This window comes from Chinchilla lanigera, unplaced genomic scaffold, assembly GCF_000276665.1.
Source record: "Chinchilla lanigera isolate Chin_1 unplaced genomic scaffold, ChiLan1.0 scaffold00005, whole genome shotgun sequence".
NCBI lineage: Eukaryota > Metazoa > Chordata > Mammalia > Rodentia > Chinchillidae > Chinchilla > Chinchilla lanigera.
The window spans coordinates 3,212,294-3,281,845 of NW_004955406.1; the positions used below are offsets into that span (position 1 = coordinate 3,212,294).

General features: G+C 45.4%; 1 protein-coding gene across 1 annotated transcript; it reads right to left on the bottom strand.

The window, feature by feature from the left end:
• Window positions 1-13,494: 13,494 nt before the first annotated feature.
• On the bottom strand, window positions 13,495-60,744 carry Cenpf (centromere protein F, 350/400kDa). Its single transcript, XM_005374718.2, has 18 exons — window positions 60,600-60,744; window positions 57,102-57,304; window positions 56,120-56,316; window positions 49,098-49,219; window positions 48,567-48,658; window positions 46,633-46,924; window positions 44,747-44,949; window positions 41,808-41,933; window positions 40,861-40,989; window positions 38,658-38,780; window positions 33,296-33,431; window positions 28,312-31,676; window positions 24,286-27,081; window positions 22,949-23,101; window positions 22,399-22,558; window positions 20,649-21,131; window positions 18,904-19,082; window positions 13,495-14,374 (listed from the first exon to the last, which is right to left on the bottom strand). Exons 2-18 carry the CDS (start codon window positions 57,261-57,263, stop codon window positions 14,183-14,185), a joined length of 8,910 nt encoding a protein of 2,969 aa, XP_005374775.1. The 5' UTR covers window positions 57,264-57,304; window positions 60,600-60,744; the 3' UTR covers window positions 13,495-14,182.
• Between the last annotated feature and the right edge of the window lie 8,808 nt (window positions 60,745-69,552).

A 69,552-nucleotide genomic window follows, 5' to 3' on the forward strand; every position in this document is an offset into this window, starting at 1 on the left:
ATACAAAACACCCTCACTGAAGAAGGGTGCTGACTTCGGAAGAAACTGAAAAGGAGTGGAGTTTGTAAGACTAAAAGGCACAACGCACTGCAGAGAAGGAAACGCAAATGTTCCCTAGGGGGATGAGTTAATAATTCCCATACAGCTGCTCATGCCTCGGGGAGCTGGACAGTGCTGTAATAAATGGTGGCTGGTGGAAGGCAGGTCTATCACTGTCGGAGTGGGCGTGTACCCAGAAGGAAGAGGGGACGCTATAACAATCTCTGTGGTATAAATGAGAGTGAGGACATAAGGCTAGGCTACAAGCAGAAAGCATGCGCACACGGTTAATATGCACACATCCACTTCTTTGTCTTGTCAGCTGAGAGAGCCTACAATAATCAAAATGTTATACATATGGACCAATATGCCCAAACACATCTCATTATTCTACATTACTAACAGCACCAATAAAAACGAAAGAAATGGCACCCCCGAGTCAGGAAGCATATGTTGCATCCCAATCTTGGTTTCTAACACTATGATCCAACAAAAGAAACCAAGACTTCTTGGGAGAATGACTGATTCTAGGAAAGGGACACAAAATGCCCAAAATGAGCTGGAGCAACTCATAGTCAGAAAGTAAGAACACGCTCAAGGGGAAGACACGCGGATCGGAAGATCTTAGAGGGGCCGAGGAGCCAAGCAAAAGGGCTCAAAGTGTCCAAGACTGGAATCATTTAAACAGAAAATGCAGTTGAATCCAAGTATGAAGCAAATACCCATGCGTTCATACCAATATAAATAAATGACTAGATAAATGAACCAATGGAGAAGAAAGGAATATCCCACTCGGAAGAGTTCCAAATAATTTAGTTAGGTACTGGACGCGTATGGTGAGTGAGCTCCCTCCGAAAAGCAGACTCTGGCAAGGATGCAGGAGCCGCTTTACGACGAAGAAGGTGGACCACACTGTGGGAGCCAGAGCTCGATGCCAGCAGCGAGGCGTAAGTGGTGTTGATGGGGAGCACCCCTGGCACGGCGCAGTGACAGCGGCACTTCACCTCTGTGAACATCTTGACCAGAGCCCATATACCCAGTCTGACCGTGAAGAGAACATCCGACAAAGTTCGGGAGGAGAGCACCTCACAACCCAGCTGCCCAGCACGCCTCCAAAAGACCAAACTGTCAATCATAGAAAACAAGGGAACTCTGAGAAACTGCCACGGCCAGGAGGAACTTAAGGATCCGTGGTGACAAATGTACAAGGGTACCCATGATGGGTTACTGCAACAGAAAAAGACATCGGCTAAAATACGCAATCTGAATATGGATTTTAGCTAATACAACTGTATCAACGGTGGCTCATTAATTTTACTAAATAGACCCTATTAATGCAATGTTATTAATAAGAGAAACTGGTTGTGGGGAAGGTGGGGATTCTTTGTACCAGCTCCTCATTTTTTCTATGAATTTAAAACTGTCCGAGAAGATAAAATCTGTTTGGAGATATAAATGAGCCATTAGACTGTGGCTCTCTAAGACAAGGTCCACTGTTTTCTTCAGTATTCCAAAGAATTTTCTAGCTAGAAGAACCTTCACACATCTCTAGGTTCGAGTTGTTCCCCTGTCAAGATGCACATGTTTGGTCAGAGTACACAGAACTAGGGGTTTAAACACCAGATTTGTAAAAAATACAAATAAATAAATAAATCAGGTTTGTATTAAGGAACAGGCCTCTCACGGATATGGTGGATGACTTGGAAGTAATTTGCTCAAAGACCTTCCTTTATCTGGAAAATACAGATAAAAGAATTACTTCCCAGAAGTACTGTCAAGAAAGGCCCCAGCCCTGGAGTCACACAGGACACATGTGGTTTCTTCTTCCCTGAACTCAATACGCCCTTGCTTAATATATTCTGTTGAATTAATGAGTGAGTTAAAGATGACCCTCCCTCTGTGAGCACTGAAGTTCCAAGGGACAGGCTGTCCTTGGACCTGAGAGCAACCAGCTTCGAGCCAAAGCCTCTTCCTAAAAACCTCCCTCGCCCTCATGCAGAGCAGGGCTGAAGGAAATCTAAATGGATTCTCTTGCTCCCACTGGGGTTGGAACGTCCCAGGGTCCTGAGGGTCCTGGGAGTAACAATTCTGACAGTGCTCTGGTGGCTCCCTCCTGTGATTTAGAAATTGTCCCCGGAGGGTGGCTGGGGATTTAGCTCAGCGGCACAGCGCCTGCCTGGCAAGTGTGAGGTCGTGAGTTCAAAAAAAAAAAAGAAATTGTCCCCGGAGAGGGGCTGATTTGCATATTCCTAATCTGGGTCAGCCCCTCTTTACAGCATTGTGTGGATTCAGGGCAACACAGAACAACTCTTACTTGCTAGAAATGAAGATTTGGTTGTTTTCTTTTTAATTTTGAAACACCATCAAGTTCGATAAGTAGGTGTTTGGAGAAGGGAAAGGGGTTCTAGAACATGTTACAAATTCAGACACATTGGGCAAAAATATCAAAAATATAGAGGAAGGAATTTATTTAAAATATTTTTATTACTTCAAAATACTTGAGATAATCAATATGGCGGACATCAGAGGAGGTCCAGTCAAGAGGCACAAATGGTACCAGCTATTGAAACAGAGTGGATATGATATAAAGAATTGCTAGCTGGGTATTGAGGCACTCAGAAAGTGGGGAGAAAAGGAGCACAGAAAAGCCACAGAGGCTACAACCACAATAGGCAGCTGCCACTTTTATGGCCAGAGGAACGGGGGAGGAGGTGAGGATGATTCAAAAGTGAAAGCATGGTAAAGGCCACACTATTGCTGTCTCTCAGGGAGAAGAACACGGCTGGGATTGCTGGGAAAATTATAAACTGAATTCACATGCCGCTGCTGAAGTAAATGACTACTGGCAGGGTGAAGAAAAGAGGCCATGGGCAAAAATGCAGACAGGAAACTAATGATAAGGAGCTGGTGTCACCTTGTCATAGGCATGGAGAAAGCCAGGAGCCAACCCCAAAGCAGAAGTGCGGTGCCCTTCACGGAGCAAATGGTTGAAAGCAGACAGAAAAGAGCTTTCTAAATGGTATTTTTATGAACCACCATTGATAAGAGAGGGAAAATATTCAAAGCAATGAATAAATATTTCAAAACTAAACTTTAAGAGCTAAGTAGGTTAAACTCCAGAGATCTTATCTTTTTTAAAATTGTTTGCAAAACCCATTCTTTCTCAGATAGTGGGTCTTTCTCAAAGACAGATTGTCTAGAGTGTATAAGACATTTTCACAAATTCTCAATGTAGGAAGAATGGATATATCAGGTCTTACTGTACTTGTAGTCATAAAAGGAAATCTTGTTAAAAGACAAACGACAGAGCACATGCAAAGGCCCAGCCTTCAATTTTTTGACCTTTCTTTAATTAGACCCATGAACTGTATACCAGCTCAATTTGTCTCAAAGATTGGAAGTGAGTTGTTCTGGATGACAAGTAAGTAGTTAACCAAACAAGTGGAAAGAGGACACTCACCTGGATAATAAGAATAGCTCTGTGGGTTCTGGAATGGAGATGATTCACATGGATTCACATGATTCACATGATTCACAGTCTTGGTTACTTTGCTCTCTTTTTATCATTCATTTAATCACTCATTTAACAATAGTATTTTCCTCTTTTTAGAAAAATCTAAAAGGCCACAATTACTTTGGTATTTTTCCACTCTGAAAAAAAAACTATTTGCTGACTTTGAGCAATTATACTTCTGTTTTTTACTCAGCAATAGTTGATCAATATCTACTTTATTGAAGTTATCTCCATGCAAAGCACTGTGCTAGAGACTGCCAAGTCTGCAAAGAATTTTAGGGTATTTTCTATTTGAGGAATTATATATATATATATATATATATATATATATATATATCAAACAATAAAAATGTAAGGCAATGCATAGTGAAAAGAGAATAAGTAGCACAGGCCATGATGCTAGCAGTGTATTATGGACTTGAATGTGGAAAGCGTTCTGCAATTTAACAGTTAGCACCAGGTGTGTACACTTTGGATTTGAACTAAGTGTAAGCCAGGGTCTTGGTTACTTTGCTCTCTTTGCTGGGACAAAATACCTGACACCCAGAATTAAGGAAGGAAAGGTTTATTTAGCTCACAGTTTGTGGAGGTTTCAGTCCATACTCGGCTGGCTCCAAGGCAAAGTGGCACATGGCAGAGGGCAATAGTTCATGGCTGCAAAAGACAGCAAAAGCAGCAAGAGCAAAAAGGGAGGAGCTGCATTAAGTAGCCTCTTTCCCTCCCTTACACTGTATGCAAACTATCTACCCCAGGGCGAGTGTAGCACTCACACCCATAATCCCAACATTGGACCATGGATCAATCATAAACTCTAGAAATCTACCCCATGACTGCATGAGGCTTTGGGGGGACACCTAGACATAAACCATGATAGCCAATATGTACCAGAGAGGAAGAGGAGAAAAGAGGAAGAGGAAGAGTGATCAGGAGAAGGGGCAGGCAAGGACACAGCAAGCCAAGCCTGCAGGAAGACACGTTAGGAAGCTGTAACTGCCAGCCTTCGCAGTGGCTTGGAGTAGGGTGGTGTCTGTGAGCATGGAGAGGGGTGGATGGAGAGAGGACAGAATTAACAGTCTTTGGTGACTGGTTACATGCAAGGTCGGAATCAGAGAGAGAAGCCAGAGATGCCTCCAGGTTCCAGGTTTAAGTCCTCGAGTGGCTGAAAGTGCCATTTAGTTCATGGCAGGAGAAGGGCTGGGAGTCGGTGGAGAATTTGCTGTCTTACTGACAGATGGATAACAAAAAAGAAGCCCAAGGACAAGTCATAATATTTGAAATACCAATGTGCAGGACAAAGAAAGGCATTAAACAGGTTCAAGACTAAATGTTGAAATCCAGATTAAAACATTTATTCTTTCTGCATTTTTAAGAGTACCTTTTAACTTGCCTTCCATGAAGGTGTATATGGATATCTTTTAGAATTAGGGGGAGTAGCTTCCTATTTTGTTAGCTTGCTTTTTTGTAGAGTCAGAGCTATATTCAGCATGAACAACAAATAAGTCAGCCCAGTCAGGAACAGATGAGTCATGGGTCCAGGTCAAAAGGGAGGAAAATACAAGGGAGCAGGGGCAGAGCAAATGTCACAGCCAGGCTGCCCCATTGGCTCGTGTCTCCACCTCCCATGGACGCCTGGCCCATTCCAGAGTGGCTCCAACCCTCCCAGCTGCAGGGGCTGAAATGAGATTCTCTGAGAAGGGGAACCTATGATTACCAAGTTCCAGAGTCTTACTTTGTCTTAATTTATTTTGTTTTTTTTTTTACCCTTTTTATCTGGCTATACAAAGTAATGGATTTCATTTTGGCAGATTCCTACACCCACATAACACACAGATCATTTTTGCTCCCAGCATCCCCAGTGTCCCTCACTCCACCACCCCCCCACAGTTCCACATTTTTGGGGTTCGATGTATGGGGTGCATTTTGCTTGTACTCAGGGCTGAACTCTCCTGTGGAATCTGCCTTGCCCATGGCTGGCTTGGCTTTCAGATGAATGTCTGACGCCCTGGAGTGCATCTCACAGGTGACCGTTGCTGGGACAGGAAGACTTTGGCTTACACCAGTATTTAAAGGAATGGTAAGCCTTGGTGAGGATTGGTTTTTGGTTTGTTTCTTTACTCACTGCCCACCTCTCAGCTTTTCCTAACACACCCTCATCCATCAACCATCCATTCCCCATGACTGGTGAAATGTATATGGTATCCGAACCAGCCAATCTCAGAAACCTCCCTGCTGGCTTATTTACCTCAAATATCTTTGTATGTTCTTTATGGAGACTAGAAATCAGTCAAAGTGGAGATTTAATATATGAAACCAGAAAACAAAATACTTTTTTAAATGTTTATCTTTTTTGAATTTCAAGGTAACAATAACCAAAGCAAGGAACCCAAAGGGATCCCTGGTAAACAGCTCCTTCAAAAAGCTACCTAGGTGGTTAACGTAATTTTCAATAGGTGTGGTCTGACAAGTTCTCAAAAGCTCTGTAACAAATAAAAATAATGTTTAGAGTTAAGGGGGGTTCATAAACAATCCTCTTCTTCTATTTTCCAAATTCTTTATACCATTATTATATTAAATTAAATTCAATCCCAGTGACCATGGCAGAGATTCTTGATCTGTCTTTCCACTTGACCTTCAGTGGGCATTTTCAGAAGAGTCCCTTTTATTGTTAAATTTCACTCCAGAACCTAGGCTTTCTGTCAAGTGGTCAATCGTCTCTAAAATAATATGGGTTCCCATTCCTTGCCGCTTGAAGAGGCTACTGAGGAGTTGTTTGGAAATGTCAGCATTTGGCCTCCGGTTTTGCCTGGTTTTTATAAACCGCTAATAATTCACATAGGCTGGCACATAGTGAAAGGAGACGGTGAAGGCGGTCTCCAAATTCTGACTCGTTATATCTGAGGATGTTTTTCAAATGTTAAAGCCCAAACTATGTGTTTGAGAGCTGCCATGTTTGGAGCCATAGGAAGAGAAGTGTGAGAAGCCACGAGAAGGCTGAATCAGTATGAGTTTGGGCTGAGGAAGCCTGAGGAGAAAACAACAGGGCTCTGTGATCCCCTGCCACCAGAGCCATGGGGAGCCGCTTAACATGTACACACACATGCATCGGTAGCCACCGACCTCCCGCTGGTTTCCCTGCTGGCTTTCTCTGATGTTGTCCCTGGTTGTTAAGGCCAGGCAGAGTGAGGGACTGTCCCATCAGGTCGGAACTTCAGATCTAGGTCTCCTAGCGTGGTGCAAACCTGTCACTCCTTCAATACCCTAAAGGATCATTTCTAGGGGGAAATAAATGTGCAAATAATTATTCACACTGACAGGCCACTTACTCTATATTTTTAAGCACCCCTCTAGGTGCCTAAAATCTGAGTTTTAGGACACAATAGGAGATAGAGAAAAAAATTGTTTTCCATTCCTGATCTCAATTTCTTCATCTTCAAAATAATAAAGAAAACCTAAATATTGAAGCCACATTGTTATGGTAGAGGATACCCCCTGGAAATCACAAAATCCACTTGATTTTAGATATTTAAACTATATGATGTTAAGGGAAATCACAAAAGGCAGAATAACGAATCACTTTATAGATTTGAATCAAGAGAGTTTAGAAAAATATGTACTTTCTTCATGTACCCCCTGTGTAACTCAGTCCATTCTGAGGCAAAAATGACACTCCAGGCAGGTGCCCTACACCAGTATAAGCAGAAATGTTTTTCATGATAGATCTGGGGAAAGAAGACGGCTGAGCAGGTGCATCTTGAAGTGCTTTCTTTTTTTTCTTTTTCTTTTTTTTCTTTTTTCCAGTACCAGGAATTGAACTCACAACCTTGCGCTGGCCAGGCGGGCTCTTTGCCACTGAGTGAAATCCTCAGTCCCTCCAAGTGCTTTCTTGCTTGGTAAATGCAAGGCCAAATACACAGCAAGTCTATAGAGCAGGTGATAACAAATGAGAAATCTGATCACAGTCTTTGCAGTTGTATCGTGAAGTTTTGATTGAAGTCACAGAATTTCCTCCGGAAAGTTGCTTTTTAAGAATATAATAGGGCTGGGGATTTAGCTCAGTGGGGCAGCACCTGCCTGGAAAGTGCTAGATCCTGCATTCAATTCCAGGTACCAAAAAAAAGTATATAATATTAAGTGTTCTAAAGCGACAGGAAATCCACAATTGATTGAGAAGTTAGTAAAATCATTAAGGGCCCAGTTTCTTCCCATCTTTCTGAGCTGGCATTGTTTGGAAATGCTTCATTTCTGGTCTCAAAAGTGGTTAATTTAGTGCAGGATGAACATTATAACCATTCACTGGCAAAGAGGACCCCACTGGGTGGCCATCTTTGGCTTATGCTCATTACCCTTCTTCCCTCCCTGGTGATGGCGCCATATTCCCTGAACAAAATGGCTGCCCGACAGTTGAACAAGGTGAAGCTGTGCTGACAAGACACAAAGAGTGGCTGCTGGAAAGGCAGCCGCCGTCTTTGCCACAACAGGACAAACTACCCTGTCTGTGGATAACTTCTCCAAATAGCTAAACTCAGTTCAGGTAATAGCTCTTCACTGACAACAATCTGCCACATTTGGGAAATCTGTGTGAGACTTTTCCAAGCCAACGTATTCTCTTCTTAGTGAGAAGAAAACTCAAAGATAAAAACAACCTAAGGTTGTTATACATGTAGGAACAAGATTCACGATGCTAATTTGAGTTTGTGGTTTTCATAACACCAGATTGGTAGATAGGATTTGCAGGAAATCTTCCTAACAAGAACTTATTTTGAATTCTAGAAGTGATGAGTGTCTTCTGTCTATTAGTTCTGCCATGAAAATAGGTTCTGTGCATAACCATGAGCACTTGGTACTCTCTCATGGAAGGAAGCCTCTGAGTGTCTTATACGCTGTGTATCCAACCTCTGAAAGCACTAGTTGGGCAGAACCAAGATGTAGCTCACCTGTCTGCTCCAAGCCTGGGCTATTTTAGAAGAAAGATGGTCTCTGCACCCGCCATGCCTGTAATCAAATCAGAGCAGTGGCACTTGCCTCCCTCTCCACATGTCCAAGGAAAGTAACCGCCAGGCCAATACGTAGGAACACAACATAGGCTGTGCGTAAATAGCGCACAGGGAGCAAAGCACTGTGGGCTAACCCAGCGCACCCTCCTGGTCCTCTGCTGGCTTGAGCCCAAGAAGATGAAGCAACAAACATGGCTTCCAGAATAAAGCAGACCCTCACGTGGCCTGCCAAAGGGTCAAGGTCCAGCAGGAGGCATGGGCACCCAGCCAGCAGATTCTGTTAGATAACACAGCTGTAGCTGCAACATCCAGCAAACCTAAAACTCAGAAATATCCATCCCAGCGTTTGCTAGATGGCCTATACCTGGAAAGCTGCCTATTTTCCTACCCCTTGCCAAAGCAGCACTGGAAAAAACAAAGCTGGAAGAAGTAAAACTCCCTATGCTTAAACGGTGTCCTTTTTGGTGGAAATCTGACTGCCAAATCTCCAACTACATCAACAGCTTCTATGAAGTAAGATAAAGCAAATTTTCCTTAGGAGTGAAAAACTGCATTAATCCCTAACCTTCTGTCCCCCACTGTGTTCAGAATGGAATGGAATTATGAAAGGACCCTGCTGGGCTTATAGTTCTTTGTAGACTAAGTCCCTCTCCTTTTGACTGGTAAAATACGACCAGCTCTGGGTGGGGAGCTCGAGACCCAGCACCCCATGTTAAGACAGAAACTTCACTGTGTAGGTCTCTTCCTGAGACTTCCCGGGATTATTTAATATCAAGTGAGATAAGGTATTTGAAGCTGCACGTATCTGGTTTGGCAAATGTATTTTCCCGCACCACCCTCTGGTCATGGAGATACGCCACAGAAGAAGGGAATAAATAAGACAGTAATCTTCCTCATCTGCTAATGTGGATTCTGAGGATGGAGGCTGGTGGGAACTTCGTGGGCTGGAACAAAATCTGAAAGTGAACTTTATGAATTTTGACTTAAATACACTAGCATTCCCCAGAGCCGCCTTCACCTGCAGCAGAGCCAACCCGATGCATCACTTTCCCTTTCAGACTGGGAGCAGCTGCTGTGTGAGAGGAGGCAGACAGGACTTTATAGCCTCATCGCCGTCCTGAGACCCTTAGACAGTTCCTGTTCTCTACCTCAAAGTGGGAAGGAAAGAATGGGCCGCGCTGGAAAAATGACTGAGGGGTAGAAAAATGAGCTTCAGACAAACTCATTCTTAAAATGTATTGCTCCAGAGAAAGGATGTTATGAACGGAGGTTTCGTACAGTTGAAACAAACCTGATTGCCATTTTGATATCTTATGGGCTAAATCGGCTTTCTGGGCTTGGATGTAGGCAAAAGTTGCTATGCTGGTTCTCTAAAGAAATGTAGTCTTAGTCCAAACAACCAACTTATATTTGAACTCTGGGACCACAACTCATTTGTTAGTAAAATTGCAGTGATTGTTTTCTTTAGGTATTTTTAAGGATCCAAAGCAAACAATCAGTAATTGAATAATATGTACAAATCTATAGTGATTAATTTTATTTGAAAAATAAGTATTCATAGCATTGAGATTGGTGAGAATTTTGTAGGACAGAAAGAAGGAATTATGTAGGAAGAACGGATTTATCTAATAATTTTAAGCTGCAATATTTTTGAAAACTACCCATGCAACAACTGTACACGGGGTGACACCTCACCAAGTGCAAGATCACAAGGACAGTTAAGTATTAGCCAATTAGCCAATTTAATCACTATAAGAACTCCGAGAGGCATCACTGCACCCAATTTTACCAATGAGCTAAACTTGAGCACAAAGAAGTACTCTGGTCAAAGGGGGAACTTGGGCATTCCAACTACCAACTTCAACTTGTGATGTCCCATACTACTAAACTTTTATGGTCAAGGCCTTATAAATCTTCAGACTTTACCATTTTCCAAAAGAGGCTCTTTAAAAGGATCTACCTTTATTTAATGATGCGTATGCATTTTTAGTGGGCACTAATTTCTTTGGGTTGGAATTGATAGCTGGTCTCTTTTATATTTTGAAAATTCAGTACAGGTAACACAAATCAGATGCGATCATCCCAGACTTAGGAGTGGCTCTGTTGTACGTAGGAAGTGGGAGAGCTGCTTCCGTCATCTGTAGTATGGACACCATCAGAATTGTCCCAGAACAGCCTGCTTCCAGGGGGGCAAAGGACAAACAGGAACGGGCTCCACACTTATGGAGGAAGCTGAGGTCAAACCTCAGTTCGCCACTTCCAGGACAAATACTTCAACTCTCTGAGCTCCTTCCATCCCATATACAATGAGGAGAATCCTTGCTTTGCACTTTCTAGTTATTGATCCAGATCTCCCCAGATCCAAGAGTCAGTTCTCCCACTGTCTGTTACTTCATCTCTGCCTTATATATAAAAGGGGAGTCTAATGTGCACCTCGCACAAGTGTAGGGTTTGAGCACACCTGTGAAAGCACCTTGGGAAGTGGGTATAATTTCCCACCCAGTGTTTAGTAGCTCTGCCACAGCTCAGGTGAGGAGGGGCACTAGAGTCACACTTGTGCCAGGGAAGGACACAAGCTTTAGATCCTCAGGCTTTTCTGATGAGAATGGCCAAGTTCTTCTGGAATGCCTTTGTGCAAGGGGAAGGCAGTTTGTGCCAACAGAGTTTGGGGAGGGCATAGGTCAGCTAGGAGGGTGGTTACCAGCTCCAGGCACTTGGGAGAAAGCACTGCATCGCCCTCTTTTATCCACAAGGGAGTGAAAACCACACTAGTGATCAACCCAACTTCCAACTGGTGCTATCCACCTGACTTGAAAGAATTAATCGTGGCTAGGCTGCATTTAAATCTCTTCATGATGTATTGCCATAGCCCAGAGAATTTTGGAAGAATTTGTAAATTCTAAAATAACTATCAATGTTCTGAACGACCTGAGATTAGTTAGAGGCCCTTTGCAGAATCAAAACTTTAGGGAGATGGAAGAGGTGTCCCCTCCCACTTACGGGAAGGACGCTGACTTTTTTCAGGTGTAAACATACCTGACACTTTGCAAGTCCCAATAAAACACATAAATTGAGGTCAAGTGGGAAAAATCAGAAATCTCAAAGATGTACAGGGAAGGAGGGAGAAGTGAAGGGATAACTTCACAAATCAGGCTGGATTTACATGTTTTATTCCCTTTTATTAGTCAGCTTTGACAACTACCGGTAACACAAAGGGGCTGTCAGTGCCTACAGAATGGTCAAGGAAGAGTTACCATTTCAACCAAGCCCTTGATATACGGATGAGAGCTGAGGGACTCCCTGATCTCTCGACTTGGTCTATTTCACCATACGGTTTGTCAGCTGGGATCTTGTAACTCAACCACTTTAGAAGGTGACAGAGAGCACGGGCGTGTATCATATTTACTTTTCATCTCATACTGGTCTCAGCTTATAGTATCACAAGTACTGACAGCTTGAGGAAGAGAATAATTAATGGTCTGTCTTCTTAAAATAAGATTTTGAACAATGTCCTACAATTATAAAAATGAGAATATTAGCCACTAGGTAGGCACTTTTAGGGGCAAGCATTTAGAGTTTCAGGGAAAGGGCTGATACTCCTTAAAATGATGGTTTTGGGCTGGGGATTTAGCTCAGAGGCAAAGCGCCTGCCTGGCAAGTGCAACGTCGTGAGTTCGGTTCCCGGTACCGGAGAAAAACAAAAAAAAAAAAAAAAAAAATGATGGTTTTAACTGGTTAATTTCAGATGAGGCCCTCCAGAGAAGACTGCAAAGCACTGGTTTAAACCAGCCAAAGCCACCCAGCCCCTCTTCTAGGTGACCTAAAGCAGTTTCACGTATTACAGTGTAATGCTGACTTCTCCACCCGGGACTTCCAGTCTGTCATTTTTGAACAAGCTATTGAGCAGCATGCACTGAAACTGGGCATGCTCAGGAATGTGCCCACATGTAGCTGTGACGATGTTTTCTACATGAACATGCACGAGCTTCCCCAGGAGCAGCTCTTTGCTTGCTTTGTTCAGGCACAGGCACTGCTTTGAGAATGAGCCCCCATACTCTCTCCTTAGGTGCTCCCAGCAGATACCTCTCTTATCTCCTGGTTGGGCTTCTAGAGTTTGTACTCACCAAGAGGTCAACCCCTTGCATTCAGGGACAGAAGTAGCAAAAGCAAGAGCTATGACACACCTATGAAGACATGAGGATCCTTCTGAGGACCTGAGGAACTACCCAGCTAGGCATAGAGTGGGCTCTTCCAGACGCCGGCCTGTCCCTGGCAATGTCCATCCTGGGCCATGCCCTTGGGCACATGACAACTTTGGGACGATTGCTGATAAGGGTTTGTACCTGACCTCAACCCAGAGCAACTGAAGAAACAGGAGCAAAGCAGGGTATCACTTTCAAGAGAAGAATATTAAGTAGCTCACTATGCGTGAATGTTATCCAGTATCAGGGGCCTCTTTGCAAAGCATGATTTTAAATTATAAAATCATGTTTTCTTTGTCAAGGTTTGAGCATCAATCTTAACTGAAAGCCAAGAACAAATTATCTTCTAATAACCCATGTCCTGAAAAACTTTTTACTTACTTCAGGGATGCAAGGGCTTGTTCAAGTGTTTCTAGATTTGATATGGTGCGTAATGCCTGCAGATTTTCAAAATACTTTCAATAAACAGAGCTAGGAAGTAGCACATACTTGTATCCTGGCTAATGTGATTAAACAGAATATATAATATACTAGGTACTCGTTGGATAGGCCACGTTCTCATATAATCTTTATGATCAACATTCTAAATTGTGTCTTTTAATGTAACTAAATATATTCACGAAACTAATATTGGGTACTCAAATATCTCTGTCATTAGTTCAAGCATTTTTACTTTTGTAAGAGGCTATAGTCATTAGCAAGAAATGGTGCCAATATTTATAACACCTTTTATATTTAGGAATCATTTTTACAAAGAAAAAAGTGATTTTTATTAGGAGAAAAAGGTCCTATTCTAATACTACATCACCAGATATGAAAATGCACACCAAAGAACTATAACAGTCTTAAGAACAAAGTCCAATGACAGCAAGCATGATCTGCTGCACCTCTAACTGGAAAACACACAGACACTCCCCCCGCCCCTACACACACATATGTACAGGTTACATAAACAGTGATGTATGAAACACACCAGAAGGACATGTCTTCCTTAGAAACATATAACATGAGTTTCCTTCATTTCACTCTGCTCAAAGAAATTTTTGATCAAAAAAAATTTCATGTCTAATTCTACACATAGGAAAGATCATAAAGCAGAAGTTTCCATTTCCTAGAAGTTTCCAAGCGGAAGGTTAAAACGTGCTAAATCCACATACAAACAGAGGCTGTCATGGTGCTTGCCATTTAATTGTAACGGGTGACCAGAAAGCTTTACACGGGACTATTTACATGACAGTAGCGGGCCATTGTCAGGACTGCGTCCTCAGTGCTTCCATACTTGTCCCTTACACGTGGGCCATGGAAGGGAAAGTTTACAGAGGTCCCAGGGAGTGTTTGCCCCTGAATGCTACAGCACTCTCTGATGAAGAAAAGTCCTTGGAGGAGATTCATCCTGTCCCCGTCCCAGGGGTTCCGATGATGCAGGGGTCTCTTCACTGGACCCGACAGTTCTCGCTGTTTATGGGTTCAGGCCTGGCATCGGGGTTAGGGACTAGCAGGCTGCCCCTGGTTCTGGGGCCGTCCCCGGGGCTGTCCGCTGAGCTCCTTCCAGGAAGGTGGCTGACAGAGACAGGTTTCACAGTGGGCTCTGCAAACCCCGCTGGGTTCTGTTGTGTATCCTTGACCTGCAACATACACACCTTGATCAGAGGCCAAAATCACCTTCACATATGCAATATGAAGACCAAGCCCCATGTCACCAAGTGTAGGACCTGTACACAATTTTATTACTTCCTTTAGGTCGGGAACAGGTCTCCGACCTAACAGAGGACTTCAGGGGACGTGGGACACAATCTCTAACAAATCATCAGATTTCTCCGTCACTTCTGATGGTCAGACTGGCTTTCGAAGCAAGTGTGGCATTTTTAGACCAGCAGTTCAACTCTTTGGAACACAGACCCTGATGTATACACTGGGTACCCCTAATGCCCACAATAAGCTTGACTGTATAGGAAATGTTCCAGAAATTCATCATCAAACGCTGCCTGTTTGCCCGAATTGAACCCTGTCATGCAAATCGAGTAGAAATCAAGTTAGTAATATTTTATCAGGTAAAAGCTATATTTACAACATTTAAAAGACTTAGGACCTGACCCTCATATTAAAAAGTATTTCAATCATAATCTTTATATTGTGTTTCCAGCTGGAGTCCATCCAGCCTGGGCAACTTAGCAACTTAGTGGGGCTGGTACAACAGGTAGCTTCTTAGTAAGTTAACGGGTTATATACTGTCTTAGTTCTACATACTTGAATATACACATGGGGCTATTATTTTAATGTTGATTATATATTATGTTTTATGAAGTATAATACATGTATGATATTGGTTACATCAGCAGTGGGGCAATGCATTACTACAGAAAGTACACAAGATAAAGAAAAGTATGGATTAAGTTCGTAAAATAATACAGGATATGAATGCAATATTGGTGAAGGAATAGTTTAATTACAGTCACAGCTTTGGGTGCAGGTGCTGGAGCTATGAGCTTCTTGCTCAATTTTGATGTCCTAGGGAGATGAATTTTCCAGTTTGGTTTACAAGACCATAGTAACACTTATACTATAAAGACTCATCATTCTAGTAGTTTATTTTCTAGAAGGCTCATTAATGGTATAAAGATTCAAATAGTAGAAAAATACAAGATTGATATGCGTTGACCAATAATAGTAAATAGGTGTTGCATGGGCTGGTCTCTTAGGGGCTGGACCTCTGGGCGCTGACTGTCATTATTACGTTCAAGAGACCAAGTTGACAGTCACTAGGAGTTCCTGAGTGTGTTCATCCCGGGGACATAATAAACAGAGAATGGGCCACACCTACTCTGCGTTTTACCCATTTCCCACCCGCTTTGAGTTTATCAGATGTCACTCAGCGGCCTAAGGAATCATCCCTCTCAGAACCCAGCCGGTCAACTTAGGGAAGAGCTCATAAGCCTGAGTGTCTCAGAAACCTGAATTATTCAAAGGAAAATGGCTGCATCTGGAGACCATAATGTTAAATGAAATAAATCACATACACAAGCTTAAATATCACCTGGTTTCTCTTATATAAGAAACCCAAAGAGTAAATCAAAAGCAAAATAAGAGACAAATGAGAGGAAATAGGGAGACGGCTCTTTTGCAAAAGGGAAGGGGTCCAAGAGAGAAAGCAGGGAGGGGAAGGGGAAGAAAAAAGAATTAAAATGTTTTATGCACAAGCACGAACTCCACACCAGGAATGTAACCACTGTGTACTGCAAACATACACTAATAAAAAATAAAAACTGAAAAACATAAATTTTTTCCTCAACCCAGAAAGCCCTGAGTGTCTAATGCACTGCTCTAGAAAAATAACACCTTGTTCTAAATGTTTAAAGCTAAATGATGAAATACGCTTAATGGATAAGGCAAGCATTTTGCTGGGTAACTCAGAAAATGTTGAATTACACTGCAAATCACTAGGCTGGGTTTTGAAGAGTTTGAACCTAATCGCATAGTGTGGGGTCCCTCCTTTCAAGTGGACCCCCCGCCACTCACTGCTAGTGCAGAGCTGCAGAGCAATCCCTGACTGAACTGCGTGCAGCCGCTGCACAGACCGCAGAGCTACAGGAAACCATGGTTACCACTCTGCACCTGCGGGCTCAGCCTCGCGCCGAGCAGGCCCCCTAGCGTGCAAAGCTCTTTCTCCCAGATAATAAATCTGAACGCCACATGCAAACCACTTTTAGCAGCAATTCCTCACTGAAAAAGAAAAAGAAAATATGACCCATGTGGTGATCTGATAAGACGATTTCCTAAGATGCCTGGATGAACATCTACGGTCTGTGGTCACCTTAAGACAACAGTCACAGCTATGGAATTTGTTAACTGTCAGCCTTTGCCTTAGATAGAATGCAGGTGATCCACAGACATAATCAGCTATCTATGCGCACTGCAACTCAGAAGACCAGTATTCGAGCAGGTGATGCGAAAGGGAGCCACAGTACAGAAGGGGCATGGAGAGTGCTAGCCGAGTGTCACATTTAAGGGAGCTGTGGAAACTTCCTTTGCTCTACAAGTATCAGACCAACAGGAACGGACATCACCTTTGACAGAGGGCTGAGGGGAGCTCCCGGCCACCCGTGTGGGAGGTGACCCGATCTACGCCAGGAGCCCAAGCCTGACCCGTGCAAAGCAGCTCAGCAGCGTCGTGTGGCTAAGGCTGTGGTGAGGCTCCACAGCTTCAGCCTTTAGGAGCGCCGGCTGCTTCACAAAGCTTCTGCTTCCGGTCACGGGAAAGTGAGGACCCACTCCACTATATTCTTCAGTACCGTACTGTTGGCAGGAACCAAAAGTTAAATCCGAAGGTGAAAAGGAGATGTAGAGGGACAAAGAATGAACATTTGAGGGGAGGGGAGAGAAATGTACACAAAATGGTACACTCTTTCTAACACAGGTGAATGGGACCCCACTTCAAAGGCTGAAAGGAACTCTGACTTTTCTCATCCCTGAATTAATTTCCTCATAATATAAATTGCTGACAAACGCATCAGTAGGTATAGCTCGTATATCACTCTTCCACATCAGCAAAACAAGCCAATATGCAAATGTGTTTGTTTTGATGCAACTAATCACCAACAATCTGCACGCTGGCACCCAGAGTTCTGAGGAGTCTACGGCCATGCCACCCTGAATGTGCCTGATCTCGTAGGAATTCTGAGGAGGGCCAAGCTTGCTCAAGTGAGAACTGTTACATGTAAGAAAGGAGTTACTGTACTTTCAGAGCTTTTTTTTTCTTTTATGCTAGTTCCAAGTTATCAGGTCGCTTAAAACTCTGGCATGTGAGCAAAGTAACATCACGAAATTGTAAAACTTCCTGAAGCTGGTGTAGCGACTTCCACCACCATTCCCACGGCCCCCAGTTTGAGAAGCTCTGGCGTGGTGGCAAGAGCAGGACTGTGAGGCCGAGGAAGAGGAGGTACGAACCTGGAGGTCACAGCTTCGTGAGTCTCACTGTCTTCATTCTTCTGTAATAATCACTACTGCAGCTTCCATCTAAAATGTCCCACAAACCTTCACGGGCTCAGAGGGAAGGACTCTAAACTGCATTCCGGGGGTGGTAAGACAACGCGCAGGGTCTGGTTAGAAGAGGTGGGTCACTGCTCCTGTAACCTGGAAAGGTTCACCTCCCTCCCTGGTGCCTCCCTTCGCTCGCCACCTCCTGGTTGTCATACTCTGAGCTGCCCTCCTCCGCCAGGACCCTGGATCAGGCCGTCCTGCCCTGGAGCCAGCCAATTGTGGACTGAGACGTGAGCCAAAATAAGCCTCTCCTTCCTCACATCGCGGGTGTCAGGTATTTGCCCCAGCAATTCGAAAAGTGACTAAGACAACCGCTGACTGAGAGAGCACAGTAAGTGAGAGAATAAAATGGGAGAGTTGAATAAAATGCATGTGGCAGAGCAGCAGGAACGGATGCTATTTTCCACCAAGGGGTGAGGATGGCTCCTAGCTGCTCATCTAGGAAATGACACATCTACCCCAGGACCTTAGGCCTGGCCCTTTCCAACTTCTGCATACATAAATGGCAGCTGCCGGTCGGCTTATAGTATTTACCTTTCTTATAGTATCTGACTTACAGTATTTATCGTATAGTATTAACCTTATCTTTCTTTAGGAAGAAAGTTGTTAGCCAATACTCTTTCTGCGTTACATAGCATTTTCTAAGTCGTCTCTGAAGTACACAGAGGCCACGTACCCTATCCTCAAAAATCTCAACAGAGAAATCCAGGAACACAGCTCTCTCTTTAGCTATCTACCGAAACAGTGCTTTCTCCAGAAAGCAAAGGATGACTAAAAGCCATGAAAACTCAGCAGCTTGGTACAGATGAGAATGGAAAGTTTGAAAAAAATACCCAAGGGCACAGGGGAAACTACCCCTGGAATCCCACAAGTCGGCGTGAAACCCCCATACCGTCCCTCTGCCCTGCCACAGCCGTGAGGTGGCCTGTCAGGGCAGGGCCGAGCTCCTGCCGCGGGACCCTGGAACGCTCCTCCCTGTGACCCACCTACACCACGTCAGGAAGAAGGTCGGACCTGGAGGGCTGCTGAGTGGGAGGACACAGCATGGGACCAGGGCCTGGCCACCGCTGCGACTTCCTGGGTCACAGATGCAAGCCCGGTAATCGCTGGAGTTTACCTTTTGTGATCTGCTGCCACCAGCTGCTGGTTTAGGGGACTCTGCAAGATTTTCTTTGCCCACACTCTGGGGGGACAGGGCTGACTTCTGCGCAGCAAGGCGGGGGCTGGTCCTGGTGGCCAGGGTGGTCCTCCGCAGGACATAGGGGCTGGCCTTCCCGGTCGGGATGTCAGCAAACCCTATGGACAAAGACACTGGCTGTCAAGGCTGTGGGTCCAGTTCCACACACAAGTGGCCACGTCATTTCATTAGGTAAGGTCTTAGCACAGACAAAGGTAACTCCAAAAGTACTTTCCCCCAGGCCTGGGACCAGGCATTACACTTCAGTTTCCCTGGAGGTCACCCACTGAGTGAATTACTACCACGTTTTCTCTTCCTAGAAACAAAAAAACACATAGGAAAAGGGGAAAGGTAACATTACGCACCAAAAAAATGTTCCCTGCCTCTCCTATAAGGAGGTTCTAGCATGCATTATTCTAAAATCCAAAGAACACCAGCAGCGCTTATTGTAGAATTTGGATTGGAGGGGAAAAAAAAAAGAGGGCAACATGGAGAAGAAAACTCCACAAGGCCAGCTGTTAGGTAAAGGGAGGAAAGGTAAAACAGGAACGGAGTCTTCAGGCAGCCGCTCCGCCGCAGGATGAGGTAGGGGCAGCCTGGCCATCCTGAGCGTGACCACACTCTGGCTTGTGTCAGCTTCTTCCAGAGAAAGAGCTGACACTAACAGCACGGAGAAGCGGCCGCCAAACCCATCGCACTCCCTGGAGGAACGCAGGGCTAACTGAGGCAGTGGCTATCTTTAAGCCTTTACAAAGAAAAATCACCCATCAGAAGGAGAGAGCTAACTCTTCGCTACAGTTTTTCGGGACTGTTTTTCCAGCCCATCTACAGCAAAGAATGAGTTTTGCTTGTGGGAGGGGCATTTCCAATATGCTGAGCAATCGTGTTTGCATAACAGAAAGAGACTGACCCCAAGGAAAAAACACCTACGTGCTCAGATACTGCAGCCCTATGGACTGTTATGAGAATTTCTAATCTCTTCCTCGAAATTTCTGAACACTTTTTGATCATGTACCATCATCAGTAACAGGTGGTTCTTTGGCTGGACCTGAATCCCTTGACCACACCTAGGAGAGCACTGAGTTAAAAAAAAAAAGTATGTTCAGTGCACCAGTCACAGGGCTGGCATCCTCCTCACCTGCCCTCTGGACAGAGACAAGGAAGGAAATCTTGAAGGGGTTCCCTGAAGATATACCAAATTCTAAACAGGCTTCTCAGAGTCATTCTCAACTTCCCCAACTCTTTTCTGTAGTGGGTCATGAGGAATTTTTTTTTTTTTTTAAATAATAGACTTTTTTTTCCTTTTTGGTTTTTTTTCGGTACCGGGAATCGAACTCACAACCTCATGCTTGCCAAGCAGGCACTGCACCGCTGAGCTAAATCCCCAGCCCCCATGAGGAATTAATCCTAGTCATTTTTTCATGAACTACAGTTACTGACGGCCAGCTGGAATTGTTGCAGAATACTCCAAAGCTCTAAAAAGTCAGTGTTCCTATTTTTTATATGTGAATTATTATACAAAATTAAAACACACACACACACACACACACACACACGTGATTTTCAGGGGCTTTTGCTTTGCTTTGCGGAGCTGGGGATAAAACCCAGGGCCCCCCATGCTAGAGACATACCCTACCACCAAGCTGCACTCCCTTATTGGGGTACTGGTTTTAAATTACACATACCTTTCTTTACAATTTCAGGAAGTCCTTCTGGCTCAAACTCTTCTTCATCCTCGGCAGGGTGGAGGCCACCACTTCTGACCACTTTCCGACTTTTTTTAGGAAAGGTCTCGGGAGTGGAAGGCGTCAGTCCTCCTCCATTCCCACAAATCCCACTGGACCTCTGCCTCTTGCCCGAAGCCTTACTTCGGCCAGATGACGACTTCCTTTCGCTGACCGACGGGGCTGGAGATGGCCCTGGTGTGCCTGAACTTGGCAGGGCACCGTGCGGAGACCCGCTCAGACCACGCTTAGGTTGCTGCGAACTCAGGCGAGCGACCTGTGTTTCCAGCATCTCCTTCGCTTTCTCTAACTTTTCATGGCTTATCAGCAGCGAACAGTACTTATCCAGGTACTCATCGGCCTCCTTGGCTTTTTCTTCAAGTGTTTCTTTCAGCTCTCTGATCTCCGTCATTAGCTCATCCACATTAGCATCCATAGCAGCACCTGTCCCAAAGGGAGTAACATGTCACATGCAATTTGATGCCGCTCCTGGCCTTGGGCAGGGCCCATCTCATACCTATTCTCTGCACATTGCTGGAGGGGCTAGGGAGAATTACCTATTTGTGTTCTTAGAGTTCAAGCACTCTCCTTTGGGATGTATGATATCCAGGTACAGATTCCGGTAGATTACAGCGCTTACTGAAATAGCTTACATAAAGTCCACCCACGTCTCTACCTCCTTTTTCAATCAAGCTGTTCAACTTCCTCCGGGAAGTAGTTACAGGAGATCAAAAGGATTAAGCGTTTGTACCTTCTTTTCTCCCATCCATTCTTTCCACAATAAGTGAATGAACAGCAGAAGTCAGGCAAGACTACGACATCCGTGGTCTGGCTGTGGGACAGAAGGGACCCAGTGGCGGGGCAAGTCCACAAAGGCCCTTAAACCGCCTGCAGGCGCTGCAGTCCCGGCATACAGGAGTTTGGGGAAACAACATAAAGCTTTAGTTTTTTCTGCCATGGGTGGCTTTAAATCATTGGAAAACAGTCCCCGAAATCCCAACTTACTCCAAGCGCTCCCCAAAACAGACGCAGCTGACTGCCCCGCCAAGCTACGGTGCATGGCAGCCACTCATGCCGTCCCAACCACGGGAGCGGAGCGTGTCCCTCTGGGAGTGTGAGGGGAAAAGTGACAAGGAGAGGTATCTCTTGGTTCTTTTAATTTTGCTTACAGACCCCAAAATTTAGTTCCCCACACCTTCCTCTTAGTTGACCCACGATGCTGGACCAGGACCGGTCAGAACTGGTTACTCACAAGTTAGCAATATGCATGCAGATGCCAATCTACCTTTAATGAAGAGACCTCAATGGACATGAATGAAAACTCTTCTTAGAGACTCACAGGCAAAAGGTAGCACCTGCCAGGTATGGTAGCACTCAGGAGGCTGAGACAGGTGGACTGCTGTGAGTTCAAGGCCGACCTGAACTACACAGCTAGTCCCTGACTCAAAAAAAAAAAATCAAAAAAAAAAAAAGTAGCACCAGAGTTTTGTTTTTGCAAGTTTTGAAGAAGAGAAGCTGAAACAACTCAACTTCAAAAATCCTACAATGACCCCAAGCAAAGGCCCACATCCAGAAACTGGAAAATGAACAGGTGCTGAAAACAGACTCACAACAGAGCTCTAAGTCAGCTCCTCTGCATGCACACCTAAGCGCGCCCTTGCACTCCCGGGACGCGGTCTGAGGTAGCAATCCTGCCCTCTGCAGCACCCACCTGCTTGTTGCTTCTGGGCCGCTTCGAGTTGAGACAGCTCATTCTGCAGCATTTTCTTCTCCTCCTCTAACTGTTTGCAGGATTTGAGCAACAACTTTATTTTCCCATGAGCACGTTCGTTGCCCTTCTTCAGCTGATCTACATGTTTCAGGTGGTCTGCCTACAAACCAAGTAATTCCGCTTAAAACCGTGAATCTCCTTTTATAAGGCTTAAGGAAAAGCAACTAGGAAATAAAGAGCCATATATTGTACATCTAACATCTCAAGGGGCACAGACCCCCACACACTCAGTTTCCCACACCTCCTGGAGTGCCCTCCATCCTCAGCATCACAGGCGTCCACCGTGGCTCCCAAGGTCACGCCCCATGGCTCGTACGCTCATGACGGCGCTAAATGGCGGCGAGCACGGCAAGTCTGAACATGACACAGCCCAAGGTTACTTCTGTTCCAAAGCTGAAAACAGTTCAGTGCCTTCCAGAAGGTCTTACAAGAGCCACCCAGGAGCGCGCACTGAATTAGCAGCCCGAAAGGAATTACGAGAGACACCTACTTTGCTGCTTTTTACTTCTTCCAACAGCACATTTAACTCTTCAGTGAGCCTGTTTTTCTCTCCACTCAGTTCTTCTTTCAGCTCCGTTGTTTTCTGTACCATGTCTTGCATTTCCCCCTGCAGCTCAGCCTCCTTCGCAATCATGGTGTTTACCTGTAATATAAAATTCATTATCATCTACTTTGGGGATCTGTTTTGCTCTCATTAACTACTCTGATCCAACCTTCCCTGGCATTGACTTTGGCCTCCAGTAACAAAACAGACCCTGGCAAATCCGCCCTTGACCAGTCCACTTGACCAGTATCCTCAAAACCTATCGGTAAGCTTGCCTTCTCTTCTCAGCAAAGATTAATGAAGGACAGCAATAAGAATAAACAATAAAAAGGCCAGTAACATTACTAAGTTGTAAACTCCCTCACAAAGGTATTAATTTGAAATGAGCACCAGAGAATAATTTGAGGCAGTGCTTTAGATTTTTACTAGTTCCTGGGTCTCAACCCCCGGGAGCAGGGCTACACTTAGTGCAAACCGGAGAAGGTTCGGTTGCTCACATTTGCCCCTTGCAGCTGAAACCACCTGGTACAGTTTATCTCATCGCCTCTGTTAACTGTCAACTCTTGCAAGGTGCACAAAAACTTGAAATTCTTGGAAATTACAGAGTTAGGGTGAACTATACTTTCTGGATACTCTTTTATTATTTGTTCAGTAAAGATTTAATAAGAAGGAATCACTTTCCCAGATCAGTCAGTAAATACTTTGGATGGATTGAGCCTCTTGAAGGCAGATCTCCCCTGCGGTCATCAGCAAACCAAAGAGCCGAGTGAAAAAAGCCACAGCATTAAAGAAGGGGCTCCGGGCACGAGGCCCCAGACACTCCGCAGGAACCATGTGTGCTGCTGGTCACAACAGTATCAGTATCTTTAAAAGTGATTTCTCTAAAAAGTAAAAAAGGGGGAGGCAGGGGATCCCCCCAATCCTAAGTAGTATCACTACAGTCTAACAGTCGTTAGAACTGGGTGTGGGAAGGCTACTCCAAAATAAGGGAGCTAGAAGAGTCAGGAGCTATGCAGGGCGCCAAGCTTCCCCCGGATGGAAGTGCCACATTAAAAACCCAAGCCAAGTCATGAAAACGCCCCCTCTGCATGCGTCAGAGCACTCACTACTACCGGAGATGACTCAGCAGCCCCACAAGCCCAAGGACTTCACAGAGCTCGGTCCAGTTGGACAGGCATCCTTTTTGGAGAAATGTTAATTGACAAGGCATTCCTCCCCCCCCTCCCGCCCCCGCCCCACTCATAACTACATATTTAAACGTAAACAGATAAAAGGCCACTCACTTTTTCAACCAAGGACATTTTCTCCATTTTTGTCAGCGTGAGCTCATTCTCTAGCTCCTTGCAAGAGTTCTGCAAGGCTTCGAAGGTCTCCTGCAAGGCGTGGTTTTTGGACTGCAGCTCTTGGACCTTCTGCTCCAACTCCACTGCCAGCGTCCCCAGTTCCGCTTTCTGCTCCTGCAAGAGCTGCCGCTCTCCCTCCACCTGGGACAGTTTAGCCGCGAGCTGCTCCTGGTCTTGAACTTGACCTTTCAGCCGAATGAGTTCCTCCTCCTTCTTCTCCAGCTGCTGCTTGCCGTCCTGCGCATCCTGCATGAGGCCAGTCACCGAAGACTGCAAAATGACATAATTGTGTTTGGCTTCCTCGAGGTCCTGGAGCAGCTGAGCCTTCTCCAGTTCAAGAGAATCCACTTGATTGCTCAGACCCCGCTCCTTGGCCTTGCAGGCTTCCTGGTCGTCGCACAAGGCTACCATCTTCTCATTCAGCAATTTTAGCTGCGCTTGAAGCGTCTCCACCGCAATTTCAGATTCCTCTTGTATCTGCACTTTCTGGTTCTCTTTTTCTTGCAACAGGTTTTCCAACGATGAGTTTAATATTTCTAATTCAGACACGCGCGCTTGCTCTGCTTGCAGTCCTTTGGTCAGATTTGCTTTTTCTGACTGTGCATTAACAAGAGCGGCTTCCAAGCCTCTCAGGTTTTGGGATAGCTCCTGGACCTCTTCTTTGAGGGTCTCCACCTGGGCTTTGGAATTCTCCGCCTCTCGATTGGCCTGCTCCTGGCTTCTCCCCAACAGCTCCAGCTCCCTTTCAAGACTCTCAGCTCTACCTTTCAGCACAGCCGCATGACACTGGCTTTCCGTCAGTTGCTCCTGGACACGAAGCTGCGTCTTGCGGTCAGCTTCTACGCGGGCTCGCAGCCTCCCGATGCTGGCCCTCAGCCGAGGCACTGCATTGCCTGGGGCGTCCAGGCTCTGTTCCCCGGCCTCCTCCAGGGCCCCTTGGTCATCACACAAGGCTGCCGCCTCCTCTGCCAGCTCTCTCAGTTGCGCCTGGATCTTCGCCGCCGCGGTTTGAGAGTCTCCTTGCATCTGTACTCTCGCTCGCTCCTTCTCTTCTACCAGACTGCGAAGTGAAGAGAGCAGCACCTCTGATTCTGACACCTGAGCCTGTTTCTCCTGCAGCTGCTTTGTCAGCTCGCCCTTCTCTGACTGCAGCCTGGCGAGGTCCCCCTGGGAACCCCTCAGGCTTTCACCCATCTCCTCCACCTGCGCTCTTAGGGTCTCCACCTCGGCTTTGGCGTTCTCAGCGTCCAGGATCACCAGCTCTTGGTTCTCCTCAGACATCTGCAGCTCCCGCTGGAGACCCTCCACCTTGTCCCGGAGCGCATCGCTCTCCCGCTGACTTCCTCTCAGCTTCTCCAGGACGTCCAGTTGCTTCTTCTCGTCGGCCTCAATGCGCATGCGCAGTGTCTCCATGCCCCTCCGCAGCTGGTGGACCTCCTCCTGGGTGGAGCGGAGTCGCTGCGCAATCTCATTCCTCTCCATCCGTGCCGTCTCCAGGGCCCTGGACTCAGCCAGCCTTTCCTGTTCCCACTCGTTCAGCTTGGCCTGAAGCCTCTCAGACTCCCTGCCCAGCGACTCTTTCTCCTCCTCCAGGCGTCTGAGTTGGCTTTCCAGGTCCTGCGCCGCGGAGGACAGTGCCTGGCGGTCCCCTTCCAACCTCTGCAGCTGCTCCTGCAAAGCACCTTTGCCTTCTGACAGCTCGCTCACCTGCAAGGAAAGAGTCTGAAGGACAGCTGCTTTGTCCCTAACCTCAGCCTCCAGCACCTGGACTTTCTCCTTCATCACCTCAGACATCTGAGCCAGGGTTTTGTTTTCTTTTGTCACAGTGTCTAATTCTTCATGAAGCTGGTTTCTCTCGTTTGCGGCCACTGAGAGTTCTTCTTCAAGGCGGACAATAACCTTCTGGTTATTTTCATTATCTTTTTCCAAGCACAGCTTCTCGGTGTGAGCCACCTCTAAGTCGGCTTCCACGGTCAGGGCACGATGTTCGAGTCTGGCGTTGTCAGCCTTGATCCTGTTCAGCTCATTTTCCACCTGGAGAAATCGCTCCTTCCAGCTGTCATCCACCTTGGCAACGTTCTCTTCAGGAACTTCCTGTGAGGACTCATCAGTGCCCATTTCTAAATTAGAACTGAGGGTTTGACAAGTTTTTACTCTCGGGCATAATTCCTGGCTAGCACAGGAGAAGGATTCTAATTTTTCACTTAAGTCACGTTTTTCTTTCTGGAGTTCCTCGACTATTTTTTCCAATTGTAGGCACAGTTCGATCTTGGTCTTTAGCTGTAGTTCCTGTAAATCAAGTTTTGAATCTAAGTCTTTTATTTCATTTAGCAAACTTTCCACTTTTCTGTCCCGGTCCTCTATGGCGTGAAGTAATCTCAGGTTCTCATCTGATGTCTCTCTGACCTGCAGCTGGAGACACTGGATGGATACCTGATTCTCCACGAACTCCATAGGTGCTAAAGCGTGAGGGCCACAGGATGACAGATCGGAAGTCTGTTCAGGACGGCCCTGGCTTTCGTCTCTTGCTGCCGTCTCATCACTGGTCTCTGAGGGTGTCTCCTCAGCTCCTTGTAGTGGGGTGTCAGTGGTTCCCTCCATCTCTACTCTGAGGTCCCTCCGGACAACCTCTTCACAGATCTGGTGACTGTCCTGCGCTGGTGTTTGTGCTGTAATTTCTGAAGTATTTTCTTCTGATTCTTTGAAGTCGCAGCTATCATTTTGATCCTGAATAGCCTGTAATCATAACATAGAACAGGAATGCATGTTATTTTTCAAGAAGAACAAAGGGCCTAATTATTACTTTATAGGAAATGGTGTCCAGCCTCTGCTAAGCACGTTCCCAGATGGCACATCCTCACCACAACCGCCATCCTTCTCTCTGTCCCAGTTGTGACTCAACGCAGGCACACATGCAGTAGATCCGCCTCTATGCAAGGTCCTGGGCAAGGTATTTATCAGGAAGATGGAACACTTTCATTCTTGGTTCAAATTTTAACACATTGAAATTTCACCTTTCCTCCCCTGCTAGGAATATTCTACACACTATAAATATTACATGTCCTTTTGTGATTATCAAATATAGAACTAGCAAATCCCACGCGAAATGTCCAGCTTTCATCCTCAGTATTTGTGATATTCTTAATAAGAGACGGCAGTGAAGGTTCATGAGCAGATACCCCACCCAAGGGCTTCAAGCCCTGTCTGTCCAGCACCTACTCTGCACATCCTTGGATAAACTGCATGTAGGCTTCTCGTTTCCCTCTCATCTATAAAACGAAGGCTGCTATAGTGACTATTCCTGTCCCCCACCCCACCCCCGTGGTCTGATTCCACCTCCCAGAGGTGGACAGTGAGACCCATACACTGTATGCTGTTATTAGGAAAGCTGGCCAATCAGAAGGACAAAGTTGTAAGTAATGAAACAAGAATATATTCTAGAAAGAAACAAAGGCCTGTTTAAATGACTGATACCAAGTCACCCATTGGTACCACAGCAGATCATTAGGAAAAATTAAGTAACATGTAAAATAGTTTGGTGAGTATTTAGTTTTGTGACTGTAATGCTTTTAACATTAAAAAATAGTCTGAAAAAGGCCTGTGGTTAAAAATCTGTCACATTACCACTCAGAAACCCTTAATATGTCTTATTAACCCACAGGGCAAGCACACGCACTCTAAAGACCTGCTGACTCTGTGATTGCCTTTTCTCCAGACTTAAGGAGTTTCCCACAAACTAGTGCTTAAATCTAATCACTATAAAAATGTAGTCCTCAAATAAAGTTCCCTCGTGTTTCTACAGTTCTGGTTGGTTTTGAAAAGAAAAACTTTTCATATATTTATGTATTTCCTTGAACCCTGAAAACATTCTAACTAGGACTGTAGGTTGATGTCAACGCAGCAAACATCTGGAGGGCCAGCTGGTCACCCAAACCAAAAAAAAAGCGCGTGAACCCAGGTTCTTACATTTTCTATGTCGGCTCCAAGCAAAGACCGAGAGCTCAGCTCCAGGCCTTGCAGCTGCAGCCTCGCCACCTCCAGCTCGAGGGCCAGGTGCTCCGTCTGCTGCTTCTCTGCCGCCAGCTTGGACTCCATCTCCAGAGTCACGCTTGTCAGCTTCCGCTGCCACTCTTCATTTTGGGACAAGTACTGCTTCCTAAGGCAGTCCAGCTCTGTCCTCTCAGAACTTAGTAACTGCTCCAGCTCTTGAATTTCCTTGTCTTTCATCATCGCTTGACTTTCCATTTTCTCTTCCAGATTCTTGAGGGACTGCAGGTACCCCTGGCAGAGGGTCTCAAGCTCTTCAACACACTTCTCTGGGGTAGCTGGGCCTTCTTTTGCAGACAGAGCCTCCTCCTGCTCCAGGCTGGCGTTTGCTGAAACACTCTCCCCTAAATTATTCAAAAGAGATGTGTCTCCAGTCTGTTCTAAAACATCTTGGTAAAAAGAAGTCTCTCCTAAACTTGTCACACCAGGGCTTCTCACACAGGAGAAGGACAGGGACAGAACGGGTCCCTCTGGCTTCATCTCCTTCTCTAAATCACCGTGCAGGTTTCTCAGATTCATCGACAAGGCTGAATTTTCAGCCCTCAGTGTGTCAACGTAGGACTGCAGCTCCAACATCTTGGAGCTCATCTGACAATGTTGATCGTGTAAAATCTTATGCTCACTTTGTAAAGATGAGAATTTCTCCTGCAGTTCAGCAAAGTGCGTTTGAACCTCTTTGCTTGACAAGGTCAACTGTTCATAGGAACTGCTATCATCCAAAGGGTTCAAGGACACAGGCGTCTGCTCGTTTTGTTGCCCATCAAATTCACTGGCCGGCATTTCTTCCACAGACTCACCTCGGAGAAGGCTGTTTTCATCGTTTAATATTTTCATTTCATTCACTAGCTTCTCTACCTCTTCTGCCATTCTACTGGTTGCTGTGATGCATTCTGACCTTGAGTTGTTCAGTTCCGACAGCAGCTGCAGCTTTTCTACCTGCAGCATCTCACACATCTTCTCCAGCTCGCCCAGCTTGCTCCAGGCTGCCTGGAGAGAACACTGCAAGGGTGCACTGTCAGCCTGCCTTGGGGATGGCTCACGAAGCACTGAGCTGTACTTTCCTTCCGCATCCACTTCACGGTCCGTGAGGTCCCTCATTTCCTGTGACAAACACTCTTGCACGTTTCCAGCTCCTAAGTCTCCTCTAAGTGTCCTCAATTCCTGCTGCAGGTGCTCTTTCTCCTTCTCACTTTCCTGAAGTTTTAATTCTGTATTTCTTATCAAAGCTTCTAACTGGGCCAGCCGGGCACTGTAATTATTTGGGGCAATGTCTCCGGCTCCAAGATCCATCTGAAGCTGGAAAGTGCATGTGCTGATCTCATCTTCTCTTTCTTTCACACAGTCCCTCACTGGTTCCAGCTCGAGATGCTGACCCTCCTGTCTAGTCTTAGTTAACTTTACCAGTTGCTCGTTCTCTTGCAATAAGTCGTTAACTTCCTTCTGCATCTTATTCTGTTCTTCTTTTAAAGTCATGATTTCTTGCTTTAAGGCATCAGCCTCGCTCTTGGAACTGGTGTGGAGGTCCCTCATCTCAGACTTCAAAGCTTGCTGCGCTGCCCCAAACTCTAGTATTAGCTTCTGGTTTTGTTCTTCAGCAAAAGCTAATTTTGTTAAGAATTCTTGATGCTCTTTTGCAAACGTTTCCTTTAGCTGCTCCAATTCATTTTTCCTACTTTCACCAATACCGGTGCATTCATTTAGCAAGCATTCTAACCGCGAGTTCTCTTCTTGTGCTGCTTTGTATTTTTCGCTGAGATCCTCAAACGCACTTCCGGTCTCCTCACACCTCTGTAGCCAAACGAGTCTTTCTTGCTTGTACTGATCAGATAGCTGTGAAATACTTTGCTCTCGTTCCTCTATACGGTTTGAAAATTCCTCATTTTTCTGGAGCAAGTTTATTTTCTCTTGGTTTAAGATTTCATTCACCTCTTTGAGAGTCCCGTTCTCTCGGGCCAGCTCTTCAATTTCTTTTTTACTTAGAGAAATGATGGAATTCATCTCCCTCTTCTCCGAGCTCAGGGTTTCAGACAAAAGCTGCTGCTCCTTTAGAGCGTCTTCTAGGAGCTGGCTGCTCTTTTTTAATTCTTGAATCTCTGCTTGCTCAGCTTCTAATTTTGCCTTCCAAAGTTCCAACTCTTTTTCCTTGAGCTCAAGGGCAACTAAAGTTTCTGCAACAACATTCTGATGAACCGAAGTGTCTTCCTGTAGCTTGCAGATGCGCTGACTTGTCTCGGCCACAAAGCTTTCATGCATCTGTTCTGCTTTAATGAGATTTTCTTCTATTTCCCCTTTGATGTGCACCAACTCTTCACACTGCTTCTGCAGATCGGAGTTCATCTGCTTTTGTGACTCTAAGGAAAACTGGAGAGAAACAACTGTATTTTGTAGGACGGCTGAACTTTTTGGACTTTGGTCTGCATCTAAAAGACACTGGCTCCTCTCTGAAGAATTGCGTCCTTCTTCTCCCATTGCATTTACAAAGGAAGTATTCATCGCAGACTGCTGTTCAAAAGCCAGACAAGTGCTCTGATGGTCCTTCTGTGGTAGAGAACAGTCTCGGGATTGAAGCAGATCTCTGACGCTCTCATATTCAGCCTGCAAGTCTTGGTAATGCTGGTCCTTTTCCACTAGTTCACTAGACAGCAACTGAAGCTTCTGTTCCAGGTCTTCCACTTGCCCAGTAAGTTGAGAAGTCTTGAGGCTCAGATTTTCTATTTCCTTCTTATGCTTCTGATCTGAGAGCTCGGCTTTCTGCTGCAGCTCTCCGTAGGCCTGCTTCTGTGTCTCCACCTCCCGTGTCTTGCCGTCGACCGTGTTGCGCAGGTCCCTCATCTCTACGCTGAGGTTGTCTCTTTCCATCTCCAGCGTCCTGACTCTCTCATTATACTCATGGCTTTTCATTTGTTGTGTCTTGAGGCATGTTTCCAAGTGACTGATTTTACTCTGCAAGCTCTCCTTTTCTGATTCCATCTGTTGCACAAGCTTTTCATGTTCACTTTTCCAACGAGAAAACTGAGTCTTCTCCTCGCTCAGTTCCTCGTATTCTTTCTTCGTTAGCTCCAAGGCACCCAGTAAAGCTTTGGACTCTTTCTCTATCTTGCTTAACTTCTCGTTCAGCTGCTCGATGTGATGTTCCCTCTTCTTCAAAAGGTCTTGGGAACAATCTCGCTGCTTTTCCAGATCAGCCAAGGTGAGCTTCAGTTTCTCTAAAGTCAAGGAGTTTTCTTGCTGATTTATTTTTTCTTGAAGCTCTCTTAGCATGGTCTCCTGAGAGGTATTCTTAGCTATTTAGAAAAGACCCAAAAAAAACTGTCAATGTCTTTAATAAATATGTATTCTACCAGACTTCTAAACTCTAGTGCTGGGGAAAATAGCACAGTGGTAGAGCACTTGCCTAGCATGCAGAAGGCCCTGGGTTCAATCCCCAGCACTGCAACCGCACCATTAGAAAACTATAAACTCTAAAAAATCCAAACAACCTAATATATCTGTGGTTTTTTTTTTTTTTCCATTTACTTTAAGAGAAAAAACAAGATAGTACTAAAATGAAAATATACCAGTTGACTGAGGCAATTTTGATGTCTGTGACGACTAAAAGAGCTACTCTACCATTTCAGACAAAATTCCATGATGCTATCTATCAGTAACTCTCACAGCCTATACGGGAGTATTCTCAAGGGGCAATCTCACCCTCCCAGTAAGGGTGGTGAGGGAATTAGAATCATCTGGAAACTTCCACGACTACCTTACCTTCTACCCAATGATTTGCCTTTACCCACAGTCCTTTCTGGCTGGGAATAACCACAATGTTTCACTGAACAGTGACAATAAGGCTTCAGATTCACATTTACTGGTTAGAATCGACCCCAGCATATGGGGGAGATGGAGAGTTGAGGGCCTCAGTGGTAAGTGACAAAGGTGGCCTGTATTCCAATCTCAAGTTCAATACTGAATGAAAAGCCACACATATTTCTAACCCTCTAATCTTAAACCAAAACCTGAGAGTTGACAGCTTTGGGACAGGCCCCGAGCACTTCTGTCTGCCTTGCTTGGGAGGACCTCAAACAACGACGTTAGTGGCCAACGCTGAAAACACCCCGGTCACTACACCCTCTGACGGCTTTCCCTCAGGATGAACATTTCTACCTGCTGCTGCAGGAAATGGAAAGGAAGCTCCCTCAAGGAGGGTTCATCCCAGCTACTTGGGAGCTGGAGGCAAAAGGATGATTTCCGCCCAAGACCTCGAGATTAACCTGGGCATTATGACAAGACGCCATCTCAAATAATATAAAAATTAAAATTAAAATAATCATAGAGAAGTGTGACGCACATTCAAAGGCTAGGTTTAAAAGAAATTCCTAGCCCAGGTGAGAAAAAACATTGTGAAAGACTAGGAGAAAAAGAAATTTGAAACAAATGTGGATTTATTTGATGTGCAGCACATGACTCCTTGGCTTGAAAGTTAGGAAATAAAATCGTTCAGCCCAGTAAGTTGTCAAAATACAGTGGGCATGAAGGGCTGGGAAGCCAGCCACTGAGTATCGGGTTTTGCACTGTAACGGAGGTGGTGGTAAGTGAAAGCTTGTGTGGACCTCCTAACCCACTGGAGACCCCAAGAACAGCACTAAGGTGAGAGGCAGTTTTGTGTGGAATTAATTATTTTTTTGGTTTCAGGGCGATTTTAAAAACCAGGTATTTTGGAATGTGTGTTGTTCCAGATTTTAAGAAGTTCAACGATCACATCGGAACTACAAAGTGAAAGCCAGAAAGTTTCCTCCACATGTCTGCAGGCATCTTTTCGAGGCAAATACAGAAAAACCCGAGAGGTGTCGCCACTACGGCAAGGCCGCTGCCTCCCTCACGGGGTCACAGCTGAGAACTGGACGAGTCTGAGTCCACTCGCCTCTCATTTCTTCCGCGAAGTTCTGGCTCTGACTCAAACACGCTCGGACCTTCCGGAGCTCCTCCTCCAGGTAGCTGACTTCTCTGGCCCTTTGTTCAGACTGATTCCTAAGGAGGCCATTTTCCTTCTTCATTTCCTAAAACACAAATGCACTGGTTGTAATCAAAACAGATACTGAAGCTTCTGACCTCTGTCCCTAGCAGAAATGTCTGGGTATCTCACAAAGAATCACCTTTCTCCTTTCTTTTACTCAGCAACGAAAGACAGCCTTACTTGGATCAAATGCCACAAATAAAAAAGCAAAACAAACACAAGACCCAAATCAGACAATATTCTTTGTCCTTCAAGAAATGTGTTTCTTTGAATTTTCTGGTTATGTACCTGCCTCTGACAGAGTTAGCTCAAAAGGACAAGCCTATTTACAAAATCCTCGAGATAAAAGCTCCAAATTCCCATGGGCATGCTGGCACACACCTGTAATCCCCACTCTGGAGGGGCTTAGGCAAGGGGATTGCTGTAGGTTCAAGGCCAGCCTGGGCTACATAACGAGACCTTGTTTCAGAAAACCAAAAACAAAGCACTCCAAGTTCTTAGCATGCCTGACTGATCAAACACATCTTTGCAAAGAGCAGATGTGTTAATAAATCAAAATATTCATATGACAAATTTTCACTTTTATTTGCAAAACCATCTTCAGGTTCACTGTTACAGGAATGTCCTTATGGGTAAAATTACCTTCCATAAATGTTTTCATCAAGAAAATCTACAATGTTCACAATCCTGGAAAGCACCTTCTGAGGAATACAAATATAAATAAGGCAGAATCTCTGGCCTCGGGACAAGTACACTCCAGAGAGAGAGGACGCAAACCAAGCACTGCATACACACCACGCTCTCAATGCTGAAGAGATTGGAGTGTACCATGAGAAATTAAAGACTGGAGCACAGCATAATAATTAATTCTGATGAGGGAGTCCGAGCTTTCACAGTGAAAACAGGTTCCTTGGGTACTCGGTGAAATAAATATCCAGACACCAATGTGCAATAAAATGGCAGAGATGCATTCATGCAACCCCATTCTATTATGTCAGGAGCCCCCTAATCTTCAGAACAAGCAATATTTACATGTCACATAAAAACACAACTGCTTCTTAACCATGTAAGACTCACATAATAAACATGACACATACTCTACTCATCCGCTAAACTTTTCATGATTGTTATAGCTAATTTCAAAGCACACGATATACCACCCTCAGCACCCAAGGCACGAGCATAGACCGTCACAAACTGACAGGACCAAAACTCACACATCCTTTACAGGGAAACAAATGATGCGGCTACTGTTTTTAAAACTGCATTTCAAAAACACAGAAAATACCCCTCTGAGAAGCAGGGGGTTATTTTTGAATCTTAAAGCAACAATTAAGACCCGTCCTCGAAAACCCTACTGCACCATTAGGAAACAGATGGCTCTGGCGCTGCTGTGCTGGAGAGCTGCCCGTAGTCATCTGCCTGGTCACTGCGGGCAGATGGGGACCGAGGCAGCAAAGCCAAGTGCAAAAGACAGAGAAGCTGGCCGGGAGGGAGGACTTGGGAACTTGCTGGCAGCCGCCCTGCTCGTGGATACACATCCATGGCATCATTAAAATGAGACAGAACCTGTTGTCGGTATGCGACTCCTGTCCCGTGTCCCCGTCCTGCCTTCCTTCCACTGCGAAACCGGTGCTGGGCCAAATTCAGACATCAGTCAGCCCGAGGTAAGAGGCCAATGCCCACATCAAACCGTGCAAAGAACGACGATGAAGGTGAAGCCGCTACAGGCTTCCGTGAGCATCATCAGTCTGCTGCAGAGATCATCCCTGGTTTGTTCCCTGGCCACAGAATAATCACCCATCCAATAAGATCACAGGTATGAAAGCTAGAACACCTCTAAGCACCCCAACAAAGGTAAGGAGCATTTTTATTGGTGTTTCTTCCCCAAACTTAACAGTCACAAGACCGTGATCAATGCTGAACGAGGCCAAGGTGGAGGAGTAACTAGAATGCAGCTATCTGGCTAGACTTAGCATTTTTATCCTTACAACTCAGAAAATATTCTCACTCTACACTGGGTGTGGTGGCACATGCCTGTCATCCCAGCACTCGGGAGGCTGGGGCAGGAGGATCGCAGTGAATTTGAGACCAGCCTTGGCTACATAGTGAGTTCAAGGCAGTCTCAATTACATAGCGAGAACCTGTCTCAAAAAGCCAGGAAAAAAAATCTCACCTGAAACAATCTATTCAAATGACATCTACCTCTGAGGGCTGGACAGGAACGATGGGGAGACGCTGCCGCAAAACTGGGAGAATTCCAATGGGAAGGAGAAGAGCAAAAGGAGAGAGGGTACCAGGAAGGTAGAAGGATTGATACTGACACATCTGCAGGTCTCTCTCCATCTCTGTCCGTAAGTGGAGACATTTAAAAATGAAGAGTAAGCCGGATGGGAAGATTAGTGCTTCTCTTTTTCTGTTCTGGCATGAGCTTTGTAAATATTTGTTTCCAACAAAGACACATCCGTTCAATCCTGGGACCCAGCAGGCTTATTGGCTACAATTGGCCCAAAATTTTTTAGAGGCCAGAATTTAGAAAATGAGTATCTGAAAATGGGTGTGCATGCTGCCTCCATCAGCAATTAGCTTTTGACGAGGCTACAGCCACTTGAGACTTGACTGGGTGGCTCATTACCAACGCTGAGTTAACCATACAAACATGTATCCTCCTGGGTGTCTCTTCCACCCTCGCATGATTTGTGAAGTTAGGCACAGCTCTGGAAAAACACAACAAAAACCCCTCGAACGGCAAGCCAGCATGAGAGCTTAGCACGCGGTTCCACCCGGATCGACCTCGGTTTAGGGGCAGCAAGGGAAGCATCATTTCCCAGGGCCAGACAACACAAATGCCAGTTAGCGCAAACCGCTTCACAGGCCAGCCACGAGCACAGCTCAATACGTCCCCAGCCAGCGTGAAGGCTACACGTGTGGCAAAGCAATGGATGCAAAAGATGTGCCCTTCCCTTCCTCCGCGTCGCTTCTGCCTGGCATACCTGGCTCCTCGGAGGACCTACTGCAGTCCAGATCCCTGTGCTCCGGGAAGGTCCGTATGTGAGTGTTCCCTCAGCTCACCTGTCAAACAGTGGCATTTTGCTGCCAATCCCCAACGTGACACACGCAGGCTGGCGCTGGATGCTGCTGAGCAGCTTAGCCACACCCTCCGCTCACTTCAGGTCTGAATGCTAACGCGACTCCTGCCTGGGCTACTAACTCGCATTTTCCAGCGTTGATGATTTCTCACTGGGAGCAGCCTATTCATTTACTAAACACAGACAAGGAAAATTTCCGGGCCACTGTCGCACTATTTCAGCATCCAAATCCTACAAGCCTGCTGAATGTGTCTGTGCCTAACTTATCGTTACGCAGGGGAGACACCCGGAGCGGCAGTGTGATGGCAGAGGCACATTTTTAAGTGTGAAAAACCCGCAAAGCACTGTCTGTCCCCTGCTTACGACCTTCTGTGGCGGGAGGCGACAGAAAACAATATTAACATCAAAAGGTCGCAACAGCTCACGAGCTCAAAGCCATGAGCAGGTGGACTGCAATAAAACACCCAGCATTGGGCCACGCACTTGATATGCGATAATGAATTTGATCATGAATTCAGCCTCAGTAAGTGAGGGTATTGTTTGTCCCTGTAGGCAGATCAGAAAGGGTAAGCCACTGTCTCAGGGTCACACAGCAGGCAGGTGGAAGGAAAGCAATGCACATTCACATCTCTTTCCTTCTCACACCGAAGTTGATGAGCTACCGGTGAAACTGGGTATGCATGAGCTGGGGCAGACCGAGCGTCCTGGAAGCAGCTCTGCAGTGGACAAGCTGGACCCCTGGCGATGAACGCATCCCCAGAGACACGGCAAGCAACGTGCAGTCCACAGAGAGCAACTTGGCCCAGCGCGCACCTCTGAAAGTGCCAGACTCTCTTAACTGGATGACCACTCCAACGAAGTGCTTCCAGCAGGCAGCCCGCAGAGTCCCAGGATTGCTGCTGGCTGAAAGGACAGCCCTCGGAGGGAAGAGCTCCGTGCCAGCCTGCCTGTGGAAATGTTAGCAGGCGCATCTGCTGCGTCCTTCCCCGCTGGCCAAAAGGCAAACATTTGTTCTGCCACAACAGACAATTCCATTTGAAAACAGTCAGCGAAACCACGGCATGTGAGGATTTCCCCCTTGGGTCCCAGGAGTCCAAGCCCTGACCACCACCCTCACCCCCATCTCCAGCAGGGTCCCCTCTGCAGGGCCTGGTGGGCGCCCCTTGGTGTGGCAGGCGCTGGATTTCACCGCGCCCCCCTCTGCCAAGCCCCGGAGACTAACAGCACCGAGAGTTTCCTCACCCAGCTAGATACGTTTACTTCCATCTTTACTGTCTAGAAAGTGACCACTGAAAATTGAAAGAATATGTGGGAAAAACACAATGGCAGCCGTGCTTGCACACGCCAAAGACTAAGGTCAGTGCTCACTTCTGCAGCCAGAGGAACACAACTCACAATTACTTGCTTGTATAATTTCAAATCTAGAAATCCATCATTACCATTACTTTTGCTTGTGTAAACCTATGACTTTCTACATGTTTTTAATATTGAATAGCTCAAAAGCCAACCCTTAGAAAAGCAAATTTTTTTTGAGACAGGGTCTCACTATGCAGTTCAGGCTGGCCTTGAACTAACTATGTAGTCCACGGTGGCTGCAAACTCAGCAGAGATCCTCCTGCCTCGACCTCCCAAGTGCTGGAATTACAAGCATGCACCACCACGCCTAGCTATAAAAGCAATCTCAATACTATTTCATATCAATAATTTTGTTTTTTTCCATTCAGAAAAACGCTTTCTTTCTTTTTTTTTTTTTTTTTGGTTTTTCTCCGGTACCGGGAACCGAACTCACAACCTTGCGCTTGCCAGGCAGGCGCTTTGCCGCTGAGCTAAATCCCCAGCCCCAAAACCCTTTCTTTCTTTCTTCCATCCTCTCACCTCCTACATGGTCTAGAATGATCTTTAAAACCTTGAGTGTGTGGTTCTTACTACAAGTTGTGTTTTCCCTTAACAGATCCGTGTGTGTGAGTAATTCCACCAGAATGCAAAGTGAAAAAATAAGCACATATTCTGTCATAAGTTATCTGACAGAACACTTTGGAATAGTTCTGGCAAATGAAAAAGAAAATTTTTTATGGCCATGATAAACTGCTGACAAACCATACAGAAATTCTCCGGGCCCTGTACAGTGGGGAAGCCCCGCCCCTCCCCTTGCCCCGCCCACTGCCCCGCCCCTCACTCACCTGGCTGCTCCTCCGCAGCGCCTCCTCCTCCGCCTGCTGCTCCTTGGAAGCCTGTTCCATTCTGCCGAACTTTTGCTTAAATTCTTCCAAACTTTTTTCTAACTGTTGCTTTACTGCTGTGACCTACAACGGAGGGCAAGGAGCAACATTTCATGTTTGTGTTCTTTACTTTATAAATAATCATTTATCTTAAATCAGCAAGCTCAACAATGTAAGAATGGATGCCACTTTGGCTGAGACCTAGTATATGTCACCCTAACTCTCTAAATCGGAACCTGGGATGTGAGCCTGGGACCTCGCTGGGTGAGAGCTCACACATGAAAGAGGCTGGGTTCGGGGAAAAAAGCCACCGGACGATTTGGGACAAGTCAAGAATGAACCACTGCCCCGCAAATGCTCTGCCATCTTAAAACAGCAGATATTTAGTCCTTACAGGGTGCAGACAGACGATGAGCTAAACATCCCTGAGCTCTTGGAAGGAAAGATCGGAGGGACAGGATACAGTGTCAAAATTAACACCGCGCTGGTTATCAGCTGTATGCACCACGGAGAAAAGTTAAGCAAGCTAAAGAAAACAGCAAGTACTTGAGGTGAGGGACACAGGCAGGGATGGGGACCATCAGGACCCTCGAAGGTAGCAAAGGACCAAGCCCCTGGATCTGCCAGGCAAGAGCAGCCCATGAGACGGTGCAGCAAGCAAGGGCCCAAGTTGGCATGAGCTTGGTATGACCAGGCAAAGGCAAGGAGGCCACACACAAGACAGCATGGCGACAGCACAGAGGAGGGCCGGGATGCAACTTAACACCGACCAAAGTGACTGCACGTGGGTCACACAATCTGATTCACAGGACAAAAAGGGAGGAGGCAGCACAGCACCCTGGGGCAAGAGGACATGTCTGGGCAGGGTGCAGCGTCGCGTGCAGGCCAAAGGCCTCATGAAAACAGACACAGGTCGGGCCATTCTTAGCAGGGAGATGGGACGTGTGGAGGGAGGGTAGAGTCCTGGCCGGGACCTGGCTCCTGATGTAGGTAATACTTCCAGAGAACGTGCCTTATACCTGTCATTTACTGAGCTGTACGTTCACTCTACATAAATGTTATATTTTAGCACAAAACAGTTTAAACACACTCTGTGCTTGACATGCAAATGCGTGTGCTTATACGTACACAAACGGGTGATGACCAAATAAAGGCAGAGTCGTCAGCTTTAGCGGACTACTCAGAAGTATGGGAGAAAGAGCAGAACTGGAGATGGAATTGGCCCATGTGAAGAACAGAACTGCTGTTTAAGACACGAAGGAGACCGGGGAGGCACGGGTTTGAGAAGCGGCCGGAATGCTAAGATCACTGCAGGAAGCAGGAGACAGTGACGGCCGGGTCTGCGGCTCAGGAGGGACCCCCAGGTGGGACGCAGAGCGCGCCTCGGCATCACAGAGGTGACACGGACAGCCATAAATCTGGGCAGGGAGATTGCCTGTGGAGTGAGTCTTACGCAGGTAAACTGATTATCATCTTCAGGGCTTTAACTCTCTGGGGCATAAACGACTTGGGACACTCCCCAGTCACAAGACTCCCAACAGCAGCTACTGGATTGCTGGGACCTTCAGATCTGACCTCGGAACTCGTCCTGCCCTTCTCCGGAGGAGGAGAGGACTGAGAGCCAGAAGGCCTGGGGTTGCTCTCTGCGCTGAGGAGGAAGGAAAGCAAGAAGACACTTTTCACTTACTGGGGTCACTGACTTATATGTGGGACCTAAAAAGTTGACCTTACAGAAACTGCGGGTAGAGAGGCTCGGGGGAGGGATGGGGAAAGGTAGCTGGCCAGCAGCTCAGTCACAGTTACAGAGCGACAGAGAGCTCCCGGAGCTACTGCACACTAAATGGCTACAATAACACCACGCACTGCTCATTTCAAAAAGCCGCAAGGCCTGGCTATGTAATCAAGGTTGGTCTTGAAATTGCAGTGGTCCTCCTGCCTTAGCCTCCCGAGTGGTAGGATTACAGGTGTGCACCACCCCACCTGGCCCTGTTTAACTTGGTTTAAACACTACACAAGGCATACATGTGTGGAATGTGACATGATACTCCATTATAGGGGCAGTTTTATGCCTTGGTTTTATAAAAAACTCTCCTTGGACTATGAGAGGGCAGCATGGGCGAGCACCCGGAGGGACCCTGCGGGGGAGCCAGCAATCGGCACCTACTCTGTCCAGCTCGGCCTCCGAGCTGCAGAGCGCATTTCTGGCCTGCTGCAGCTCCTGGGTCAGCCTGGCTTTCGTCTGCGTGCTCTCCTGCTCCAGCATCTGGAAGGCCCGCTGCTGCCGGGAGAGCTCCTAGAACAAAGGGCAGACACGTCACCCCAGGCTGGAGAGCAGGGACCGGACGCCAGCACCCAGCAGGCGGCGCCATGTCCAAAGGACGCGAGACAGAGGCGCAGGGCCGTCAACCACCGAGCTGGGCTCTAATCACAGACGTCTCTGGAGTCCGTGGCTGCCCAGAGGGGACCCGGCCCATGCCCGCCTCCTCCTCAATCTCATGCTCAGCCGCTGCGTGGTCCAGGATCACAGCTGGCTGCCGAGGTCCCTGCCGGCCGAGAACCCACACGCACGCAGGGTGTGGTGCGAATGAGCAGTCCCGCCTGCCTCTACTAAGAGTCTTCAGCCTGAGAGGGCGGGAAGCGAACACCACCCAGCGAACCTGGGTCCCCACACAGGGCACCGGTGGTCCCAGGCCCTCGGGGTGGAGACTAGGCTTTCATGGGACACACAGGCTGAGGGCCATGCAGACTGCATCCCTGCGATCGTGCCCGCTGACTCTGCCCGCCACCTCCCTGGTTGCCCCAGTCAAGGATGATCACCGCCCTGCAGGCAGCCCAGCGTGTGAGAGAAGAAATGGAAACTTCCCTTTCCAGGAGGGAACCTCCAGCACCTCAGAGAACACGGTGAAGGTGAACATGAGTAACGATTTCCTCGCTCAGGTTAAAAACCGAAAGTGGGACCCGGACCCACATCCGGTTATGGCAGGAAAAGCATCCACTCTACACCAGCACCGACAGCCTCCCAGATGATGAAGGACAGCTGCCCTCCCACACAGGCAGAACCTCCTAACCACCAGGGCCCGGGGACCCGCCCCTCGCACCCCCTCCCGGTACCTCCTGAAGCTCCTTTTCTTTCTCCTTGACCCTCTGCTCCAGGGAACACCGGGCACTTTCCGCGTTTTGCCGCTGGCAGCTCAGGTCCTCCGTCAACTTCTTCAGCTTTTGTTCCAGCGCAGAACACTAACAGCAGACAAAAAATTATTCCAGAAAAGAGGCACAGCACATGGCCTGTGTTTTAGGTAAATCTTAGCTCCAAGACCTGTCTTACGGTCCCCAGCGCTCCCATCCTTTTGTTCCAGAAACACTGCATGCGAAACTGTCTGCCAGACACAAAACCACTCTGGTTCAGAACGAACAAAATTCGTCTTTGAGGAAAGAGTCCCAAAGATACAAAGTCTTGGCACATTTGATGGAATACTTTATAGTCTGCGGTGGAGGCTGAGGCAGACATCCACTCCTGTCTCTGTCACTGTCGCAGAAAAGGGAGGGTGAAACCTAGTAACTTCGGGGCTGTAATACCGCCAGAGGGTGCCGGTTACTCTCCCACAATTCCTTCACGCAACAAGGATTTTGTAGGAAATTTCCGGTGACGCATTGCACTGCTTCCTCTCCACCGGGCTCCCTCCATGCTATTTCGGGAGGTGCCAGCTCCCCGTGATACCACAGCTCAATTTTCCTCAAGCCCCAAAGGCCACACAAAGAACAAGCCGCGGCCTTCTTACACGGCCAGTGATCCGTCTTTGAGAATGTGAAGTATGTGGAAACATAGGAAGCTCTTCAGAAATTAGATTGGAGCAAAATGGGCTGAAGTCTTCAAGTGGCAAAACCTACTCCTCCGTGCCGTCTACGCCTGTGAGCCCAAATCCTTACACTGCCCTCCAGGCAACTCTGCAGACGCAGGGAGCAACAAGACCACTTCGTCCTGGCCGGGTCAAGAGAATTGTGCCCAAACTTGGCAGATCTCACTACCAGTGAATTTCTCTGAAACTCTTCAGAGCCTGACTTGAAACTATTGGGAAAATTAGAAATTTAACTAAGCATTCAGAGCAAGAGAAAAAAATACAGAACAAAACACTATGGGGGCTGGGGATTTAGCTCAGCGGCAAAGCGCCTGCCTGGCAAGCACAAGGTCGTGAGTTCGGTTCCCGGTACGGGAGAAAAACCAAAAAAAAAAAAAAAAAAAAAAAAAAAAAAACCACTATGGCACACTTTGCTGGAAAAAGCAGTCAAACACTACTTATTAATTAACCAAAGATGAAAAGCACCAAGGGGGTCGATAGTGATTGAATGATTTTGCAAATATCAGAACTTTTCAACTATAAAGCTTAAAAAGTAAGAGTTTCAGCCAGTAGTTCAAATCGACCCACTGCTGTGGGCACCTATTAAAAATCACCTTTGTTATTATCTTTGTTGTCCTGGAATTTTTAAATCTCCAGAAAAGTACGACAGAGATCGTAACAATAAGAAAACATGAATTCAATAGGTATCTACTAAGCGACTATTCCGTATCGTGCACTGTTCTAGGTTCTGAGGATACAGCAGTAAGCAACATACACAAAAGTCATGGCCCAAATAATGGTCCAAAATCATGATGGTTGACAAATCTCAGGGAAAAAAAAATATTTTTATAAAGCACCTGCAACTAAATAGATGAGTGGGGCCTTGGTGCCCCCTACTGGCATTCCCTCAAACTGCAGCACACTCTGCTCACCCATCTCAGGATCAGCAGTCCTTTTCCACTAAACATACTTTTTAAAAGACCCTTTCTAAAAGTATATATATATATATTTTTTTTTTAATGTAATGACGTTCTGATAGTCATGATGCATGACCTGCAGAAAAGGAGCTGACAGCCAGGTGTCATGAACACGCCATAATATTCTAGGTAAAGTGTCCAGAGCTCAGGTCCCTATGTGGTGTCTGGTCCTGGACGCTCACCTAACTTTCTGGGTCTGAGTTCTTCACCTGTGAAATGTGCTGACTTGCAGGCTTGCAGCCAGCCGAACACTCTTTCTACACGGGTTCAAGCCACCTCTGAAGAGTTGGTAAATACTTGGGAAAGACCTGTGTTATCAGCAGCCTGCGTCCCCTCAAGAACACATGCTCCTCAACTCGGAATGCTAACGGCGTTGGCCAGGGAATGGCATCAACTCAGCATGGTCTGACTGCAGCAAAACATTGGGCAAACTCACACAGGAGACGGGCTGGGGATTTAGCTCAGCGGCACAGCGCCTGCCTGGCAAGCACAACATTGTGAGTTCGATCCCCGGTACCGGGAAAAAAAAAAAACAAACACTCATACGGGAGACAAGCAGGGAAAAGGGGAAATCAGTTTCCAGTTAAGTAGATTTGTAGCTGATTAGACAAAATCTAGAAAGGACTGAGCGAATGAGTCTTAGACCCTGGAGCGACCGCTAACAGAAAGCCAGAACTGTATCGTCAGCACTGCCCTAGGCACAATTCTTAATTCACAATCTGCTAAAAAAAAAAAAATCAAATATGTTAACAAGAACACAGATCTGGTGATCTTATCTCACGACGTGGTGAAATGTGAAGGTAAATGTCACTCATACGTCGGAAGGCCTGGCTGGGCAGAAATTCAACTACAAATGAGCCAATCTGAAGGAATCTAAGTACTGGATCCCGTGGTGGCTCAATTAAACTCAAGCACACGTCCTAACCCTCTCTGAAAGCTCGCTTATACAGTGTGCCATGTGCCGGCCCAGGTGCCGCGTACCGATCGCCTTCGTCCTCTCCCACCTTTGGGGACGTAGAAGCGACCACCCCACTGCAGGGGCGCAGCCAGGACGGATCTCATCCCCGCCTGGCCCTAAGGTAGCTTCCCATTTCCATGGCGGCCACACTGCCTACTATATACTGGCAAAGACCATCGCTCACATTTATTTTATAAGTACAAAACACTCAGTACAAAATACCCTGCAAAGAATTGGATGAAAAGAAGATTTCTCAATAATTCATAAAAATTCAAGTACCTTGGTTGCTGCCTGGTCATACTGTGAAGTTGTTCTCACGAGTTCATCCCTATTTTTGTTCAAAACTTTGTCTTTTTCAATTAATTCCACTTTTGTTTTCTCCAGCTGGAGTTGCAGCTCTTGAAGTCTATGCGCTTGGCCTTGCATTTCTTTCTCTTGCCCTTGTAGACGTAGCTCCAGCTCATTAACCTTGCTCCGTAGCTCTTAAAACCACAAACATAAACCACACTCCAGTTCACATAGTTTTTCACAAAACGTTTAGAATTTATCTTTTATTTTACTCTACTCTCAAATCTTCAGTGAGACAAATATAAATAATTTACTACAACAAAGAAGCCAACTGAATTTAATTTCAGTGGTTAATGTCTACTTTCATTTGTAGTCAAATTACTCTATGGAAAAAGAAATGGATTTTCTTCTGTTTTCACAGAAAAACCTGGGGAGGAAATGCTTTTCTAAACTCACAAACAGTATCTTACAGAGGCTGCAAAAAGTATATCCAATATAATACTTTTGGTTAAAGTGACCACTTGTTGTATATGCTAGCAAGCTAATATAATGTGTGCTCGAGAAACACAATCAACGTTTACATTTAAAGTTTTGTTTGTTTTCTTTTTTCAGTTTTTTTTTTTTCCCCGGTATTGGGAATCGAACTCACAATCTTGTGCTTGCTAGGCAGGCGCTGTGCCGCTGAGCTAAATCCCCAGCCCCTTAAAGTTTTACTATAGCAAAAGACACATTGTCATTAATCCACCTCAAAATACACCCTCTTGCTCTGAACATGTTTATCCCACTGTTTTTGCAACTTTCGGAAGTAGTTTTGGAAGTCCTCTTTCATGTCTTTATAGTGGCTGCTTGAATGTCCGGAATCTATTCAAAATATTGACCTTTCAAAACATTTTGGGGAAAAGCCAGAAGTTGCACAAGGCCAGACTCAGCCAATGAGGTGCAGGAGAACACGCTATCTGGTGAGCTGCCTTCCCATTGGCTGGCACTCGGCAGCCGCATTCGCTGCACTTTTAATCACACTTCATAAAGACTCAGGAAAGGCGACTTCCAGGACGACAGAGAAAGAGGCAAGAACAACAGGATAAGCGTGCTGGAAGTGAGGGGGGTTAATGGCAATGTGTCTCTGAGTGTAACGGTTTATTTTTAATTTAGAATTCAGCGTCTATCTCAGCCGTACCTCCTGTTCTGTCCCCATAGCCATGCAGTTGAGTGCTAGGCAGTAAAACGTTCACCCTCCTGAACCTACCAGTAGGTTTACCTTGAATAGCAGTGCCAAAATTAACAGTGATTTTTCTCACTTTTTTCCTATATCTGCATGACACAGGTTCCAATGGCACTGGCAGAGTGACAGCTCTCACCAAGTGAACACCGCTGATGTATCACAGCGCTGGAAACTGCCCCAGTACACAGAGCAGATTCCAAAACGCCACCTGGTGTGCCTGGCTGTCGGCCGCGGCGCGCACGGTGTCCAAGGTTACAGGTCCGCTGCCACATGGGTGGCAGGACAGTGAGGGCAGCGCCGTCCTGAGATTCGCCGCCCGGGCCACACCACTGCCTTGTGCCAGCGGCCACAGAAGGAGCCAGACTGGGAGCCTGGGAACCAGCCTGCTTGATCTGCTCCGGCAAAGATAAAACAAAGCTTACCGGCCCACCTTGAAAAGCTCGGGACACATCGGGTTTTCCTTACAAATAAAAGCACATCCGGAAACTGTGATGCCTCTTAAGGTTACGGGAAAGGGCAATGGTTCCCATCCGCGTGAGGTCACCGGCTACCTACTGTTGTGTCTAACAAAACGCATATGTAATACTACCTGGAGGCGCCTCTGCAATGAGCACGGGAATATTTAATTTAAACTTAATTTAGCTCCAGAAATTACCTTGATTGTGGCCTTTCAATTGCTCCACAAGAGGGGAGCCGCCAGAATGGTCCCAGCAACTGCTATCAGGGTTTCTTTTCCCCGTCTGCAAAATGGATCTGCTCGGAGTTGCCTCTTCTTCCCCAAATATGTGAGCTGTGGAGAAACCCCTCCTGCTTGGAGTTTTCTGAGAGTGAGATGAAAGCCGATGCGGGGTCCTGTCCTGCTGCCAGGAGAACACAGACGAGGAAGCCTGGTGCCGGGCGATGTCCCGGTGATTCATGGTGGTTTGGGGAGGCGCCTGACTGGCTCTCTGCGAAAACAGAAATCCTTCAGAGCCCTTTGCAAGTATCGGCCGCCAGCGCTGCGTATTTTCACATAAAATATGAAGCCACGGCCACATACCAAGACAGACTGTTCATCAGGTCAAGGGAGCCACGCGATCCCGATACTCAGCCATGACATTTTCCATGGCCACACTGCCCGGCCTTGAAGGGTGAAGCCACTGTGGCCTGAGGCGCCACCTACTCTCCAAAGGCTAAGTCTGCACGGCCCTCATTAGCTCCACGGAACACCCGCGAGCACTCACTGACACTTTCAGTCCCAAAGTCGGCTTTCCTCTGCCTCCCCGGTCATACCCCTCACCCCCGGAGCTTTGCACCAAGAGAATTAAATTTAAACTTCAGCTCAAGAACCTTTCAAGACTCGCTTGCTACCACACACTTCCCGGAAAAATGCCGTTCGAGCATGTGCTATTTCGTCAGGGCGCTCCGCTGCTGTCAAGCTGTCCCTGCTCCCTTCTCTCTGACTGACCCTGAGACCGGGCTCCCGACCCGCACTGCAGTGTTCTCGCGAGAGGATGAGGCTTGAGGCCGCTAGAGACTCGCAGTCTCCGTTAAAAACAAGGATGCGGGGGCTGGGGATTTAGCTCAGCGGCAGAGCAACTGCCTGGCAAGCGCGACATCGTGAGTTCGATTCCCGATACCCGGGGCAGGGGGAGACGAAACAAAACAAGGATGCAATGGGAATCTATGTCGGTGAAGAACTGACATAGCAGCACTCTCAGTGCTCAGTAGGTACCCACTCCAACCTCAAACTGTTGGTTGAATTGCATCTTCTCGTCTGGTATCAATAAATATATTATTAAACACCAAACTGGCATAATTTTTTTCTTAAAGAAGTGCTATCCTGAGAACAGAACAGGTAGAAATAAATGGAATAGATAACAAGGATTTTCAGGGTTCACCCTCAAAGCCAGCCTGAACTGCATAGAGAAACCCTGCCTCGAATAAGAAAGAAAGAAAGAAAGAAAGAAAGAAAGAAAGAAAGAAAGAAAGAAAGAAAGAAAGAATTGAGGACAGTTAGTAATATTCCCCTCTGAAATCAACATTTCACAAATAGTGAGGCTCAAGCGCCACATCCCCAGCAAAAATCTCGTTCTATCACACTGGACAGCGAACAGTCGCCTCCAGGTGACAAAATCATCCATGCTGTGAGCATCAGGCCCCGCTCTCCGGCCCTGCGCTCTTCGGACTCACCCCTTCGCTCTCCCCAAATCTCAACAGAGAAATCACTGTACAGCTATGGTTCCCCTAGAATTCACAAACATTCATTATCTGGAGATAAACTAACCTCCCCACTCCATTTTTCTCACTCCCACCTATATTTAAAAATAAAAAGAGCTGGTGCATGCCTGGAACCCTAGCACTCAGGAGGCTGAGGCAGGAGGATTACTGTGAGTTCAAGGCCAGCCTGAGCTACATAGTGAGACCCTGTCTCAAAAAAACAAAAACTAGAAAGCAGTCACCCAGAGTCAGGAACGTTTTTCTCAGTTTCTGAAAAACTTGTCAGCTCTACGGGAAAGAAACCTTGCTCTGCCTTAGTCTACCAGACAGCAGGGCACGTCCGCAGCTATGTAGCTGCACATTCTCTCCTGGGAATCGTGACGAACTTACTTTAGCCTGCAAAGCTTTAACTTCGGCCTCCAATCTTTTCCGTTCTTCAACTTCTTTATTGTATTTTTCTTTGAGGTCTTCATATTTGGAACCTAACACAGACAATGAAATATGGTTTTATTCCAGTCAGTGGTGCTGGAAAGAAATTCAGAGGTCAACAATGAATGAATGTACTCATCCAGAAACAACAGTCAGTGCGCTAAGCAGAAAGTTTATAGCGGTTCGGGCAACAGGTCAAAATATTGAGCAAATTACTCAAATATTGAAATGTATGGAAACATAGGTGTTTTGAATATTCTGAAACTGCATCTCTTTTAAAGTACGCCACAGAATGATAAAGTGGAGCGCTTAATGCTTCCCCCAGGGCTGCGACATAACCCAACAGACAGGCAAATGAATATACAATAGGGGGCTGCCTTCTTTTAAATATCCAAATTAAAACCTGAATTCAAAGTTGAGTTCATTCATTTCTTTCACAGAACTAAAATCTCAATGAAGGAGCCGTTCAGACCAAGGGGAAAAAATCTTTACCGCTGTAACAGTGACTTGGCGTTAGCGGAGTGGCAAAAATTTTTTGTGGTGTGTTATACGAATTCAGAGAGACGTCTGCAGACTGCGCGGCTTGCTGGCTTCTTTCAAGCTCCAATTTACACCTGTTGGAAAAGGACCCAAAGGGGCCACAAATCAGATAAGAATAAGGGCGACAGAAAACAGATACCACACATGCCCAGACAGTAAGAAAATTCCAAAGGAAACCATCCTCTAAGAATTCTTACACGTTCCATTTACCCAACAGACACTTTAAAGGAACCAATTCTTTAACAACCAAGGCTAGGCAGAGAAATACAATTATATTCCAACAACCACAGTGTTATAAAAAGGCTGTAACAAAGATGGTAATAACCACTCTAGCAGCTAAGAGCGGGAAGGCCGGGCATGCACTCCAGGTAGACTTTCTCCTCTAAGCCAAAGGAAAACGCAGGGGTACGAAGGAACACTGAACTTGAGAAACCCAGGTGGGGAGTGCCACCCCTGAAAGGGGGTCAAATCATATGACGTGGCATTTTGAAAGCAGACATAAAAATTAAATATAATGCATCTAGAACAGATCTGGCTGAAAACAGTTACAAAGAAACAGGGAAGGTGAGTGCTGCATTGCATTTAAGGAAATTCTGAAGCCTCTCAGAACCCAAGACCAATGTTAAAAGAGGGTTCCATTCCTCTGTTACAGAAATGTTGGTTCTCAGGAGTCTCAAATGTCTGATTTTACTTAACGGAAGAAACAAATGCAGTGCCCCACTGGCGCGGCTAACGGGAGACGCTGCTCTCTCACGGGGCAGAGGGTTCAAAGCAGGAAGCAACAGTGAAAGAAGCTCAGTTTCCCAGCTCCAAATTCAACCTGGGGAGGAAGAGGCGCTGCATGAGCTGAAAATAGCGACAGCTCAGGAAATCAAAGTGCCACACTGAAGCTCACCTTGGGTAAAGCGCTGCACTCGGAAATCTATTAGCACAGAAAACACGTAAAATTAATTTTCATATTTGATTGAGCTTGCTGTTTACAGGGTAAATAAAGGCACTATCACTTTGACTTGTAATCCTTGTGAAAATTATCAATGCGGAATCGTTCGGAATCGGACGCGCATTGTGTATACTGCTCATCGGCCTCCATCTGTAGCAGCATGGACCCAGTGGCTGCTGTGTTGGGCAGGGCAGTTCTACAGCCCAGCAGAGGTCTAACAAGCTCCTTCTGAGGTATTAAAGAAAAACCAGGAAGAGGTAGGAAGGAGACAGAAAGTGTAGCGGAAGGCACCATCAAGTCACCCAGCGTTAGACCCTAGGCCTGTTTTCCCCCCAGGGCCCAAAACTCCCAAATTCCTAAGAATCTTTAGATATTCCGAGTCCACAGATTCCAAAAGTTACAGCAGAGACTTCCATCGTCAAAAGAAACCGCACGTACATGAAAGTAGTAAATGGGTCCTAAGTGTCGTGAGGTGCAGTGCCCCTCCAGTGACAATTCTGGGGATGAACTCAAGGATCTTGTGAAACCAGTGTTTCTTTTTCCTCTCTGATTCACACCTTCCCTCCTTTTCCCCAGCCTTTCATTCACAAAAGAAGACAAAGCTATCTTAAATATTAAGCAAAGTCTAACCTGCAGTTTATTGTCATAAATCTCTTGTTTCTCCTTCCCTGTAAGCAGAATAATGAAAACAATCACTACCAAAAACAACCAAATTAAACGGTTTTCTGAGTTGAGCTCTACCATACTGCCAGTATCAACAGTTTTGACAGATATTCCAGACAGCTGACCCTGACTCCTGGAGACCTTCCTGAAACCTGATCAGGGGCCACTGGTGAGTTATACATTCCTGGTCTGTAGTCTATAGTTTTTGTACTGTCAAATTTTTATAATCTAAAAACTATGCTCAAGGTTTTACATACACAGCTTGTACCTTCTTATAAACATTCATAACCACATAACTAATAAGACTTTTTTGAGACAGATCTGTGTTACCCAGTGTTATGGTTTGTGTCTGGATGTCCCCCCAAAGCCTCATGCAGTCATGGGGCAGGTTTTTAGAGTTTATGATTAATCCATGATCCAATTCTGGGATTACGGGTATGAGTGCTACATCCGCCCTGGGGGGGGATACTTAGCATATATAAGGGAAAGAAAGAGGCTGTTTACTGCCACTCCTCCCTTTTGCTCTTGTTGCTCTTGCTGTTTTCCGCCACCATGAACTGTAGCCCTCTGCCATGTGCCACCCTGCCTTGGAGCCAGCCGATTATGGACTTAAACCTCCACAGACTGTGAGCTAAATAAACCCTTCCTTGCTTCCTTAGTTTTGGGTGTCAGATATTGTCTCAGCAACGAGAGAAAAGTAACCAATATACCGGATGGCCTCCAACTTGAAACCCTCTTGCCTCAGCCTCCTGAGTAGCTGGGATAACAGATGCATGACAACATACCCAGCAATAAGAACATTTTTAAATCAAACATGCCATGAGGGTGTCTGAACCCCATAATGATGACACGGATGACCAATAATATTGATAGTAATCATGATATATTTAATGGTAATAACATTGATAATAATGAAGCTAACATTTAACAGTTGCTACCTTAGCCCTGGAGTCATGAGGACTTTATAGTTGCAGGTATCGCTACTAAATGGCATTATGCAGTGAAATATAGAAATGTCTACAAAAGCAGCTTTCCATAACATACTGAAAATATATCCAGTTCTGCCCAAATTAATTAAAACAAGTATTTCTGAAACCAGCACCCAAAATATGTTTTCCAGAGAAATAAACCTGCCAGCATTCTGAGGTGTGCCTCCTACTTCTGAGCACTTGTTCTCCAAAACCAAAATCGATCTTTTCTTCACTGAAATGCCAGGTGCTGTGAACATAGGCTTAAGCAGACAAGACCCTGATCCTCACAGCATTGGGAGTGGTAGGAAAACTCAGGAGACAGAGGTTATAGCGTCCTAACGTGCAGCTTTCACATAACCACCTCCCTTCACAGACAGGAAACAAAACCGGGATATCAAGAAAATGATTCCAGTGCAAGAAAATAACCACTTTCACAGAAAGACGAGTACACAGAGGAGCAGTGCTTTTCCACAGAGAAGGACAAACGTGAGGCACGTGTGGGAAAATGGATGCACCCCGAGGCCACAATGTTAAGTGGAATAAAATCAGACACACAAGCTCAAATATCGCATGGTTTCTCTTATATCAGAAGCACTAAGTATCAATAAAGAGCAAAATAACAGACAGATAGTAGAGAGTAGGGAGAACCTATTCAAATGGGAAGGGGATCGAGAGATGGAGGTGGTAGGAAATGAAGGGAAAGGGATGAAAAAAGAATGGAAGAAAATGGAAATCGTTTTTGCAACTGGGAAGGAGAACAAGAGTTGGACGGAGCAGGAGGGGAAGGTAGAAGGGTCTGAAAAAGATCACATTACCACAGCAAACATTACTGATACAAAAGAGTGATTTTTACATGTTTTCACATTGAAAAATATTTTTGATTATGTAGGTAGGACTCACATTAGTATAGCTGTACCACAAAAATCAAATTTCTTGCTGTCAAGATATTAACTTCAAAGGGAAAAACAGCAACTTTACAGAGGAGCTATTCGGACTTTTACGGCGGAAGAAGCTTAACCAAGTGATCAAGGTTGGAAGTCACTGAATACTGAATCCTCCACCCTCTGGAGCCAGGCTTGAGAACAGCAGATAACCACCCTTCAGCGTTCTCACCCAAAAGTGATGATCCTGGTCTGACTCAAGGGTTCTCAGCCAGAGATGGTCTCACCCTCCCAAAGGTCAATGTGGCAATACTTGGAGACACTCTAATTGTCATCACTTAGGAATGGGGTAGATACCACTGGTATCTGGTGGTTACGAGTCAAGAATGCCACTGAGATCCAACCACATAGCAGCCTGCCCCCAGTACCACCAAGTCATCCAGCCTGAAATGTCAGCCGTGCTCCTATTGAGAAACACTCACCAGTGAAAACACTGTCAGCCAAACCCCAACAGAGGGCCACCTTCCAAAGTAACCAGGTGGGACTTTTCAAAAATGTCAAGGTCACAGAAGAAAAGGAGCCCTCTCAACTGTAGAAGACACTAAGAAACCCTCAGCTAAGTGCAATGTGGAATCCTGGATCAGAATCCAGCCACAAAAAAGATTACTGGAAAATCAGTGAAATTCTAATAAAGTCTAGTTAATAGAATCGAATTCCCTGGCTTGGAAATTGTACCTTGCTTATGTAAAGAAATTCTTGGTGAAGGATATATGTAAGAACTCCACTACTTTTGCAAGTTTTCTGTCCATCTAAAGTTATTTCAAAATAAAATTGTGCTGTTTTTTTAAATTTCTGGGTATTTGTGGACTCTACAATGGGAGAATTTATTAAAGTCCTTTTAGCTAGAATTTTGACAAAATCATACCATTAGAACAAGAAAAGACCATTTCTAAACTAGCAAAATAGCATGAGACTCCATTAAACTTATTTTTATTAACACATCTAACTGGGTTTTTTTTAATAAAATGTTGTAATAAGCAACTTTATTATTGCCTAATCGCGGCAAAGACATAGGCAAATTGTTTCATAATGTTTAAAACGGGACAGAAGGCTGTGTGCCAAAGATCTGAGCAGAAAGGTCGCTGGATTACACTTTCCTCCCTGCCCAGCGGGGAAATCCATGGCAACTCCTCCAGCCACTCTCCCCCAGCACCCTCCTTGGCCCAGCTGATTAGAGGCCGTCATCCCGGCCCAAACCATCAATCAAGCTACCTGTTCACTGACTCAGCGCTTTCCACCCACAGGACACAGGGAAACGCGCGCACGCACAACCCGAGAGGTCCCCTGTCCACGCCTGGTCTCCAGTACCCACTAGGCCTCCCGCACTCCTTACCCTTGAGTTCCCCTGTTCTAGGTTTCCCTCCGCTCCCTGCAGCAGCTCTTCAACCCAGAAAAAACCTGCGCCCTCGGTGTAAGCCATGCTGTCACTTCCTGCTGTCTTTTGGGGCCATTCTGTCGCTCAGGGATCAATGTAGACCCCACACATAGAGTAGTTCAGTCAATATGTACTAAATGAACCTACTAGGGAAACCAGGATGGAGACTTCACAAAATAACCCACACTAGAAATTCTACCTGGCCCAGCTACAGTAGCGCCCTTCTAGGTGTCTTTTGAAAGAGTCAGAGACCTAATATTATAGTGATCCTCGCACACCCATGTATATGGCAGCACAACTGACAATAGCTAAATCCTGGGAGCAGCCTATATACAGATCCATCAGCAAATGAATGGAGGTAGAAAATGGGGTATTTATACACAATGGAGTCCCACTGTGCATTAAGAAAGGCAAACCTGAAGCTATCTTGAGACCCTAATGGTTTTTTTTTTTGGTTTTTGGTTTTTTCTCTGGTACCAGGAATCGAACTTACGAGCTTGCGCTTGCCAGGCAGGCGCTGTGCCACTGAGCTAAATCCCCAGCCCCTTGAGACCTTAATGTTAAGTGAAATAAATCAGACACACAAACCTAAATATCACATAGTTTCTTTATATGAGAAACCCAAAATATAAATAAAGAGCAACATAAAAGACAGGTAATAGGAAGTAGGGAGGTAGCCCTTTTTCAAAGGGAAGGCAACCAAGAGATGCAGGGAGGAGAGAGAGAGAGAGAAGATGAAAAAAGGGGTTAAGATGTGTGAGGTACAAGTACCAACTCCCCACAAGGAATGCAATCGTCCACTACAGTTTGTACTGATAAGAAAATGAGCTGGATTCGCCTTCTGAGTATCCTCCCAGAAGAATTAAAAACATCATGCCACAGCGATATATGTGCACCCATGTTTATAGCAGCACAATTTGTCATAGCTAAGTCTTGGTAACAACAGAAATGCCCATCAACTGAGGAATGGATAAAAATGATGTGGTATTTTTATACAATGGAGTATTACTCAGCTATAAAAAAGATAAACTGGAGGCTTTTATAGGTAAATGGATGTAACTAAAGACCATACTCATAAGTGAAATAAATTGGACCCACATGTGTAAACATCATATGGTCTCCCTAGTGTAAAAACCTGAAAGAGTAAATAAAACCCAAAATGTACAATTATGAAAGGGAAAGAAATTGCTCAAAGGAAGGAACAACTGGGATGAGGGAAAGGAGAAAAAGAAAGAAAGATGGGGAAAAAATATATATATACATACACATGTACATAGAAGGATAGCTGGGGTAACTGTACTGCTGAAGTCTAATCGTTTATTGAAAGGAACAGTTAATGCCTAATTTTTTTCTTTTTGACCAATTCTGCATGCCTTTATCTAGTAATCTGAACACCTAATTTGAAGACAACAATATGCAATATAACAACTATTGCTGAATCCCTACCATGTTGTCTAGTGAAACTCTATCATTTCTAATGTTTTCTTTGTTTTTTTTTTTATTCTCTTTAATGGTTTGATCAATCTTGCATTCTTACATGTAGTAATCTGAGCAACTTCACTGAAGCTAACAATACATAATATAACAACCACTGTTAATTCCTATCATTTTGTTCAGAAATCCTGTATCATTTTTATTATTTTTGCTTTGTTTTGTTTTTGTCTATGTTGTTGGTATTTTGCTATCGTTCTTTTCTATTATTTTCTTTAAAATAAAAAAAAGAAAAGAAAATGAACAGGGCATGGTAGTGCATCCAGTAATCCCAGCACTAGGGAGGCTGAGGCAGGAAAATCATGCAAGTTCGAGGCTGGTTTGGGCTACATAGTGAGTTCAAGGCCAGCCTGAACTACATATGAGACCCTGCCTCAAAAAGAAAAAAAATCTGAAAAAAAAATGTACTAAATGAATAAATGAATGATCAAGCAACCATCTGATGTGTTTATGTAGTGACAGAACTGAATCACTGTTTATTTCACTAGGGGAAAAAAACATGGTAATATATAATGACCACACTGTTAAAATACTAAATGCATCTGATGAATACACACAAACAGTACCCACATAAATACCATCCACATAATTACCTTTTAAGTTCCTGCTCCAATTTTTCTATTTGTTTTTTGCCTGAGTTCAGCTGACCCTCCTGGAAATTCACTTGTGACTCCTTGACCTGAAGTTCATGAGAAATCTTCTGCTTACTTTTCTCTAAGTTTTCACATATTTCCATCAATCTTTGGTTTTCCCTCTTTAGGTTCGTGCCCTCAGATTTTTCTGTTTCAACCTAATGGGGTTCATTGAGAAGAAAATGGGTCCCTTATTTCGTGAATTTACCAAGAATGAAATGTAGCTTACAGCCCGACAATGACCACCGATTTCCTCACATACGGTCGTAGTGAGCGAGATGCCAGCGCTCTGTGAACACCCTGAAGCCTGCAGACAGAAGCGGCTCCACAAAGTCATGTATTATAACACTGTTTTGGGTCAGGGCTGCACCCTGCCTTCCTAGAAATGCAGGCTTTAAATCCCTCCCAGAATTGAAAACAATCAACACCAAGCTCTCCCCCTTAGCAAATCCTTTTCAAGCCGGGCTGCTAAAGCCAGGTATGGTAAGAATCAGAAAATTCTTCCACAAGCAAAGACATTTGAGAAGCCCTGCTCGTACCACTACTTCATGGGCTAGCACAGAGGTAAAACAAGGAAAGGGCTGATGAGGTTTTCATTCCCTGGACCCAAAGAGAAGAGGCTGGGGGAGAGCGAGGTCCAAAGCCCACTCTGAGACAGTGTCTCTGTTTGAACTGCAAAAGGCTCTGACATTGACTCCAGTAGAAGCCCAGGACTTGGGGCTTGTCCCTGTGCAGTGCAAAAGCGACTCCCAATTCAGGGTCCCTGGTTGAAGTTAGAACGGACCCCAACATCTCTGGCTGTCAGCAGGCAGGCAGAAATGAGGACAGAGGTGGAAAGAGCAGAAGCAATGAGAAGTATCTGAAAGGGGGGTGCAGGGGCCACACACAGACAAAAAATCCCTTCTCTCTAAATTAACCATCACAACCCCAGCGCCCGCAGCACCTTCTGCTTCTGCTTCTGCAGCGCAGCCTCCAGCGTATCAAGCTGAAACTGCCTCTGTTGCTTCTCTTTCTTGAGTTTGTCCAGCTGCCCCTCCAGCTCCTGAATCTTCTGTAGCGCTCTGGTAGGGAGGCCTTCCTTCCATTCTTCCAAAGCCCAGCTCATTCTGTTCCCCCTTCTTTAATACTCCAACATGTATCAGCGAACTGAAAAGAACAACCAGACTGTTGATCTTCATATAGTTAAAAGGAAATTTAAACCAGGTGTGGTGGCGCATAACTGTAATCCCAACACTCAGAGACTGAGGCAGTAGGATCACCGAGAGTTTAAGGCCAGCCTGAACCACATGGCGAGACCCTGACTCAAAACAAATAAAACAACAACAACAAAAAAGGAAATTTCAGTCGGACTAGTGGGTCTACCTAACTACCTCCAAGAGTCAGGTGTGAAACATCATTGTTATGGTTTGTGTCTGTGTGTCCCCCCAAAGCCTCATGAGGTCATGGGGCAGGCTTTTAGAGTTTGACTGATTATGGGTATGAGAGCTACACCCACCCTGGGGTGGATAGTTTGCATATGTAAGGGAGAGGAAGAGGCTGCTTGCCGCCATTCCTCCCTTCTGGTGCTTGCTGCTTTTGCTGTGTTCTGCTGCCATGAGCTGTAGCCCTGTGCCATGTGCCACTCTGCCTTGTAACCTGCCAAGTATGGACTGAAACCTCCACAAACTGTAAGCAAAATAAACCTTTCCTTCCTTAATTTTGGGCATCAAGTATTTTGTCCCAGCAACGCGAGAAAAGTAACCAAGACAAACATCACACTTGTGAAACATCACATGTGAAAGATAATATCTGTCTCCTCATCCTCTGGAAGGTGATCATTGTGAAGCACACACTATGCTTGTTTGAAACACCCTTGTTTTGGGGTTTTCTTACCTCTTGTCTTTCGATTTCTTTATGGCTACCTGCTCTGTTTTGTTTTGCTTTTTTCTGTCTTTTTGAGACCGGTTCTCACTATGCCATTCAGGCTGGCCTTGAACTCACTTTGTACCCCAGGTTGGCCTCGAACTCACAATGATCCTTCTGCCTCATCCTCCCAGGTGCTGGGATTACAGGCATGTGCCACCAGGCCCGGCCTGGTCACCTGCCTTCAATTGCACATGGTTTGTTTTCATTATACAAAACATGAATACTTTGCTATAAAGTTTTCAGGTGACCGAGATCCTGGCTACAAACAAAACACTTGACACATTATTCTGCAAATGCTCTCGTTTCCAGCTCCCCATGATTAATTACCATCATGCTTTCGCCTGTCCCTCAGGAAAGCCCTTCCTGAGAGCCCCACAGCTGGCTGCCTGTCAGTTTCGCACATACCCACACACCCTCTCCCTGCAACCAGTGTCTGAATGAGCCAGGAGTGAATGCTACCTTATGACTAAGACTGTTCCTAAAAAAGAAGCTGTGCTCGGTCAGAGAGAAAGGGGTTATTCACCCTTAGTGACTAAAAGGGTATTCGAGTCCACTACAGCTGCTTCAAGGATGTGTTACCTTGGGCAAGTTATTTAAGGGCTCTGTGTCTCAGTTTCCTTACTATAAAATGAAGATAGCAATGGTAATGACTTTCTCAAGCCTTACAACAGTGTTATCTCCCGCTGAGCTTTCTATATGTGTTAGCCATTACGTCAGTTCTTGAAAACACTTTCTGATTTGTGTATTTCAGCTAATGGTACAAAAGGTGCACTGGCCCTGCCTCCTTCTCCCCGCCTCTTAGAGTAACTCACATCATCTCGGAGAAAAGCGTGGCAATTATTCTTAACTTTAGCCTTTAGAACGAAAAGTCTAAAAATGAGAGAAACGTCATTTTCTAGTTATTTCGGCAACAGGGTGAGGATCTGTTTTTGTTTTACCTAAGACTCATAAAAAGATTTTCAAAAACAAAGAAGAAACAAAGGTCTTGGACAACACATAAGTTAGACATCAAGCCTTGGGAAGATATGTTTTCACTGTCAGTGTAATTTTCCCCCAGACCGCCGCTTTTTTTCTTTCCTTGCAGTACTAGATATGGAACCCAGGTCCTTGTACATGTTAGGTAAGTGCTTTCCCACTGAGCTACATTCCCAAGGTTTGGTTTGGTTTGGTTTGGTTTGGTGAGACATTATCTTGTTAAATTTTCCAGGCCAGTCTTAAACTTGCAACTCCCCTGCTTCAGCCTCTAGATAACCTGGGGTGACAGGTTTGCACCCCTGCACCCTGCAGAACACCTTCAACTCCACTCCCATTTACCCAAAAAGTACTGAAAGGAACCTCATGCCTTTCAACTAACAAAGGGCAATTTAGCTTATTTGCTCAGGAGTAGTACAGAGCAAGCCATAATGGTGCACACTGTAATCCCAGCACTGGGGAGGCTGCGGCAGGAAAATCAGCACAAGTTTGAGGCCAGACTGGGCTACACAGTGAGTTCAAGGCTGGCCTAAACTACATAGCAAGATTCTGTCTCAAAAGTAATAATTTATGGTAAACAATTTAGCTGGCCACTGAAGTCATTACATCAAGATGCCATAGCCAGCAAAATATGAAAAGAAGCAACTAAGAAAGAGGACAGACATAAGGGAAATAAACAGAAGAAAACCTGGCAAGTTGAATGTCTTTCCGTTTGGAAATCTAAGACACAGTTATACAAATACACTTCTGTATTTATACTATATTAATATATCCTATACCAGGCCCGAGCTAATTGTGAACACAGCAAAGGGCGACCTGCTAAGACATGGGGCACGAGCCACCTGTCTAGGACCCCTGGGGCAAAAGAACCAAAACAGTAGACCTGCAGGTAAGAGTCAAGGGGCTGAGTGTGGGTGGGAGAGAAAAGGCCAAAGAAAAGGCCTGGATGTGAAGCTTCCTGCGAGAGCATCTGCAGAACTAAACGACGAATCCTGTCCAGAAAATAACCATCTTTATATCTTAAATATGTGGGGACGCTCCGTGCCCAGGTCACCGGAGCTCTGTAAAGTCCCCAAGGAAGCGCTTAGGTGCCGCCCACCCCCTTCCCAGCTTTGCAGCCTATTTTCACAATTTCTCATTATCAGGATTCCCCATCACCGCCAAAAACCCCAGGGCCTGCGCGCCGCGGGTGCTCGTGCGCTGGACCTTCTCCGGACCAGGCCCCTCGCGGTTAGGCTCGGGTCATTTCTTTCTGACTCTTGATCGCGGAGCAGAGCCTGGCATACCGGCACGACCAAATCAAGGTGGAGGGAAAGAAACGCAAACCTAGCTAGGGCCCAATCCAGATCCCAGCAACAAGGTTGGGGCTCCGACGTCAGACGGCCGGAAGGAGATACCTGGTCACCGGCGATTCTTTCACCCTACCGAGGAAACCGATCCCCTACAGGGTGCAGACCCTCGACCCTCGGCCGGATGTGCAGGGAGCACACCCCGGGCGCACCACGGGCAGCAACCCGAGATCCACTAACCCACCGCCAGACTGGAGTCGCTCCAGGTCGCTCACCTTGCTGCCCTGCTCCGGGGGGCTGAGGCCACGTCTCCGACAGCCCGCTTTGTCGTAGTCCCCACGGTCTCGGGCCCCGCTCCCGATTCAAACCGCCCGCCACCGCCGCCCCGGAGGGCCCTCGCCCGCTTCCGGTCCTGCTCAAACTTGCCTCCGACGCCTATTGGCCGCTGTAAACAGCTGTGCGCCAATCCGTTTCCGCGCGCTCGAGCTGCCGCCTGTGATTGGCTCTTTTGGATGGATTTAAAAAACAAATCCTCCAGGCAAGAAGTGTCCGTGCCGGGGCTCAGACGCTTTTCTGTTGTTGCTTAGAGATGAGACCACGTGGTGCTGCCTAGGCAGGAAGCTGGTTTGAACCTTTTTTCCGCAGATGCCAGCTAATGGGCCGGCTGGTTAGTAGGATGCGACCTGGCTGGTGGGAAATATGCTGCGCATTACTTCCCAAACAATAGCCTCACATAATTTAAAAGTTAACAGGAGTACGGAGAAGCTAAATAATTTGAAATTGAATCTAGACATGGCAGAATCTCACTCCTAACTGCTAACTTCGGTCAAGCACATTTTGAAGGGGTGCTTTGAACACGGGAACTCGGGGACTCGAGAAGGAAACATTCCATCACCCTTCATATTCAGAAGAATCTTCAATACTGGCTGTAATCGCTTCTTTTTATGAAGTTCACCCGATTTGCATAGATTTGTGTGCTTATTTATTTTGCCTGTTCAACCATAAATGAGCTTGTAAAGGCAGAAGCACAATGAATGTGATCATTATTATATACAAAAAAATGTGCCACTAGACTTAATTCAAAAAATAAAGGCAGGAGCGCAGTCTGAATTGTTAAATTCAGACGGCTCTGATGTGTTGTCCTCTTCAATGAGTTCAAAGTTTTCCACATCCTCCCTGCAGCTTTCTTTAGACTATTTCTACAGCCTGCTCCTCAGCTTTCACTGAAATTCTGCTAGTCTTTCAACACCCAAACTTTCTTCACAAAACCTCGCTAGTCCCACTCACTCCTTGGAAACGCTTATTCCCTACACCTTGATTTACACTTGTAGGATTTTTGTCAGGTGTTATATGTGTGTCTATGTCTGACTCCGCAATCAGATTCAAAATTAACAGTGAAATCTGTGTAACCCATCTTCGCCTCCCCACTATCTCCCCTGTAACTCAGCACATAGTGATTTGGAGGTAAAATCTGAAGAAGAGGCCTGGTTCTCCAGAACCCTCGAATCCCCAGGTGGAGGAAAGGAAGCTGGCAAGGGAGCAGAACTTGTAAGGACCCTGCTGAGCTCAGCCTAGTGCCTTGTCATCCTAGAACTTGAACCAAATGCTGTCCAAGTCCAACACCAATTACTCTTCCATTGCTTCCCAGGGTCGTTCTTCAAGTATTTCTTAGTCACCTAAGGAAAATAGAACTAGAAAGATAAGTAATAGAGGATTTCTAAGGTTTGAAAGCAAAATTTCTCCTTACAATTCATTCATTCATGACTTAGCATGTTCCAGTGTAGTGGCCACTGTACAGCCCAGCCTTGTGCTACCTTCTTCTATGGTAAGTGATTGAAAAGCATTCCCCACAAGGGAGTCCGCTGATGGAGACTTCTGGGGACTTCTGTGATATTTCTTTGACTTCAGCAGTGCAGTTCTCTTCCCCGGTCTCTATTTTCGGTCAGTTTATTTGGATAGTGCCACCCACACACTGGGTAGACCTTCCCATTATCCACACCCAGAACCACATCATACCAGTCAATGGACTACTTTAGTAATCACACACCCTTGACCCCAGCGTCAGGTGCTTGATCCCTGCATCACACACTTAGCCCCAGCATCATACACCCTAGATCCTGCCACCTCTGAAAAGCCCACCTATGACCATCTGAGGCTTTGGGGAACATCTAGAGAGAACCCATAAGACAGCATCTCCAGTTTTCTTTCATTTATTGTTTATCTCATATATATTTTCCCATCCTTTTACTTTTAAAACATCTGTGTCTTTATATTTAAAGTATATTTCTTGTAGACAGCCTGTAGTTGTGTTCTTTTTTAGTCTACCCTAACAGTCTCTATTTTAATTGAAGTCTTTAGGATATTATGTTTAAGGCAATTTTTTGGTATGGTTGCTTTAAATCTTGCTATTTGTTTTTTTTTTTTTTTTTTTTTTTGCTTTCTTTCCTATTATTTCTTTACTCCATTTCTAGGCTTTTTTTGGATTACTAAGAACCTTATGATTTCTTTCTATTTCTAATATTAATTTACTAGCTATGTCATTTTGGTTTTGCTTTGGGAGAGTAGCTCTGAAGTTAGGTTAATAGATTTTATCCTCTTTTCTTTTAAATGTTTACCATGGTGTGATGTTATTTATATTTCTCCTGTTTAATGTTGGTTCACACTTCTTAAATCTGTACAATGTACATTCTTAGCTTATCACTATACCTTCAAATAATACCAAACCACATGCAGATGTATATTTCCCCTCACTTCTCAATTTTTGTGTGACTGCTGCCAGACATTTTACTTCCCTTAAATTTAAAATCCCATGATATGTTTTTATTTAAGCAATCATCTTTTTAAGAAATCTTAAAAATTATGAGCAATTTCTATTATAGTAATGCTAATATGTACCATTTCTGACAAACTTTATTTTGTTTCCTTTTATTATCATTTTCTTTCTGTCTAAAGAAATTCTTTTATCTGGTACTAAATTTCCTTCATTTCTGCTTGCCTGAAAAATCTTTATTTTGTCCCCATTTTTGGAAAGATATTTTTTCTAGGAATTCCATCTTGACAGGTGTTTTAGTTTAATTTGTTTGGTCCTAATAATGCTTTCATGATATCAGCAATTTTCTTCTGGCTCATATAATTTCTTATGAGAGGACTATTTTTTTCTTATCTTTGTTTCTCCCAATATAACCTTTTACTCCAGCTGCTTTGTAGACATTCTTTTACCACCTTCCCTTTTAAATGTTTGCCTTGGTGTGATTTTATTTATATTTCTCCTGTTTAACATTGGTCACACTTCTTAGCATGTACAATTTAAGTTTTCTTCAAATTTGTACAATTTCTGGACATCTGTTGCAAATATTTGTCCTCTGATCTCTCTTCTGCTTCTGCTATTCCACTACATGTGTGGTAGACCATTTAACGTGATTTTTAAAGGGCAATATTTTTCAGCCTTCTTTTTCCTCTCTGTATTTGATTTTGCTTAATATCTGTAGCTACTTTTTCAAGTTTATTGATCCTATCTTCCATAATACCTAATCTGCTAGTCATCTGTCCAGTAAATTTCAATTTTGAGCCATTGTGTGTTTCCTTGCTAGTAATTTTTGATTTTCCTTTATATTTCCCAAAGGAAAAAAAGGTCAGGTCTTTTTGTTAATGTTCAGGATGTTGAACATCATTTATAAAAATTGTAATCATGTCTGTGTCTACTATATAATCATTATTCTCACTCCTGATTGTGTTTCTGTTGTTTTTTTTCTTCTCAGTTTTGATTCCTGGTTCTTTACTTATTTAGAAATTTCTGATTAGATGCTAGACATTATACATTTTACATTTTTTATTGTGCTATATTGCTGGAAAGACTTGCATGCAATTCTGCCCAATGATTAAATTACTTATGATTCTATTTGATTACTTTTTAAGTTGCTCTTGGGTTTTTATTGTTGGTTTGGTTTGGTTTGGTTTGGTTTGGTTTGGTTTGGTTTGGTTTGGTTTGCTTTTGAGACAGGGTCTTGCTATGAACTTTAGGGTGACCAAAATCCCAGATATTGTAATCCTCCTGCATCAATTTCCTGCTTACAGAAATGCTTACAGACAAGCTTCATCACACCAGGCAATATTAGGATTTATAAAGAACAATCTGAAAGAAGCCTTCCTTCTAGAATGCCATTTCTAAAGTATGATTTTCCTGGGGTTTCCACAAACTTCCCCACATACCCAGCAAGATTGTTTCTGCTGATTGACGGAAACTTAGACAATCCTTGACCCTGTGTGAACTTTTAGAATTGTGTGACTCAAGGCTCTCTCAGTAACTGTTCTTTTCCTGAAAGTTGTTTCTTTCCCAGTCTCATGCAGTTTTGTCACCAAGCTGAGAGAAAGGACTTTACCCACTCTTTTAAAATCAGTTTGTACGTCTGCTGACTCCCATCACAGAAAAAGAATTTTCAGGATGCATCAGTAAGAGAGACATGAGAAGGGATTGTTAGGGTGCACTCAAACAAATGGGGTGCAGATGCTGAGTGAAAGGAGACACCTTTCAAGCCAAAGTGGGGCACACTGAAGGAGTGTCTTCAAGTAGAGTAACCTAGAATGTGTATTTCCTCTGTCTGTCAGGTTACACTATGGACCATCTGTGTGTGCTTGAAGTTGGAATCCGCTGCCCACCAATATTGCTGTCTTTGGGGGCGGAAGAAGTGCAGATTACAGGTAAAAAGTCTAGTGCCAGGATCTGTAGGCTTATTGCCAAAAGGACTTTTAGGATTTTTTTTAGTGAGTTTTCTGCAAGGATAAAAGGCTTATCTTGAAACTGCAGTTTTTCTTAAACGTACAATTTTTAAACCTCAATTCCCTTTTCTCCTTTCTATCTAGATTTTATTTCTTCTATCCTACTTCAATTTCACCCTATGAATGTACAGCCTGATATTCAGTCAAAGACTTGAGGATACCCACCTCAGATGTCTTAAGTTTTATCTCTGCATACCTGGTTCCTCTCTGGTAAATTTTACAGTCTTATGCCTCCCTCAAATTCTGGCTTATATATCTTCTCTATTGATTCTTTCCCTGCCATTGTCTCGATAACAAACTTTTATTTCTCAAATCTGCATCTGCAGCCCAGATCTCTTTCTCTTAAGTTTTACACCTGTATAGTCAACTCCCTTCGGGGATATGTCTACAGGGATGCATCAAAGAAACTCAAACTCAACATTTTCAGTAGGGGTTTCCTCACACCTGTCCTCTACCTTCCCATCTCAGTACATAAATTCCCAGTCTGTCTCCTTTTTACTCTCTCAAGTTTGTCTCCCACAGTATTTCTCAAATCTGTCCTGGGATCTGCATCTACACTGCCCAATACCTGGTCCTCCTACCATCAGTTCTTGCCTTCATTACTGCAGTAGCCCCTGGGTGGTCTCAGAGCAGAAGTTTCCCCGCTAATTCTGGGGCCTTAAAATGGAAGGGTTGTGACTCTGAGCCCCACTTGGGGATACCCAAGTGGGTCTGGTGAGACAGGTCCTTGCATGGTGACTTTTCCGATCACCATTCTGCTGTTCCCACCCCCGCCTGCCTTTATGGTCTTTATACCTCTCCCTACTCTGGGAAGAAAAAACTTCACCAAAACAGCTGCAGGACCCAGGTAATATGTGCCAGAGGGAGTTGGGGAGATAGTTTGGGAGGAGATCTGAAGAGGCTGAGAAGAGAGGAGTTCCAGACATAAGGCTGGTAGTCTGGGGCTTTACTTACTTGAGCGCACTCACTCATGGGTCAGGGTTTAATGTCCTGGCGAGGGTGCCTAGAGCTGGTTCTACTGAGATGGCTCCCTGAAGCTGGCACACGACGGTGGCCTTTAGCAAGCGAGTTTGATATGGTACAACCACATTTAAGAGCTTGGAGGGCAGGATCCAAAGATTAAGAAAATGGAGAAGTTAGATTGGATTTGGATTTATCACATAGGGCACCACCTGACTGTTATCCCTAGTAGAGCGCAGAGGATTTCGCCCTCATTAAGACAATGAAGACTGCTTAGTAAGGTGACACAGACATCTCTAAGAAGCGCAGCTGGGGCTGCTCTCTGCCAGTTAGGCTCTGTAGTACCAGGTCACACCTAGTTCTTAGACGTCGCTGATCTGACTCTGTTAGGGTTGGACTGTGTCCTCCATCAATTCACGTTCTGAAATCCTAACCCACAGGACCTCACATGTGAAACGGGGTAGTTGCAGTCATAACTCATTAAGATGAGGTCCTTATGATGGACCCGAGTCCAATATGAGTGTGTCCTTATCACTGACAGAAAGAAAGAAAGAAAACAGAGGGGGAGAGAGAGAGAGAGAGAGAGAGAAAGAGAGAGAGAAAGAGAGGAAAATAAAGGTAGACATTTGGACACAGAAACAGAGACACAGGAAAAATGCCACGTAAAAACTGTAGTTACGCTACCACAAGACAAGGGTGAACAGAGGTTGCTGGCAGCCCAGCAGAAGTGAGGAGAGGGCCGTGGAGGAGATTCTCCTTCACAACCTCAGAAGGAACCAGTCCTGCCCACGCCTTCATCTCAGACTTCTCCCCTGCAGAACTGTGAGGGAAAAAATAAGCACAGGGGATGCACTTAGAAAAAGTGTTTTCCCACTTTCTGGCTCCTAGATTTGTCTATTCTGACCCCCGGGGACACAGTTGCCCATTTTTGGCTACTTTGTTATAGCAGCTCCAGGAAACCAATACAGACACCAAATTGGCATGGTCTGTTAAAGGCCCAGCAAAGGTCCAAGAATAATTTCTGGTAGAATGAAGAGCAATCCTCCAAAATGCATACCTTCTTTATGGCAGGGTAGTGCTCCATCGTATATAAAGACCACATTTTCTTTATCCATTTGTCTGTTGATGGACATACAAGGCTGCTTCCAAGTTTTAATTATTAAAAAAAATTAGACCCCACCAAAATAAAAGACCCAGTCAAAAAATGAGCATCTGAAATGAATATACACTTCTCGGAAGAAGTACAAATGACCAATAGAAACATAAAAGAAGGGCTGGGTATTTAGCTCAGAGGCAAAGTGCCTGCCTGGCAAACGCAAGGTCGTGAGTTCAGTTCCCGGTACTGGAGAAAAAAACAAAACAAAACAAAACAAAACAAAAAAGAAAGAAACATAAAAGAATGTTTATTATCACTGGCCATTAGGGAAATGCAAATTAAAATAACACTGAGATTCCCTCCTACCCCGGAAAGAGTGGCTGTGATCAAAACTTCAAGGGATACCAAGTGCTGGTGAGGCCGGGGTGTGGGGAAGGAGCCCTTCTACAGTGCTGGTGGGTATGTAAACTAGTACAAGTGCTCTGGAAATCAATGTGGAGTTTCCTCAAAAACCTGATGCTAGAAATTCCATTTGGCCCAGCCATTCCCCTTCTGGATATCTTCCTTTTGTGCCTTTAGATCTGGTGAGCAGTGAATACACCATCGTGGCCACTGCAGCTGCCTAGCAAAGGCTCAGTCTTTCCAGAATGAAATTCTGGGGTCCCTCAGCAGGGAAAGAGATGGCCCCAGCTGATGCTGGGATCAAGAGTGAACGGAGAACAGAGAACCGATGGCTCTCCCGAATGGACTTGGGACCTGTCCTAACAGCAGAGGTCAGAGCTTATTCTGTCAATTCTTTTCACAGAGTCTTTCTTAGCAATTTCAGCCCGTGCCTTGACCATGCAGTGGCAGAGTGAATTTCACTGGGGACAAACAGGCCTGAGCAGGTAAAGGTTAACTATAGCACGTGCTTTTATAATCTCTCCCACGCCCCTGAGTGACTCCAGCCACAGGGTGGCAGGCGGCTCAGACTTAGTCTCTCACGTGGGACCCTCCATGTCTCTGCCCCAGCTCCTCGTCGGAGGCCCGGGGAGCCTGTGAGCCGCACACAGGGCAGCCTTCACGGCGCTGTGGTGGTCAGGGGCATCCTCAGGAGATGGAGTGGGAGCCAGTGGACAAGGGTAGTGTTCCGTCCTTTAGGGGGCGGTGCTGGGGAACCCAACCCCATCCTGCTGCACCCCGGGGCAGGACTGCACCCTTCTCTCCACCTTGTCCCCTAATCCCATCCCCCGGCTACCTGGAGCATCACCCAAATAAACCACCACATAAGCTGCCTCCACCTGAGCGGATCTTACCCTCTGTTTTGGTGGACAAGCCAAATTCACAGTGAATCTCAGTGAGCAAAGCACCCATCTCTACCGTGAATGCTGTTGTTACGTGCACGGAGGCTCCCTGCCTCCCCTGTGACATCAGAAGTCTAAGCGATATGGGATTTGCCTGCTGGTGGTGATTTCAGATCCAGGGTTTTGGCAGATAAGGGTCATGTTTTCAAGCGTTTTTTTCTTACAGATCTGGACTTCTTTTGACTACAGAATGAGAAATTTAACACATTCTTTGGGGTGAGAATTTATTTTCAAAATGAGATCAGGGGCTTCTAAGTTTCTCTAGGAAAGAAAGGCTCGTGGAGAAGTATTAGGTTTTGGTTTCTGTTTACTTGTTTGGTGAGACAGGGTTTTGCTATGTAGTCAGGCTGGTCTTCAACTCAGTATGTAGTCCAGGCCTACCTGGAATGCACAATGGTCCTCCTGCCTTAGCCTCCCAAGTGCTGGGATCACAGGCATGAGCCGCTATGTTCAGCTTGGGGACAAATATTAAACATTCAATAGATTAGCATGAATTTAAAAAGATGATTGCAAAATAAATATTCAACATCTTACTATATTTTAGGTCAACTGATTATAAGCCATACACCACTCAAGAAATATGAATTTACACTTTTAAATGCTTTTTCCTTTCCCACCACTAGGTGATTCTCTATACCTAAAAAAGTCTTTGGAAATAAACTTCCAGCCCCACATACTGAATTCGCTCTTCTTTTTCTCTCCCTCTATCCCGTCCCTCAGTGCTCTTGTTTACTTTCTTTTTAAAATAACATTTGCTTGTTTAAAGGCAGTGGGAAAAATCAAAGGAAAAAATAATAGGCTACAATCCTACTGCTAATTTGATCTTTCTTACTAGCAAAATAATAGAATAGCATGATATGAAATTCTTGTGGTGGTGCACACCTGTGATCTCAGCACTTGGGAGGCTGAGGCAAGAGGACTGCCTTGAGTTTGAGGTCAGCCTGGTCTACATGCTGAGTTGAAGGCCAGCCTGGAATACACAGCAAGACCCTGTCTCAAGAGAGAAAGAAAGAAAGAAAGAAAGAAAGAAAGAAAGAAAGAAAGAAAGAAAGA

Excerpts from the sequence above, each read along its gene's own strand:
- Cenpf (XM_005374718.2), bottom strand. The coding sequence starts at position 57,263 with ATGAGCTGGGCTTTGGAAGAATGGAAGGAAGGCCTCCCTACCAGAGCG. Across the intron at positions 46,925-48,566 it reads TTAAAGCTTTGCAGGCTAAA|AGAGCCAGTCAGGCGCCTCC; the intron begins GTAAGTTCGTCA and ends CTGTTTTCGCAG. Across the intron at positions 14,375-18,903 it reads GTGGCAGCAGATCACAAAAG|GTCAAGGATACACAACAGAA; the intron begins GTAAACTCCAGC and ends TGTATGTTGCAG.